Source organism: Parasteatoda tepidariorum, chromosome 1 (genome assembly GCF_982258835.1).
Source record: "Parasteatoda tepidariorum strain Cologne lab strain chromosome 1, Ptep-v5.0, whole genome shotgun sequence".
Taxonomy (NCBI): Eukaryota; Metazoa; Arthropoda; class Arachnida; order Araneae; family Theridiidae; genus Parasteatoda; species Parasteatoda tepidariorum.
In genome coordinates this window covers 34,054,510-34,115,861 of record NC_141755.1, presented here as the reverse complement: position 1 = coordinate 34,115,861, position 61,352 = coordinate 34,054,510, and the positions used below count along the sequence as shown (strand labels likewise).

At 29.4% G+C, this 61,352-nt stretch overlaps 2 protein-coding genes across 7 annotated transcripts; one reads left to right on the top strand and one right to left on the bottom strand.

Moving 5' to 3' along the window:
- Window positions 1-5,309: 5,309 nt before the first annotated feature.
- Window positions 5,310-55,933, bottom strand: LOC107453040 (ATP-dependent RNA helicase DDX4). Of its 6 annotated transcripts, none has more exons than XM_071180021.2 (14): window positions 55,851-55,933; window positions 34,623-34,662; window positions 33,643-33,680; window positions 32,568-32,629; window positions 30,065-30,223; window positions 25,946-26,035; window positions 20,490-21,257; window positions 17,486-17,787; window positions 15,089-15,376; window positions 13,809-14,118; window positions 11,647-11,746; window positions 9,129-9,399; window positions 7,738-7,848; window positions 5,310-5,677 (listed from the first exon to the last, which is right to left on the bottom strand). In XM_071180021.2, the coding sequence occupies exons 2-14, from the start codon at window positions 34,659-34,661 to the stop codon at window positions 5,567-5,569; spliced, it is 2,649 nt and encodes an 882-aa protein (XP_071036122.2). In that variant the 5' UTR covers window position 34,662; window positions 55,851-55,933; the 3' UTR covers window positions 5,310-5,566. The 6 variants fall into 6 exon arrangements, with proteins under 6 accessions (XP_071036122.2, XP_071036124.2, XP_071036121.2 ...); XM_071180023.2 differs by having other exon boundaries at window positions 25,961-26,035; XM_071180020.2 differs by lacking the exon at window positions 55,851-55,933 and adding an exon at window positions 47,881-48,091.
- On the top strand, window positions 48,319-49,739 carry Mpi (mannose phosphate isomerase). Its single transcript, XM_016069702.4, has one exon. The coding sequence runs from the start codon at window positions 48,413-48,415 to the stop codon at window positions 49,634-49,636; it is 1,224 nt and encodes a 407-aa protein (XP_015925188.3). The 5' UTR covers window positions 48,319-48,412; the 3' UTR covers window positions 49,637-49,739.
- Window positions 55,934-61,352: the final 5,419 nt, after the last annotated feature.

Here is a 61,352-nt window from a genome sequence, read left to right as displayed (position 1 = left end):
CACGTTGTCTTAAACATACAAATAATTTTTATAGTTTCATTTAAAAATTGATCATTAGGATCGAACTTAATAATTATGTAATTATTTATGCATAATAGTACAATAAAATATTAATTTGTAAAAAACGCCTTAAAAAAGTTTTTAACACTTTGTTTTACGCGTATTATGAATTTCTTAACAAACATTTCAATAAATATTTTAAGTAAGATTTACATTGTAGTCAATTTATTTAATATCTTTCTTAAGCAAAACATATATATCTTCAAATTTATAAATTGACTTAAATCAATCTGAGTATGAAGTTTTGACAGAAATCTGACTTTTCTGTGCCTTACAAGTAAATGAAATTCAAAAATACTATATCGCGATGCATCACGATATATAATTTCTAATATCGCCCAGTCCTAGTCAGCACATTAACAAATTTAATGATTCAATAATGTAACTTAACCGCTGCAAATATTTATTATCCCGAGTAAGCTCGGACATAGCTGAATTCGTCAATACGTTTCGTTTTATGCGGCTGGAAGCAAAACAAAAAATAATAATCTGCTTTGATTAAAGTTTGCTGATATTTGCTTGGGAGGTTTGCTATTGGTGGGACTGCAGACGTGTTTTGTACAGTCCGCAAAAAAAAAAAAAGATATCACCCTGAATAACTTTCGTTCTAATGATCGGATTTTCACGAACTAAGTGTTAATCTTAATGGTTCTTGGGGGTGACCTCAAATATGCTAATTAATTAGTGCTAACTATTAATTAAATTACGAAATCAGACACAAAAACGTACTTTCTCTGAATAAACATATATTTTTTCTTACATATTTGGATTCTTAACCTTCAAAATATAGGGGGTAGCCGTAATCTGGGAAATATGGTCCCCATAATTTGGTCAGGAGAGCGATCCAAAGTTCGTACCACTTAATGTTAATTTCACTTTTTACGTTTTTAGTCATATTTTAAAAACTAATAAAGCAATTCGAAGAAAATTTCACCCAGTCATAAAACTCATTTACCCAGAGATAATTTCACGAGAAATATAATTTTTAATAATTGTTAATTATTTTTTATTATTTAATTAAATTAAGGATGAAAAATTTTTGAATTATAAGGTATTAATTTTTTTATACCATATTAATCTACATATTTTTCAATTGAAAAATCTAAAGTTTCAACTGTTTTTATTTATTAGAAGCTGAGAAAAATTAAAATTAATTATTTTTAAAAAAATAATTTGGCGACAATGAAGAAATGATTAAATGAGGCGATTAATATTAAAATGTGATAAACTTGCGAGGAACTTGACTTCGCGCGCTTAGCATAAAATTTCATTCATATTTTTTTCGCTAATAATCGTTTCCTTATCTTTACATTTTTATTTTTTTAAGTTATAAAATACGATGTTTCTTTTTTAGTCGTCTAAAATTCTATTTGCAATTTAGTAAAGAAATTTGGAAAAATTTTTTATTGAATAAAATACATTTTATTCAGAGAATGTGGAGTTTTATAAAAGCATGCTTCTGATAGAATATGATTATACAACAGATTGTGCTTCTTTAATGTGATTATTTTTTATTTTTTTTCTTCTCAATAACTGATAAAATTTCAATAATATACATACGAATGAATAAATTTGGAATAAAATATTCATCAATTTCTCGAATATATATTTTATAAATATTAATAAAAATAAGTAGTCAACATTTTTAAGCATCTCTCACAACATCGCAAATTTCTCAAAATCTTATAGGGTAAACAAACCAGTGATGGAATACTTAAGCTTAGCTTGTCTTTAAAAAACATAAAAATTTCAAAATTTGTAATTTTAGCTAAATGACGTATTTGTTATTAAATGCATGTCGACATATTTGTTATTAAATGCAAATTATGTAAAAAAAATTTAGATAACTTACATAATATTGTTTTAAGCTTTAGGTGGTTTAAATAATAAGTAGTAAGATAACCAAGTGAAGGAACAGTTCTTAAATTGAATAAACACTAAATTTTCCAGTGAATGAACACTTAATTTTGAGAATGTTTGATGCTCGTTAGGAATCCTTAGGCCACACAGATATCTGTCGCCCTGTAGATGCCTGAATTGACGGATGTTAACACAGGCGGGCATTAGGAAAAAAAAATCTTTTAAGTTTTCGTGCCCCCATTTCAGTATCTTAAGGGCCTTACGAGCGCTGTTTAAAAAGAGAGTATCATATCAGATATATATATATATATATATATAAGAAAACAAAAATAATCATAGTAGCAGTATTTGGTGGTAAATGTAACTTATCGTAATTGAAGAATATGCTGTGCGACATTTTATGGTGAATTAGCGAACGTAAGTTTCAGAATGTATCGAAACATGTGGATGCTATTTGCTAATCATCTTTATCCAAAGAAAACCATGTAACGTAAATATCTAGCAAAATGAAGCAGTTTTTTAAACAATGAATCATACAATATGCAACATATTATTTCAATATCTTATTCTTAAACATAAAATATTTCAATGTTTTTAAAATGTCACTAAACATTCAGCAATTCATTGAGTTATAGAAAAAAGAAATATCGTAAATTATAGAAAATCTTGTGAATGTGCATTAGAATTACTATACAATCTACATTTTAATTTTCAAGCACTTTTTTCTTCTTCAAACTTTCATGCCTAGAAGGCTCGATTAAAGCTGTAAAAATCATTATCCCTAAAATTTTGTTTTGTTATGTTAAAGTTATGTTAATTTGATTTTAGTATGAAATCCTCGAATAAACATAGCAAAAATAGCATAATCTAAATAATATCAGATAAAAAGTTCATGTATTTAAATTCTAAAAACTTATAAATCGATTCAAATTTTCTTTTCAAAGGAGAATAAAATAATTTTTTGCTTTTTGGACATAAATGAACTTAAAAATTGTTTATTGCCTAGAAACTTCGAGATATTTTCTATTAACTAAACCTCTCAGAGCAATCACAAAACATTATTTCAATTTTTTTACAGTCAGAAATTGGTTGCCTAGCAACCTTGTAAAATTAAGCGTTTCTCTTTTGAATCAGTCAATGGGTTATCTCAAAATAATTATTTGCGCAGGCGACTTTTTTGGCGGTTTTCTGGACTATCGCCAAATATATAAACCTTTATTGCAACCCAATTTACGACCCATTTGTTTTAAAATTTTGTCTACCCCTCCTAATTCAAGTGTCTAGATTCCAAATATGTAAAAAAAAAATTATGTTTATTCAGAGAAAGTACGTTTTTGTGTCTGATTTCGTAACTTAATAGTTAGCACTAATTAATTAGCATATTAGAGGTCACCCCCAGGAACCATTAAGATTGACACTTGATTCGTGAAAATCGGATCATTAGAACGAAAGTTATTCAGGGTGATATCTTTTTTTTTTTGCGGACTGTACAATTGCATATGTAGCCAAATTATTCAACAAAAAATATTTTGAGCACTTTAACACGTTGAATGCCCGTCGTTTCTAATAATCTTGGCTTCACTGGTCACCGTGTACCCCCATGGCGCTACGAACAAACTCAGTGCCGGTCACTCTCATGGCATTCAACGTGTTAAAAATATATAATTAGGCAGGGTTAAAAAGTTTTTGACTATTGACGGCTTTATCCGTCATGTCAATAAAAAGAAAAAATCTTTTGGCATTGTTTTTGACAATTGTCAAAATTCACGAAATTTTGAATCATGCAAAACGAATGGAGTTTTCATACCCAAGGACTGACAATACGCCGAAATTCAAAGCGAAAATCAACATAAAGGAAAAAATCTCACTTTGAAAAAGGGAAAAATTAAGCACTTTAAACCCCCCCCCCCATGAAAAAAGCACCTTAAAGCACTTTTAAAAAACGCTACGCACCCTGATATATGATGGTTGATGAATTTACATATAAAAAAAGTAAAACAATAACGTTCGCGAGCGTAACTAATACAGATGATTTCTCAAGGCTTTGAAGATGTGAACATGTACAAAGACTAATATTTAACTTTTTTTTATTTGCCCAAGATTATTTGGGATAGTAAACTGATGGTATATTATATTTTTTACACATAAAAATATTAAATTAATTTAGAACTTGTGTATTATGTTCTGTTTCAGTTCCTTGTATTTATTAATGAAATAAAAAAATGTGTCGATTCTTCTAGCTCACTTATACCCCAATGAAAAATTACGGTTTAATTCATTATGGCATAGGAGACACCCTGAAACACTATTGAACACCAATACAATAGAGGTACTCAAACAAGGATTGCAGGTGGTTATCTTAAGTGCTCCTCTTTTAAGGGGAGTTTTCTTTTGCAATTTGGGTACAAAATTTGGTAACATTTAGTTCGTCCCCCAATCAGCAAAAAGTCAACATTTTTCAATTCGATTTCAGAGGGCAAAAAATTAAAATTGAGAATCTCTTGCAAAATGCAGCATAGTTACATGAGAGTGCAAGAACAGCCTAATTCATGCACAATCAAACGTGTAAAATAATTGGTGCTCTTGTATGCTACAGATCTAAGGTAAGCCAAAATGGATTGTGGTAGAATGAATTCAGAACACGTTGAAAAGAACAATGTGAAGACCATGCTTTTTTGCATAATTCGTTAAAATTGACAAGTAAAAAAAAATATATATATATATATCAAAAAAATATATCACCACAAATGAAAAAAGCACCCTTAAGGGCTTTTAAAAAGCACTAAGCACTTATTAATTTTTTTTCTCAAAACTCTGCAACTGTAGTTTAAAAAAAAAAATTAAATACTAAAATTAAAGATCAGGACAAAAAGCCAAAAATAAGGAAAAAATATTTTTCATCAAGAAAGCTATTAACTTCTGAAACCCAATTATTGCTCTTCTTAATAGCTTCATAGTAAAATCTATATTCAGTGTTAATATAGATATCAAACCCTATCACACTTAAGTCATTTTTTCCTCGCATTTATCAAACACTTGACTGAACTTGATCGGCAGTGAGTCTAAACTAGAAGTGAATTTAAAATAAAAACGGCTCAAAAGCAACGATTAATGTTTGAACATGAAATACACACTTGCTTAGAACTACGATTCAATCTGCTATAATGAATTGTTATAAGGTACTTGGAGACAGTCCTTGATAACTTTACTGCTTAGCGCCAGTCAGAATTTAACTGAAAATTTCTTTTACTTGCAAAAACAAAAAATTGCTTAAAAAAAAGCTATGAATACACATTTAAAACAATGTAAATTACTGCACTGAAGTGGAACAATTTCAGCACAGGCACATACAAAAAAAAAAAAAATCTTAATAACTTCAATCCAAAATGAACATTTAAAGTACAGATTTATTCAGACATTTTGTTACAATAAAAAGTCAGCATGAAAGTATGCCAACAACATTTCATAAGATATATAATCTTGTATAACAAAATTAAAAGTTCTGAAAGAATCAACAGTCTGCTTCCAAATACACAGGATGCTTCTGCACAAATCAAAAATTAAATTCCACTGAAAATATCTTTTTTCCTTTACATATATTACAAAGAGTAGAGTAAGTATTTTTTATAGTCAATAAACAGTATCTCTAATCCCAACATTCATCATCAGCTTCAGCAGGCTGACTGAAGGACTGTTGATTATTACCTCCAAAACCATTATCGAATGCAGCATTAGAGTCCATATTACGACCTCGTCCCTGAAAACATCATTTTTTATAAATACAAATAACACATATATTGAACATTTTAAATAATTTTAGTTAAGATACTAGTAATGCATAATGTTTAGTTGTCAATCATTACTGTAGATTGTCTAATTTCTTAAAATTTATCAGTACAGTTTTCTTAAAGACTGATACAAACTACTACAAATAGAAATGAAAACCAGACTATGTTTTCTCCCTCCCTTTTTCTGAATATATCAAGTAGGGTACTCTAACTAGTTACTAATCTAACTAATGGATAAAGATATAACATAAAGCAATAGTGAAAAAATACTTTCCTATGTCACTATTTTATGAACTGTTGAATTAAGATATAACATTGAAAAAATTATTTCTCTCATCTAATACTGAAAAAATACAGCTACAGATAAGATATTATACAAAATTACCCAAATGGATACAACTATGAAATTTGTAGTATCATGTCACATACAAGAATAAGTTAAAAATTTCTTATTAAACTGTATGATGTCAAAAGTTATGCCAGTCCTTTGTCACTTCTGTTTCACCAGTAATTTTGAAACAGAAAACCCTATTAATCCAAAACTTTGTCTATTGTAAAATTTTTTAGAAAATAAGCCAACATTTTAATCAGCAGGAATAAAAATACACACATTCATATACTTAAGACAGATTAACTTCCGAAATACGCGTAGTAAGTAAAACTGATGAACAGATATTGAAGTTTGGAACTTTGTTTTTGAATGCACCGTGACATCTAATGATCTTTAACAAAATTTAAAAATATGTTGCCTTTACCAAATTGCTTTTTTTCATGTTCATTCATGTATAGCTGAAGTCTTATACAAATCAATGTCATTTGAAATACTCATTCACATTTAAAATTTGAAATATTTTAAGATTAATGCAGATTAAGGGTTGAAATACATGGTCAACTGATTCTTTTCCAAGAGAGCTATTCCAGATATGAAACTGCTCAGTGTCATCTGAAATATGTTGACACAGTACTTTAAACAATAGAAAGATAGCAACTAACTGGCAAAAATATTTCAAGAAAAATGGTTATCCAAAAATAATGAGGGCAACTTTATTGTGGCTATAAGCAAACGTAAACTAGCTCCAGAAGTAGCAAGAGAAGATCCGCTTCCATTCAGTAAACAGGATGAAGGTCTGGCACTTGGAAACTTATGGTCTACGGGACAGGAAAGCAGTAAAGGAACCACTCTTTCGAGCAGCAAACCTTAAAATAGGGAAAACAGACTGAAGAGAGACCAGTTTGAAAGACAATGAAAGATGTGTTTTCTGGATCAACAAATTAAAACGTTTTGGTTTCCAGTATTACACTTTTTGTACGGCACTGCTCTAACAAGGGCTTCGATGTTAATTCAGCAGTGTCTGCAGTAAAGCACAAAAAGGCAATGACACAGTGCAAGAATATATTGCAGATTGCAAGTAAATTAGAATCAGCAGAGTAACCAACCAAAAAATTTATTAGAATATTTCAATAGGGGCATTCATCCCATCAGAAACGCAGTTTTGGGAGAGTTCGCTTTCCAACACAATAATGATCAAAAGCATAAAGCACATATTCTGAAAGCATTGACAGAGCGGACACCATTACAAAAGTGGAGTAGCCACCACAGTGTTGAGCTATCACCATACAAAGTTCTGTGGAACAAACTGGACAGAGAGCCATAAGATGCACCAACAAAGAAAAGACTCCAAATCTATTGGAGTCTTACACATAGACAAACTTTGAATTAATCAAACAAATGCCTTGCATAGGTACAACTTTTCTCAAGACCAATTTCAGACATTTCGATAAATCAAACTTACAACAATAATTCTGTATAAACTAAGTTAGTACTCTTACCCTCTAATATTTGCCATGTTGTTTACTTTGAAAATAAGTAAAATAAATAAAATATTGAATCAATATGGTATCTTCTATTTAGAAAAACAGGGGTTGTGATAAAATCTTTAATCTAATACTATTAACAACTAGAATAATTCCTTGCACATAATTCTAACATATCTAGTCCGGACTGACAATAACATTAAATTTTTCATACCTGGTTACGGACATCACGTGAGCCAAATCCACCTCTACCTCCATACTGTACACTAGAATCCCCAGCATTATTAGCCTCTTCTGATAGCCAATCAGGAATTTCTTGTTGTGCCTGAAAACATAAGTAGGGAACAAATCAGATGAAGGTGCAACATTTAAACTAATATTTTCAAATAATATCTACGATAATCCTTCCAGAGCTAAGTGAATTAATTCACTTGAAATAATGATATTGAGAGGAGAAATTACAGTATTATTTCTTTTCAGCAAAACATTTGCCTAAGCTTTCTACAGTTAAAAAAAAAAAAAAAAAAAAAAATAGTCCTCATTTAAAAATGGAATAGAATAATGCAAACATCCCCAACAGATTGAAAATATTAATTTCATAGCAGAAAGAGGCTTTTTTAAATACCTTTAGATACAAGTAAAGGCACAAAATTAGTTGAATATGGTATAATTAAACTATCTCTCTTTCTATATGTATATATACAGTGAAATCTCTCTGGAGTGACCACTCAGCATTCCATGGTATATTTGGTCTTTCTTAAAAGTTACTTCCATTGACTTCAAAAATTGCTATTGAAAATGCATGATTTTTCACAAATGATTTAAATTTTAGTCTGTCATTCTCTTGGCGACATGAAAAGATCATGAATAAAATGTAGCGTCTATAAAATTATCCCAACCAATATAATTATATGTATAAAACAAATTTACCAATCATGAATAAAGCCATTTTAAATAAACAAATTATGTTTTTTGAGGTTTGTTTATTTGAGATGCCTGTTTTTCTAAAATAACTATTTTAAGTTTCAGCTCTTAAAAGAAAATCATTCATACCATAGTCTTTAGTACACTCTGACAGCAACATGAGGTTGTATAAAAAAGATCTGAGAACATTTTAATCTTAGCTTTGTTAACATAACTAAAGGTGATTGCTACATAGAGGTAGTCATTCCTGGAGATTTTACTGTATATATGTATGAGTTATAGATTTGTCAATCAAAATTTCATTTCCATTAGTTAAATGTTTTAAACAGTGGCAGCTAATTGTAAAGTGGACAGATTTAAGGTTACCTATACCTTGATGAGCAAAGAAAAAACAAACTCTTTCAGAATACCTTGAACTACTCTAATAGAAGCAAAAAGCTAAAATAGAACATAAAATTTTGAAGTGTAACTAAGGTGAATTATGCTTACAACACTGCCAAAAGGTATACAGTTTGTCAGCTATATATATATATATATATATATATATATATATATATATATATATAAGGGTAGAACTAGAAATAGCTCTCACTGCCACAAATCTAGATTGACAGCTACATTGATCTCATAGTCAGCAATATCTGAAAACTTAGGTAGAGTTTGTTAGACTAAACTACTTACATCAATTAAAATTTTCTTCAAAGATCTCACTAAATCCCTATCTGCTTCTGGATCATAAAAACTGGTTGCTTTACCAAGATTCCCAACTCTGCCTGTTCGTCCAATTCTATGAACATATTCATCGATTGTCTTTGGTAGATCATAATTTATCACATGTCTAACATCCCTAATATCAAGACCACGAGCTGCAACAGCAGTGGCAACCAATACTGGCATTTTTCCACATCTGAAGTCTCGCAAAGCTTCTTCTCTTTCACGTTGTAGTCTATCACTGTAAAATAAAGCATGCATCTATATTATGTACTCACATTATAGTGTGATTCATATCACCGATACCAGAGCTAATAGAAATAAAAGCTTTCATGCAATTAGAAAAAGAAAATGGCGAAAATATGTGAACAAAAGAAACAATTTTCGGAGTGTTTTTTTTTTTAGAAATATTAAATAACAGTTCACTATTATAAAATCTTTGAATGTCAGTTTCTTTATATGTGACATTTTTTCCCCGCAACCCTACTATTTTCCATCGTTAAATCATTCCTCATTTGTATGCATTTAAATAGTCTACCTCAGAATTTATTATTTTTCTTGGCCAGGCTCAGAAAAAAAAAAGTATGTGATCAATAAAGGAACTCTCATAGCCTATATTTCTTAGGCATTTAATTTTAGAATTAAAAAAAAAAAATTAGAGATTAGAACTTTCATAAGTGTAGCAGATAATTTAAAAACTTAGCCCTGCTCATTATATAAAAAAAACTTTTCTTTACCAGTGCATAAAGAGCATTTTAGTTGCTTTAAATAACTGCAAGATTTCCAAAAAATTTTTTAGCACAGAAGTAGTTTAATTTATTTAAACTAAATTATCAAAAACTTACAGGAGATAATCAAAAAATTTAACCCTGAAACACACATTAACTTTCAAGTCAGGACAGGTGGATAATTCACTAAATTTTTTTTTAAAAAAACAATTCAGCAACTAAAATAAAGTGCTAAAAGAGGGATAAAAGTTTTTTCATTGTTAACTACTTTAAAGATAAGTGTTGTAATTAATTTGTTAAACTGTATAGATAAATAAGATAGTCAATAATATTTTTAAAACAGTTGAGGAAATCAAACAAAATAAGTTTTCAACTACTGAAAATTATTAAATATATGATTAGGACAGGGTTGGGTTTTTGACGTCAAAAAGTGGTTTTTGACATGACAAGGGTATAATACTGGTTTAAACCGTCAAAAATGTCAAAAACTAAAGTTTGCCAAAAAAATATATAAACTTCAAAACTACCAACAGTTGCCATGCATTATATTGAAATTTAATTATACTATAGGTAATCAGCAGGTTTTAAAATATTTTTTTAATTAAAATTAAGGTAAAATAACAGATTTAAAATCTCAGAAATTTATATTCAAATGCATACGCAGAAAAATTTTGCACAAAATTTTTTAAATATTTATATTTTGAAAAAAAAAATTTTTTTTTTCATACTTAAGAAAATTAAAAGTTTATTACTATGCATTTTTGACATATAAGGAACATATAACTAATATTTATAAGGAACTTACAAGTTATGTTGTATAAATACAAACTTGATACAAGTGTATGAAAAAATTTTTTAATGTTATACCGAATAACTTTATTATCCAGTATGTTAATTTGAATTTAAAAGTAGTTATATTTGTGTATAATGATAAATATAATTCATATTGTTTATTATATTTATTTATAATTATTACACTTATCATTTTGAAACAATTTTTACCTCTTAATTTTTTCCCCCACTTGTATTAAGAATACAAATAATGCATATCTTGAAAGCAAGAAGTAATTATTCAACAGCTGAATATTTAGATATTCAACAAAACTATGTATATAGTATTCAGCAAAATGAAATTCACAAGTATTTGGATAAACTAAATTTTCAGCATAGTAAATGAATAGGCTGAATATACTGTAAATCGACACTAACTACTCTGTGTATTTAACAGAAAGCACTTAAATTTGTATTGTCTTATGTTAAAAAGATTATTAAGAAGATTTAAAAGAATATTAAAAAGATTTTTCTTTAAAAGAAGATGTCTAATGTAAAAAACTGCTAATGTTTATCTTTAAAAATGTCTAATTTTTAGTATAATCTATACTATACACTAAATTTGGTTATAAATAAATTTCTTAATAATATCACTGCAGATTTTCAATAACACATGAAAATGAATACATAATATTACAAAAGATGTAAGCTTTCAAAAGTACAAGATTTTGGTTACTATTCAAAATATAAGTGTTTCTTCAAAATTTTAAATTTATTTTTTCTAGAACATATTTAGAAACACTATCCTTTATATAAATTTTATGTATTAATTAAATTTCACATATAAATATAGGTTTTTGACATTTTCGACAATTTTGACAGTGAGGTTTTTGACGTGACGGTTTAAACCCTGGTTTAAACTGTCAAAAACTGTCACATGTCAAAAACCTGCCAACCCTGGATTAGGATGATAATTAAAAACAACATACCCGTGAATACTAGTAGTTGGAATTTCACTTTGAGAAAGTAATGAGGCAATAAAATCTGCAGTTCTTTTTTGTTCAACAAATACTAACGTCCTATCAGAACCTAAGCAGAGAAAAGTTTATTAATATTCAATGAATTTATCTATTAAAAGATACTCCTTACCTCAAAACAAAATGTGCTCTTTTACAGTATATCATTTAACAAAACTTTTTAGTAATGTATGAACACCAACTCTTTCAATGATTCACCAGAGAAAAAAAATCAAAATTTAAAACAAGTTTATTAAACTTCATTAACATATCTTAAATGCCCATAAAAGTAAACTCCTAAAAATATTGATTTTGGGCACTTGAGATAGCAACTTAGCATTAAAAATTGGTTTATTAAAACTTTTGCAAAAATAAAAAGTATAATTCAACAATAGTCTTCTATGCTTACAAATACACTCATACATTTTTAGCTGCTAAATTAAGCAAGTGACATCTACAGCCATGGACAAAGTAATTCCATAATGCACCAACACCTTCTAATTTTTGTCCATTTAGTACAGGAACATTAACCGTGATTGAACATAAAAACTTATGGTTGTTAAAAAATCAGGCAGGTAGAAAATATTGTCATTAAGAAATTCTCAATTAAACAAAAAAAAAAAACTGGTAGAGGTTTTAAATATTTCTTGTTACTGCCAGGAAAGAAAAACTTGTTTAATGCATCTAATATGTTTGTTGTTTCCAATTTTGCCACCTCTTCTATTAAGGCTGTAATCTGCATTAGTCAACAACCATAGTTTTTGTCAATGTTCATGTTAGGAAATTAGTTTTGAATATATGTGTTGCATGATCAAATGCACAAATAGGCTGTGATCCTGTATTAACTATTGTGCTTATACTTATAAAAACCTTATATACTTATGTGCTATTGTACTTAAAACCTTTGCACAAGGAGTCAGCTCTCAACTTTCCTAATTGTAATGGCTGCAACATTTTGTTGCTATGGATAATTTTCATGTTTTATAATTTCACATTGTCCTAGGACAGTGATGGCGAACCAATGGCACGAGACGAAATATTTTGGGCACGCCACCGATCACAATTGTTATTACACTATGAATTGTTATTACTCAAATGTTATTACACTATGAAGCATATGTAACAACTAAATTAAAATTCACAAAAACAAGCAAAATAGTAAACAATTATTAATAAAAAAATTAACAAAATTATGCTAAAAAAACAATTAATGACTATAAAAAACAAGCTAAAAACAAATAACTAGCAAAAAAAATAAAATAATAACAGTTCTGCTTAAACTAACATCTTACAACTTAATATAAGTTATTTGTCATCTAATCTGCAACAGAAGTCACACTGATGTTACTTTAAGTTGTTTTAAGACATGGCAAAATGTAAATGTTTTCAATGAAAATAGAGTTTTGAGTTGATAGTATTTAGTATTATTTTCTCAATAATCACAAAGTCAAAATTATTCGAAGGCACGTCTATGACCTCATTAAACAATTTTTTTTATAGAAAAATCGATACGTTGGTGTAAAAAGGTTCGCCACCCCTGTCCTAGGAGAACTAACCCCACATGTAGGACAAAATGCAGACTCATTTCTGCGATATCAGAATAAATGAAAAATCAATTAAAAACACTTTAAAACAGTTATTTTTTCACTCTTCATTGGTAATTCATTACAAAAAGTTAAACAATGGTGGGCATATCTACTCATTATGGCTAATGTATTACAATCATCCTTTCTTCTTACTACGTTATATTTTTCACCAGAAATAATATATTAAGGTTACATTAGGCACTGACCAAGAGGAAAAAATGAGAGGGGCTGCATACATGGAGTATACAAAATCAGGCACTCCACAGAAAGGGAAAAAAAAACTTTAGAAAATGTTTTGAGAATTATAAAGGAAACCTAACTCAGTCCTAAAGCCTGAGAGGTGTCATGTTTTGGGAACACAAATTAGGCAATGCTTTGGGAAGACAATGACATGTTTTGGGAACATATCAGGACAGTCACAACCCCTGCAATCTTGACAGAATAAGAAAAAGTCTGATTTTCATTTCTTGAACATAAATATGGTATATAAAGTAGTTTAACAGCCTTATTTTGCTTTTAGCACAAAAAAAAAAAAAAAAAATCACCTACCAACATTTTTTAAAATATCTAACAATTGTTGACGCTTATCAAATTGTCCTAATTTGAAGAAAGTCTGTAGCACATCAGCATTAGCAGCACCAACCATACCAACTGTTAAAAACAAATAGTCATGAAGGAACTCAGCAGCCATTCTTTGGATGTCCTCGGGAAATGTAGCACTGAACATGAGAGTCTGACGAGCTCCCTTTTCAGGCATAGAGGGATGCTCAACCATTTTACGAATAGCTGGAGCAAAACCCATATCTAACATTCGATCTGCTTCATCCAAAACCAAGTATCGAAGTTGGGAAAATGAAACCTGAAATGATTTGCAAGATGAATGAGCAACTAGAGACATTTTAAAATACACAATACAAAATATATAGCTCCACACTATATATAGCTATATATAGACTATATATAGCTATATGCAATAGCACACATGAAAAGATTTTCCCCTCTCTCTATTTTGGTAGCAGTAATAAACAAAAACAAACAACAAAAAAAAAACATTTGCAAAATAAAAGTTTTTACAAATTGATAAAATTGCTAATATTTTCTAGGAGCACATAATGATCTTCTGTCTCATTGTAGTCTTTTTTAAAAGGTAAAACAAAAATATTAATCTCAAAGCACTATGCTTAACATGCTAAAAAAAATGCAATTGTCAATTTTTACTGCAAAATAAAGATTTATGAAAGAAAAAAAAAGTATTCTTTAAAAAATGAAAATCAGAAAGACATGTTAATTGATCAAAAAAAAAATTTTTTTTCTCTTCAAGATAACACCACGAAATAATCACCACAAAATTTGTGGTCAATTCCATGCGCATTCCACGATTCCATGCGCATGCAAATTCCATGATTTAAGAAAACTTTTTATTCTCATAAATTTTAAAAGCTACTGCTTTAACCCTAACAAATTATGGATCTCTATCAAAAGCTCCTACGATTTCTAATAAATTTGGATTTTTGGCTAATAAATTAAGCGAGGGAGAGAGAAATGGCTGGAAAAAGACAGTAACAGCTTTTCTAAGATTTATCCATGGGAGAGGAAGAAAAACTAGCTTAGTCCTTAGCTTACATTGTAGTTTTGTTTAGATGCTTTTTGTTTCATTTACATATCTGACCTAGCTTGTCGCAATTTCTGTCATTAATACCAATGCAATAATAAAATTTCATAGAAATTCATACAAGACAGGAATTATGATATGAGATGAATATGAGATCGATTAAAATGTTATTGTCGACAAAAACAACGCCACCCTTGATAAAACCTAGCCTACTTACCTTTTCTTTTTCAACAAAATCTAAAAGCCGTCCCGGTGTGGCAGCGAGAAGATGACAACCTTTCTTAATCCTGTTCGACTGATAACCAGTTGAGGTACCACCATACAAAACATCAGCTTTTATTACACTATCATAAGCAAACTTTCTAGCTTCTGATCCTATTTGAATAACTAATTCTCGAGTAGGTGCAACTATGACAGCCCAGGGTTCTTGTGTCATTTTATCTGCATTATTTGGAAGGTCTGGATCAGTAATCATGTTATGAAGCATGGGTAGTAAGAAAGCAGCCTAAAAAGTAACATTTATACAATATTAATGTAGCAAATAACAATACATATAATATTAATGTAGCAATGCTGACACAGGACAAGATTTTTAATTATATTTAAATCCATGCTTCAATATAAAATTTTTTATGGGTTTTTATATGGAATCTAAAGATTAAAGAGCTTAATATATATTTAAAACTAATAACAGACATGAGATTGCTGAATTCTTTTTAAGTACACTTTTTATTTATTTTTTTTGCACAGATAAATAAAACTCATCTTTATGCATAAAATTTAAAAAGATTTTTAATTTCTCATCATTATTATAAAATTTAAAAAGAGGAAGAAAAATTTGTTTAATAATTTCTCTTTTTAACACACATATATAAAGAAATACTTATTCCTTCTATTCTGCTGCTTGTGAGTAAACCTCAAATCAGTAGTGATAACTGTCGGAAAATTTAAAAACGATAGAACTTCTGCGTCTAGTAGTGAATAATCAGGTGTGCGATTTGGATTTCCAGCATCACATTGGGAGGGGACAAAAAAAAAAAAAAAAAAACAGCAATAGCTGCCAATAAAAAAACTTAATGAAGGTTTCAAAATAAAACTCATTTTAAAGCAGAATTTATTCTGGATCTTTTTTTTCCAGTTAAGTTCTCACAAAAATCTGCATAAATTTTTTTATAGTGAATGAAAACTTAGGAAGATAAAGGGTTTTTGTTAGTAACAGAATAAATATCACATCGAGATTTTGTGTAACATAATTTAAATTTTAGATTAGCAGAGCTCCGGGAACACTGTGTAGGAATATAAATTATTGATTCGAGGACGTTGGCAAATAAACAGTCTTGAGATTTGCAGGATTTCGCTAATTAGTGAAAGAATCACATGCCTTTAATAGTGCTGCATTATCTTAGTGAATGGAGCGAGAACTTCATGCTATTAAAACAAATAATTTAATTTAGTCAACATTTATTTTTATGTGTAAGTAAATTATGAATAAAATGAAGGTTTAAAAATAAAGCTCATTTTAAGCTCAATAAATATTACAGTTATGTGAAAGGGTATTAGAAATTTAGACTAAATTAACAGTACATGGTTTAATAAAACAAATGAATTTTACTGCACTCAGATCAATTGCATAATTGTTTACACTAAAAATTAAAAACTATCTTAATATAGAATAAACACACTCTAGATGTATTAAGTTAGTCATAGATTAGGGGAGAATTTCTTATGTTCATGACAGTTTATGTAAAAGACTTAGTAATTAAGATTATAGCAAATTATATGTTAAGTTCTTACTAGTTTCTACAAAAAATTGAATTGGTAACGTTACCATTCAGCTAATTCTAGAAAATTTTTCAACGAGATTTCCTAAAATGTACAGTGGAAAGTCCTATTTCAAAATCTGGACTAGAAAAGATTTTTCAGAAAAATTCCATTCGACATTATTTTAAAGATTGATTAAAATATATTTTCTTTTCAGTAGAAAAAATCATTCGCGAAATTTACCTTTAACTGCTCATGTCTTAACAGCTCTTATAGTCAGCTTATTGAGGCAGAATAAATGTCTAGCAATAAGTATAGCAGCTAAGAAAAAAATTAGTAAAAGGGTAAAAAGATTTTTTATTGTTAAAAAGTGTCCGAAAATAGACACTTCCAATGAAGGAAGGGATATTCAGATGTGTGACTGTAGAAAAAAAACAAATTTAAAACTTTTAGCATGCCAAAGTTATTATCCAGGTCCGTAATAAAATTTTAACAAAAAATGAGCATCTAATATGCACTCAAAATAAAATTTTAATCAATATTTTCTTTAAAAAAAATAAGGATATGCATAGCAATAATTTTTTCTAATTGTTACAAGTTTTTCAATTTTATACATAAAATATATAAAATGTAAAAACATTTCCAAGAACTATACATATTAAAATAACTAGTTTGATAACTTACATGTAAGGTCTCATGCACACTTGTCATATATCAGTATGTATTTAATGTAAAGAAAAATTTACATTAATTCTTTCTGTTACTATAGTACATTATACTTTATAGAGCACATTAGTTAGAAGTTAGTGTATTCTCAATTTACATTAAACTGCCAAAATATGTACAAACTTACAGTTTTCCCAGATCCAGTTTGTGCGCAGGCCATAAGATCTCTTTTACCAAGTATAATTGGAATAGCATACTTTTGTACAGGTGTTGGCTTTGTGTATTTTGAGTGAGCTACATTTTGTAGCAGATGTCTGTTCAAGCCAGAAGTTTCAAATGAGTCAATATGTGAGGGAGGTTTATTTCCTGAAACATCCACATGGATGTCATCATATTTTGAAAAATTAATTCCTGTGGGCACTCCTTGAAAAAGTGTATCTGCATCATCTGTTGGTTCAGGTGGTATATATGGAGGTGGTCTTGGCTTTCCTATTCAAATTAAAAAATAAACCTTAATTCATTTAATTACAGTAATACATGCATGAAATTCATTCATAAAATTTAAGCTAAGTCATAACACCTTAGTCTTTAATCATATACTCTGACTTAACATACATTCAAAGTTGAGTATTTTATTAACACAGTAAATGAGATTGGACTCACTATTCAGACAATTAAAAGTTTTTTAGGATAACAAATCTGAACATTAGATTTTTTAAAAGTGAAAGATAACTTCATGATTTTTCAAAATCTGGCCTCTAAATATTCAGCTTCTTCCTAAAACAGCTTAGGATAGGAAATTTTAAAATACAATAATAAAATGTAAAAAAAAAGAAAAAAAAAAGTATTATGTACAATAAAAGTTTCCGATATTTTATGCAATTAGTGGATGGTCCCTCAAGTGAAAGCCTTAGGATTAAATTTTATTTTTACTGTTATTGGGTTTTGATGATCAAAAGCTAAAAAATTAAATTCTGATTTTTATTAAATTAATAAAAGGGAGATGGAAATTTTGAGGAATGAATAATCTGTGGTTCTTTACTGCTCTGGGAACTAACTTCAATGATAATGCATAATCCCCAAATCTTTACCAACAATAAAATTAAGAGAAATAAAAATTTCCTGTGCTTTTGGGGCCGTTCAAAAAGTACGTGCACAAAAATGGAGAAATTTTAAACCCCTCTCCCCTTCGTACATTACCGTACATAAGGTCTTACCCCCCCCCTTAGAGTACGTACATTTTATTAGTCTACCCCCCTTTTTCATAAAATTAAAATAATTATGTTTTAAATAAAATTAAATATTTACTTAAGGAGGGTGTAGGATAAAGTCAAATTTAAATTTGGTGTATGTTTATAAAGTACGTACTTAGTATAATACCTCCCCCCCTCCCCATCGTACAAAACTGTACATAATAGCAAATCCCCTCCCCCCTTCGGGATGTACGTACTTTTTGAACGGCCCCTTTAGACAAAATAAACTTAATTTTCAGCTGGTCCCTGTGATCAGCAAATATTGGATAAATTTTCAATTTGATTCCAGAGGGCAGAAAATGAGAATTTCTTGTAAAATGCTGCAGAGTTGCTCATGAGAGTGTAATAATCCTTCTCACATCAAATCCAGTTCAGTATATGCACATGCAAACACGAAAGTATTTTTTCAAACATATAAAATTATTGGCACTTATATACTCTACAGACGGACTGTACACCAAAATGAATTGAAAGAATTATGAAAGCATTGAGTAAAAAAATATGAGAAACCATGCTTTTGATTAATTCGTGATGAAAAACTACATGCTAAAGAAAAAATCTCATTAGGTACACCCAATGACAAAAGCACCTTCAAGCACTTTTTAAAAACGCTCTATGCACCTTGTACTAATTAAAAATACTGGAATTTGAAAGTTATTGAAAAGGCAAAAAGATGACGACATGAGCTTATGATAGAATCGAGCTCATTAACATTCCACTAATCAAATTCAAAATTTCTGGGGTGCAATATTGTATTAAAACCCAACAAAAAAGGCCAGTAAAATTATTAGAAGGCATGAAATTTCGATGGAATCTTTCTGAGTAATACATTAAAAAGGAATAAATTCTCAGAAATAGGTGGAAACAGCAAAAATATGGCAGAATCAGGACGGAATACAAACAAGTAAACTGTTAATTAAAACTAATAGTGGTGAATTGTCAGCATTTAAAACTAAAAGCGATGACGAATAAATCATTAACAGTTATTACTCAAACTTGAAATTCCTAAATCGTAATGACATCACTAATTAAAAATAGTGGAATTTGAAAAACAATGTGGAAATGTGTAAGAACTGAGGATTTACAATGGAATCTAACGCCAAAAAAATTACTCAAAGTTAAACTTTTATGTCGTAATACCGTTATTATTAAAATTCAATGTCTCAAGAAAAAATTTGTAACTTACAAAAAATTATTAACTTTGTGGAAATGTACAGAAAACCGATAGAAGACGTACATGGGTTAACTAATAGCCATTTAATGGAGTGTCAAAAAGTGACAACTCAAATTTGAAACATCGCATCAAAAATATTGAAATTAGAAAACCATGCCAGAACAGCAACAAATACACCATTGTACATCGTGAAATTATGATGGAATGGAATCTTTTCAAAGCAATCATGTTAAAGAGAACGAATTTGAAGGAGAAAAAAAAAGAGGGGAGGGAATCAACCAACAAAAAAAAAAAAAAAAAAAAAAAAAAAAAAAAAAAAAAAAATTGTGTGTAATCAAACATGCCAAAATTAGATTTTCAAATAAATTACTTCAATTTGAAATTTGCATTTCCTAATAACATACTAATTAAAAATAATGGAATTTGAAAATTCATGCCTAAATGTCAGAAAAAGTGATTTAAAATTGACATCAATTCCCACTGAAATTAAACTAGTAAAAAAAAACTATAAATAAAATTTTAAATTTGCATTGCGTAGCATTTTACTAAAAAAAATCTTTAATTTTTTTAAAATCTTTAATCAATTTCTTCTATAAAAAAAAAAAGTAAGAACCGTAAATACTTAATTTTTGTGAAACAAAGTTAAACACAATTAAGGTGCATAGGTACCTGTACATAAATGTGGGTAATACATATTTTCAAGTAATATATAATTTAAAAAAAAAAATTGAGAAAATATTTTTTGTAAAATCAAAATAACACACCATCTTCACCAAGTACTTCTTTAGTGCAGTCTTTAGCTTGATGGCCTTCTTCATTACATTTAAAACATGCTCTGGAGCCTCCTCCTCCTCCGCCGCCACCACCACTTTCTGTACAGTCTCTAGACATATGGCCTTCTTGACCACATTTAAAGCAAGCTCTGGAGCCACCGCCGCCTCCACCACCACTTTCTGTGCAGTCTCTAGACATATGGCCTTCTTGACCACATTTAAAGCAAGCTCTGGAGCCACCGCCGCCTCCACCACCACTTTCAGTACAGTCTCTTGACATATGGCCTTCTTGACCACATTTAAAACAAGCTCTGGAGCCACCGCCGCCTCCACCACCACTTTCTGTACAGTCTCTAGACATATGGCCTTCCTGACCACATTTGAAACATGCTCTGGAGCCACCGCCGCCTCCTCCTCCACCACCACTTTCTGTACAGTCTCTAGACATATGGCCTTCCTGACCACATTTGAAACATGCCCTGGAGCCACCTCCTCTTCCACCGCCACCACCACTTTCTGTGCAGTCTCTAGACATATGGCCTTCTTGACCACATTTAAAGCAAGCTCTGGAGCCACCGCCGCCTCCACCACCACTTTCTGTACAGTCTCTTGACATGTGGCCTTCTTGGCCACATTTGAAACATGCCCTGGAGCCACCTCCTCTGCCACCGCCACCACCACTTTCTGTGCAGTCTCTAGACATATGGCCTTCCTGACCACATTTAAAGCAAGCTCTGGAGCCACCGCCGCCTCCACCACCTATAATGCAATAACAATGTTGAAAGAATTTTAAAAAGTTAAATAATAAACGAGTTAGTACATAAAAACAATATTTTTTAAACTATTAATAATTATTTTTTTTACTTATATACATATTTAAAGTAAAATAAAATTTCGACTAACATTTCCATCTAGTTTTTATTATTAAATTTGATAAACAATCTCTAGATAAGTTTTAATCTAGAGTTCAGTCCTGCTCTGGAGCCTTCTATGGAGCCTGGATAGAATTTCTATGTGAGTTAAGTTAACACTTAACTTCTACTTACCTCTGGATTGCTGTAGATAATAGTGAACGAGTCGTAGAAAAACACAACCTATATAAACATGTGAATTCCCATAATTAAAACTCCCTACTGAGTATGGTCAATGCATTTAAAGATTACACATTTTTTTTCTACTTTTAGATATAAAACACATACTGAAAATTATTTAAAAAATAGACACGTCCAGGGTTCCTATTTAATTTCAAAAATAAAATTCCAAATCTTCCTTATAATTTCAGGTAAATTACAACATAGTTCTAGATCATCTTTCATCAGAAAATTTGATTTTTTCTTTTCTAACGTATCAAATATTAGATTCTGTGTCAAAAACAAAACATCAAGTAAGAATTTTGTGACAATTCAGTTAATACGAGGTAATTTTACAAGAAATAATTGTACCAGATGTTAAAATAGTTAAACTTACATTTTGACAACCGAGTCATATTGACAACAATTTTAAGATTATATTTAAGGTATATTATACATATATACAGTGGTGGCCAAAAGTGTGGACACTTTTTGAAAGTTTCATGTTTCTCAACTTCATGTGCTTGTAGAATATATTAATTTTCACTTAAATATAAACGTTTATATATCAAATTGAAAAATACATCGAAACTGCCCTGAAACCAAAATTGATACCTTCAATCAGGGATCTCTTCTCCAACAAAGCACCATTTATTTTTCAGCAGGATTCAGCTCCATGCCACACAGCAAAAGTATGCAAAGCATGCTTTCAAAATAAAGGCAGATATATTGCCATGGCCAGGAAACACCCCTGATCTCAATCCAATTGAAAATTTGTGGCGATGTTTGAAAATTCTTGTACGAAAAATACATCCATCCAATAAAAGACAACTTATTGAAGCTATAATTGATTCTTGGCACCATGTGGCTACGAAAGATGAACTCCAAACACTCGTTCACTCGATGAAAAGATGCTGTGAAGCTGTCTTAAAAAGTAAGGGTTATCCTACTAAGTATTGATTGTGCAAGTATCACTTTAAAAAAATTCAAATCTAAGATACATCTGACTATTTGTTGCATAACCTTTTTTGTAATACAGATATTGTAATACTGTATTTATTATTAAATTCTACATTAAATTACCTTCAATTTGATATATAAACGTTTGTATTTAAGTGAAAATTAATATATTCTACAAGCACACAAAGTTGAAAAACATGAAACTTTCAAAAAGTGTCCACACTTTTGGCCACCACTGTATATATAGGGTGACCAGACGTCCCTGATTTCCGGGGATTGTCCCCGGCGAGGACCTCATGTCCCCGGTCGGTTTGCGTCCCCGGTTATAAAATTGAAAAATTTTGTGTAAAATATTTGATAAAAATATATTATATGTAATTTTTATTTTCTCAAAAATTTTCATACAAATTAATGTAAGCATTGAAAGTTAAATGTAAACTAGTTTTTAAGAACACACTATAACTTATACTACAGAAATTTTGGAACACATAACTTTAACATCTAGTAATGTTTACATTTTTATTAGGCTGTACGCCAGACATGTTTACATACGAAAAGAAGTTTAAAACAAGACGTAACATGAATATTAGTTGCTGCTTTTAAAACAATTAATATCTCGAGTTACATAAACTGGCAATATTAGCTAATTTCCACTAAAAACGACAACAATTACTACATTTCAGTTTTATTTTAGAAAAATAACTAAAACATTTTATAATCAGGTAAACGTTTTATAAATATCTAACCAATAAAGTATAAAACCATTTTTTATGAAATTGTTATTATTACCACTTACGACTAATTAATTTTTATAAATTCTAATTATTCTACATTTTGAAAACCTCATAATTTGTTATCGTAATAGATATTTAGAAAAATATTTTTATTGCTTTAAAATAGATGTCAATATGGCAACAGAAACAAAAAAAGGAAAATGCCATTATTTGGATGATTGGAAAAACGAGTTTCCATATGAGCTTGCTATGTGCTGGCCAAGCAGCAATGCGCATGTAGAACGGGTATTTTCGCGCATAAATAACTATTGGACTAAAGAAAAATCGCGAATGGATTTGAATACAGTGAAAGCGGTTTTATCTGTACTGATTAATTTTGATTTTTCATGTGACATATTTTCTCAATTACTCGAAAAAATCCTGAAATTTTAAAGAAGATTCATTCTTCAGAAAAATACGGTGTTTAGAAATAGTATAATTTTAAAAGCAATACTATTGTTTTGTTAATTACTTTTAAAATTGTGTAAAAATGTTATGATCACGATTTTAACGATATAATTTATATACTAAATTATAAAAAAAATGTAAACGAAAAAAAAAAAAATTTTTTTAAGATAAATGATCAAATTTTTTTTTTAATTTTTTCTGTCGATAAAATTGGGGGGGGGGGAGAGAGAGAGAGAGAGATGAGTGTCCCCGGAATTGCCCGAAAAAATCTGGTCACCCTATGTATATATAAAAAATAGACTTTTCTAGGTTTCATAAACTGGTAAAAGCTATGTTTGTTGAGTAAATATTCCAGACAATTTTTCCAGATAAAATTTTACTTTAAGACTAAGCAAGCCAGACACAGCTACTGGGAAAAATACCCAACCCTTAACAGGATCATTCAAAATTGTATACTGTGGTAGACTGATGAGTATAACCATTTTAACACTTACCAGAAAGTACTTCATATAATGGAGCAAAGCAAAATGAAAATATGTTAAAAAAGCAAGTCATTAAAATACTTAATCCAGTTTTAAAATTAGTTTTCAGAATCGATATTTATCCACAATAAAATATTAAATCTGTGCAACAAATTAACTTTTTGAAGCTTAAAGGATAAAAAACATATTAAACATGTCATATTTAAAACAAGAATAAAATAAAAAAATTGATACAAAAGGTAGCAGGAAAAAAAAACACTTCACCGAACAAAATACAGGAAAGAACAAACAGAGGAGGTAAGTTTCAAGCTACAAATACAGTGCACTTCCGATTATCCGGGTTAATCACCGGGACAGGTCGCACTGACAATCGAAAAACACGGATAACCCGAAAACTCCTTTTATTAAAGAAAAATTCAAAATCAGTACAAAAAATATAAAAATTACTGACATTTGCATGCATAACATCTAACTAGGAATTTTCCTTATTAAAAAAATGTGTAATGCATCTTCGCCATATATCGATGCACATATTTTACGAACCGCAGTAATGTCACCGTAATCAAATCCTCCCATATAATCTAATAAAGTTTCAACAGAGCAGCAGAATGAGAAATTGTATTTCATTCATTTACTACAACTTCTGCATCAGTTACTATCATCACTATTTGATTTAACAATATAACGATGTCTTCATCAGTCAAATACTGGAAGCCAGGCTCACATGCATCACTTAGAAACCAATCTTCTAAATTTTCTTCATCAAGAATTTCAAAACCTTCGATTTCTTTTGCTTGTTCGAGAATAATGTTATCATATTTTTCTTGAACATCTGAAGAGGATTGTTCATCAAGCGATATGATCTTTCTCCAAGATCGTGATAGATAACGTAGACGATTTTACCTTTGACCATGCTGCTGATATTCCATATACTGCAATCCAATAACGAATATTGCTTCCAAAAATTTGGTAGTGTTATAACTTCATGAATCAAATTTTTTTAATCTTGAAAATGTCTCTCGTTATATTTTTTTGTGGGACTCTGGAATGAGCACGGATAATCCGCAAACCGGATAATCCGTGCACGGATAATCGAGAGTGTACTGTACTACATCAAAAATAGAAACTATTTTTATGCAAGCTTTTTTAATAAAGAAATAAGTAATTTAATTTCAGTGTACAAGTCGAAATATTATTAACTAACATAAGTATCTTGGGTGACTTGAAACTACTTTTAACATTTTCACCTAATTTGAATTTCTGAGAGATAAGAGTTTGTTTTCTACACAACTTACTTAGAAAATAAGAAATTTTTACTATCCTGACAGAATAACATAGTGGTAAGAACGTTATAAAGTAAAAATTAAAATATACATTAGAAATTTACCTAAACACCATGTTTCACGGAAGCTTAATAGCTTGGTATGTTTATAGCCAAGAGATTTCGTGAATTTTACCATTCCAATTACTTAGATTTTGTATTTAGTTACATACTTATCAGCAAACAATTATATCCATATCTTAAGCAAGAAAAGTATGTGAGCTTTATATTAAGTTATAACTTAAGTTTTATTTTACTAAGCACTGCTAATTTTAATAGCTAAACATAAAATTTTAAGCAAACAATGCTATGACAGAATTGAATTCAGCAAACAAAACTTGCACTTCAATATTTATTGCAAAAGGAAGGTAAAGGTAGGATTAGCAGCAAGGTGACACACAGGTTTTCCAAGCAAATAGAGACTGAGATGTACCTCTGTTAAACCTACTCGTATTTCTGTCAAAATTTCTGGACTCGCTATTTGAATAACCATAAGATGAATTTTTGTAGGTCTTAGAATATTCTATAATAAATTATACAGGTAAGTAAAACAGTTAACTTTCATATGTAATTAATACAATTAAAATATGCTAATGCCCACTTAGAGATGTTTTAAATTGATATTAAAAATTTATTCAAAAGAAATTTTAATTTTGCTGACAAAAAAAAAAATATCTAATGCGACCCCACAATTAAAAAATATTCCAAGTTTTACCAAAATAAGATTTATAATTTTATCAAAACGTTTTGGCACACAAAATTAGCAAGGTTCATATTAATAAGATTATAAATTTTCATTTACAAATACTTTATAATGTTAAAATATTAAGGAATGAATTTTAATGAACTAGCTCTGTGAGTCTGTCAGCAGAAATCCTCCGAGCACAGCAGCAGAATACTTCTGCTCATTTTTTATCAAAGCTTTTTTTTTTATTAAAAAAAAAAGCAAACAAAAGAGAAAATTCCTGGAGAATCCTTTTTAAAACATCTCTAATCTTGTTTCTAATAGCTTAATTGAGAGAACACCACAAAGAACAATCATTGCATAAAACTCAAATTCAAATACTTGCAAGATAAGACAGAATTTTTACAATACTAATCTTTGACTATGCTGAAATTGCAAACAAATTAGGATTTCTGAAGATAGTGTTGCAGGTTCACTCGGTAAATTCTGCTACTGGCACTGTCTCAAACAAGCAATAATTTATTTTGCATCAATTTTAAAGTATCCTTTTAATGCTTTCAAAAACTTAAGTATACTGTGTCATATTTTTGAATTAATATAAAAAGCATGTTGTGCAAGTAAGCAATGCCCCCCTTTTTTTTGTATTTTAATCATGATCTGATAAATTTCATATTTCTATTCTAAATTAATGTTAATTTGAACGTTAAAAGTACATGTGCTTCTAAATTGTTAAATTTTCTAATTTTTTTAACATATAATATACATATTGTTATCACAAAGTATGGTTTCCGGGTAAAAAAAAAATCAAGTATACAATAGGCTTGATTTTAGACTCATAAACAGAACATGTGTTTTTCTCATTAACAATTTTAAACTACTGTATCAAAATGAAATATTGTAACTCTGAAAAATAAAGCCTCTTAATTTAACATTAGAATTTCTGCAACCGTCTTATTTACATATTCATATTCTTTGTTTTTTTTCTTTTCTTCTTTTGCCTTATTTGATTTTCCTTTTCAAATTCCACTATTTTAGATAAATCTTACCCCTTAATCATTGTGATGTTTTGTGAAGTTCTATTGTTAAACTTCTTTAGAAATGTTTTTTAGGGTGATTGCTGTAAGGAGAAATTATCCAAAATTTTTCCCCTCACAGGGATGAGATTGGCCAAAAGGCAAAAAAGCTGAATTTCCATTTGAGTAAATTTTACGCGTGTGCAATTGTTTAATAATAAATTCCTGACAATTTAAGATAACGAACAAAAATTGCGATTTTAGTTTGAAAAAATTACATGATAAACAGCAACTGTTTAGATAATTATTTTCATATGATGAGAATTTTGCATTTTATATCATAAATAACAGCAGCATTATTCGGTGCTGAGTTAAAAAAACTTTCCACAAAAAATTTTATAATTGAGGGGAAACAGATGGGTGATTAATTTAGTCGTTAGCCCATCTTTTCACAAATCCTATTTTTTCTTTCTTTATCTGCCTTTGTCACATTCTTCTTTGCAAGCACAGAATGTAAGTTTTGAATATGCCTATATATGCTAATAATTGTTGATGGAAAAACAGTCACATTTATAGTAACTAATTTTAAAAAAACCTACTTCTTACAAGAATCGGAATAATTGATTTTAAACTCGTGTGAATACGAATCGTTACATAGGTTTTTAAAAACTTGTAAATACAAACAGTGATATTGGATTTTTAAATCTCGTAAATAAGAATCATATTGTAGTATATTCAAATTATGTGCATAAGAATCGAAATGTTAGCAAATTCCGGGCTTGAGACTTTTAAAAAGCTTGAAGTACGAAACTAGGAACTATCTGGCGGGCGGGTAAAAATGAGGAAAATCTTATCTTCTGTGCGTAAAAGCAGAGAAAATAGCTAAAATGTAAAAGGATTGACAGATATGTAGGTTGAATTTTCTGTTTATCTTTGAAAATCGGAAATAAATACAAGTCTTTTATTTCAACAACTAAATTTTTCGAAAAAGCAAAATCTTTATTTTAAAAAAAAAAAATTTTAAAAAAAGAGAAACTTTTAGGAGTTTGATAAAAAGGCGAATATTCGAGACACAAAAGTAAAAAAAAGCGGAAAAATCTCATCCCTGCCCTCAATATATAGTATTCTTAGTACTCATTTTCTTCTCGTATATGGATGGTTGATTAAAGGTAAACAATAACAAGCTTCCTAAAACCAGAAGAAACATAGAAAAACTCCTGTATATCCGTCCGCTTATGAGGTGATGCGTGAACAGGCCGATATTCTAAAAGTTTAGTTAATGTAATTTATGTTTAAATTATGCATCATTTTACCATTCATAAGATTTTCCTGCAACTATAAATTCTAACTGACTGTAAGCCAAAAACAAATGTAGGAAAACTAGTAATATCACAACAGAAAGTGTAAAGTTTGGAATGTTTTAAGTGTTATCAGTTATTTGGCTGTTATCACTTATTTCACGTTTTGACTTAAAAATCAATTAGAAGCGACCGGGAAGTCTTTCGACAAATTTTAACCCCTAGCGTCATCTGTGGTTAGCTTTGTCAACAATCCAGGTGCATAAAAATAAAGTTTTTAATTACATATCCCTTCATTTAAATAGATTTAAAAATAATAAAAATCCAATGACCCCTTATAAAAAATTCATTGCCATACACATCGTGAAAAGTTTTATTAAAAAATAAACAGAGGTTATTGAAAACTGTTTCTAGTTATTGAAAATTTTCTATGGGGATGTCAAATGACAAAAAGAGATTAAGCAAGTGAGTTGCGAATGATGGTAATTTTTATTTTATTTTATTCGATGGCCACTTTATTGAGTAGACATGTGACGACAGCTAATCTTGTTACTTATTACATGTCTTAAGCAGACTATTTAGGTGGAAAGAGTTTCCTTTAATACAGTTTTATTGAAATATAATAATACAATAAGCCCAGTGACAGAATTTTTTCGGGCTTTCTGCGACAAAATTCTCTAGCACTAATATCTTTCTGCAATGTACATTCAATAATACCAAAGATGAATGTTGCTAATTAAAGGTAATTAAAACGCTGTGTTTACAAAAACAAAAAAAAAAACAATCTATGGGCAATATTCTCACATATTATTGGAGGGCGCACTAATTATTTCCTTTATCGCATTTTGCAAATCATCTTACATTAAAAAAATAATTCAACATAATGAAATCTGTAGCAGCAATAAACGAAAAACAGATCGACGATGAAATCATGCGAATCGGACTCTTCAGAAGGGTGTTAATCAAATGCAATGTTTCATTTTCAGATTTGATTGTTGTAGAAAATAACACCGTATGAAAAATATCGGGTTTTAAGAACAATGTGGAAATCAAAAGCAATAAATGCCCAAAAAATTGATAAAATGATTGCCTTAAAAAGTAAATGATCAAATGCGCAATTCGAATTTCCCATATCACCTACTTGAAATACATCCGGACATCTAAACGCCACGTGAAAATCAATGTCAATAACTGATGAAAATACAATCAAAATGGATTAACGATAACGGCATTAATTGAGGGCTTCAAAAAGTGATTATTTAAATGCGCGATTCGAATTTTGCGTGGAAATTTCTGATGAAAAACAAACCAAAATTTTTTACTTCTCAAAAGAAAAATCTTTCTGCAAGAACTCTGTAAAGTTCTGCGACAATGTCGCCATGATTCTGCCACAGGGACAATAAGTAAAATGTCTTTCATTCGATGCAATTATTAGATGCTATAATAAAGAAATTGTATGGTTAAAAATAAAAAATAAGCTTTTATACACCATGTAATTCAAAATGACACGATTCAATAAGGCAGCCAGATACAATTATAACAAAAATTAATAATACCTCTTGGTTTAGAATCATAGCTGTTTGAACTGTTATAATTATTACTGCTAGAATAATTCTGATTGTTGTTTGAAGGAGTTTCATCCCATCCATCATCTTGCCAACCTGATGATGGTTGAGTATTCACGGGTTCCCAGCCGTTATCACTGGATTTTGTTCCTACATTTTATTAAGAACAAGATTAACTTTATTTCATTAGAAATCTTTACTTTAGAGTAAAACTAATTGAATTACATTAAAAAATATGGTTACAGACAATTTGAAATTCAGATAAATATTTCACAAATCTGTTAATATATTAAAATATAATTTTGATTTGAACTTGGAAATTTTCTTTCTTAAAAATCAGCTTAGCTTTTATAATTTAAACATATTCAAGAAAAAATTTAATTTTACATATATATTTATAAATTTGTGACAGTAACAAATTTAAATAAAACATTGATCTATTTAACATAATACAGGAAAACTTGAATAGAATTAGATAGCTAAAGCACTGTAAATAAACCAATTACAGGGTGTGTATTACATCTTTCAACAAAAAATAAGCACCTTTTAAGTACTATTTACATTAATAAAATGCAAAATAATTTTTTTAAGTCTTTACATAATCATAAAATAACTAGTTTCTGACAAAAAAAAACTTTTCTTGATTTTTATCAGCCAATATAAAAAGAACAATTTTTCAGTTCGATTTCAGAAGGTGGGAAAATACAGCAGAGTTGCACATGAGAGTGTTGGTATTTCATTGAACCCAGCTCAGTAGATGCACATGGAATCTAAGTATTCCATCAAACATGTAAAATGATTGGAGATTTCAAATTTCATACGCTATGGATCGAACAGTACACTGAAATAGATTGTAGTTTAACGGATTGCAAAAACACTTAATAGAACAATGTGTAAACCTCCGTTTTGCATAATACATGGCAAAAATAGACATGTAAGAAATAAAAATTTCCTTTTCAATAAAGGGAATATCAAGCAGTTTTTAAATAGTAAATGAAAATAAGCATCTTTCAGCACTAAAACATACTATACTGTAAAAACCATGCACCATGAATTATCAGAACGATTTGAAGAATAACATCTCTTTATTTTTGTAAAAACACTTAATTTCAAAAAAGGAAAAGGTATACTCTGTGCAATGTAAGGTTGGTGGGTTTTGGGGGACAGGACACACGTTTGTTCTTTAAAGAAAAAATTACGCATTGCACGTCCTTTGAACCAGATTATGTGCTGATATATTAAAGGGAAAAAACTATAGGAGCCAATATTTTGTAAATTCTTGTGGTTTCCGGATTCCTTTCTTGGGCAGCAATAAATAGTTTTCCGGCCATAATTACCCGTTTGACAGTTTTCTTACGTCTTCTGTTTTTTAAATTTGATATACCTAATACGATACATAAAGTTGCAGCTCAAATTCCAAATTTGCGTTATCACTTTATAACGTGTTCACTTCGTGACAATTAGAGCCTTTGATGCTGCCTTTTTGGAACTATGCTCTGAACTTGAGTTCTCACTTCTTTGAAGCGTTCGATTCATAGCAATTCCATCTTAGTTTCACATCATTTAAAATGTTCAAAATTGAAATTTGGGTTATCACTATGATTTGTTCAATTTGCGATTATATCAGTATTTCTCATTGTTTTATTATAGGTTTTTCGGTAGTTACTCATAATTTCATCAGTCCCTTCCTTTTCATATTCTTTTTAAACTTCTGATATTTTTTATACAATGTTATTACAACATTTGATTTCTGACAATTACATTGTAATTTCCTGTCATCAGATGATACAGGGCTGTCCGGCTCGGCAAAGCGTGCCGAGTGGAAATTAAAAAATACTGCTCTCCATCAGGAGACTAAACTTAATTGTATACAAACACTACGTGAAAGCAATAATTTTATCATGTGGCATCAAACATTCAACAGTGAAGGAGGAAAACAGCCATATTGTTTATTCTGAGCTTGTGGAGTATACAGGAATTTCTGGATAGTAGCAGCTAAGAAATTACTTGCCAACACTTACTCACCAAAACACTATTTGCTTTGCAAAATTCACATTATTATCATATTTGGTGAGTTGATAAATGCTTAGGGTGGACCTTGTTTATTAAATTCAGTAAGCTTTGCTGCAGCTGAAAGAGGTTTCCATTATATGTAAAACGTTAATACAAGTGCAAGAAAGAAACAAACCAAGGCCTACTAAGATGATAGCCTCTAATATTAATAAGCAATGGAAATTTCCAGACTCTTGGAAGAAAACTATTGAAGGGGCCAAATTTAAAAATCTCTGAAGTTAATTTGCAATTTAACTGCAATTTAAAAAAAAAAACACAGCTTGTAATTTATATGCATACATAATTGTGATCATTCTTATTTGCAAAAAATTTTTGTAATCAATTACTTTTCAGTAAGAAGAAATAGGTTTCTTCTGGGCAAAATTTTAACCTTACTTCTTACTTGTGTAGAAAATTACTTTGCAGGAAAAAAATTACATACCAATTTCAGGAAGAGCATCATTCATTGAAGACATATTCCCAAATCCTCTGCCTCTTCCCACACTAAAACAAATACAAATTTTATTAAAAATTAAGACATTCACTAAATATGGAATATAATTAATTAGAGCTGATATGGGGATATTTCAGTTTCAAGATCTGCCACACCAATTGCAATCACCAAGAAGCCAAATGCATTATTAAAAAAAAAAGGAAAAAAAAAAAAAACATTTCATAGTTTTTTTTTTTGGAGGTGGCTTTGAGTTATTTACAAGCAAGTTACTGGTTAAACCCTCGAAAAAAGTGTTTTTTCAGGGTATATTAAATATGTTTTAAGCGATTTTAAACTTTAAAACTTTATTTCCCTTTAAACCCTTTTTACAGAGAAAGCACCCTGCCCTTCTTTATTAATAACTTTCCACTAATTATACACTACAAATGTAAACTATTGCTAGAATGCTACTAAAGCTGTAACAGTCATGTGACACAATTAGAATAAAAAATATTGAAATGGCACGAGCACGAGAATTGAAATTCGTAAGCTTATTTGAGGTATTCATGAATTAGCACCAAAAAGATTATGAAAACACTTCACAATTTAATTTAGTAAATATACTAAAAAAGCAGAAGCCTGTCAGAAGCTCAAATAATTGACATTATGCATACAAATTAGAGAAATAAAAGATACAACGCTTCTAGAAGCAGAATTTAATAAAAAGTAAGCTACAAAATAGTCTTGACCTTAAAATCATAAAGTTGTGTTAAAAATGTATTGTAGCCATATAGCAAGTAATTTTTGATAAATATATAATATCTCTAAATTTTTCGGCAAAAATATTAATTATGACTAAAAAAAGATTCTGTTTAAAAAAAATATATATAGTTTAATTTTTATTCATTAAATTTAGGTATTAAAAAAATATTTACATTTCTGTATGCAGGAAATACTAATCAAAAAAAGAAAACACATGATTTTAACATCTCAGTTTAATTAACAATTATAAAAATTACAATCACTATTAACAATAACTATAAAAGAATTCCTTATCAAAATAAAACATTCTATAAATACTTACTAGAATCCATTCTGGGAACCATTTACTCCATTCGAATTCTAAAAGAAAAAATCATTTACTATATAAGCTAACTAAATACAATTGTTATTACAATAAAATACAATGCAACCTGTTTCATATAATCTGTTAATTAATATACATTTGATCATTGAAATTTAAGAAAAATTTTATAGATTCAATTTTAACTGAATGCTTTGCTTCACACAAATCTTATTTTGCTAGCTTAATTTTCAGCAAAATATGGGTAAGATAAGATGATTGTTCGTTACTAACCGAAGAACCTTTTTCTTATAGCTAATATAACTTTTAAAATTTTTAATGTATCCTTCTGCAAATGTATTTAGAAGGCAAAGTGAATAGCATTGATCTTATAAGAATTTCCTAGTTTAGTCCTTTTTTTAAAGTTTTGTATATTTGCTCAGGTTGCAAAAAATGAATTAAAATTAAAAACAATTCAGTTAATAAAATGAGTTCAGAGTCCTTGCAAAGCAATACTTTCCACGGTAAGAAAATTTCTTTTTTGTAGAAACTTTAGAAAAAATTTTATTCTGTAAAATTATACTGAAAAAATGTCTTTCTTGCATATCAAAGGGGAAAGAAATGTCCGATTTTTCTATTCTAATTTGAGAATTAAAAAAATCAATAATGACTGGCTTCAGATAGAATTTGAAATAGATATAAAAAAGGAATCTGAAATCTCAAAAGTTTAAAAGATAGTTCACTTCAGAAATAGTGAACTTTTTTGCATTTTCCTTAATAAAAAATTAAAGTGAGTGGGAATTTTGATACAAATTCAGATTAGTGGCAAAAGAATTGTGATATATTTGTCCCTTTTTTTTATTTTGGTTGAAATAAAATAGATCCACTATTTTTCTTATATTACACACTCTAGTCTTCACTTTTTTTGCTAACTCGTACAGTAAAATATATTCATTTTGCTTTGTTAAAAAATGCTAATTAGTATTAACTAAAAAACTTACATTATTAGTTGAAGCTGGTTCAAAATCGTCGTCCCACATTCTGCAAAGAAAAAATGAAAACAGCTATAATTATTCATACATAAATATGAAAATATAAGGCAAAAATGATATCTGGTATTCAATTATAAGGGAAAAACTATCATTGATAAAGATCATATAGGGGTGATTGCTACACAAGTGAGAAACCCAAAAAATTTTACGAGCAAAAACTTGATAAATTTATTTACTCTACATGTTTTTGAACTAGGATTTGTAATTAAATTACCTACCAATGAAGAATATCACACTTTTATTGTAACTAATTTAAGATTGTCAAGATTCTTGTAAAAATTTCTTACAAGAATTGTAAAAATTTTTTAGACAACAAGAATACAAATCTCCAAGTGTAATTTAATCTCAAAGTGTAACGAAAATCGATATTACAAATGCATACCTGCCAACTTTTAATCCCTTCCATTCTGATATTTTCCAGTGGTATTAAAATGGAATTAAAATTTATTTTTTAAGCCAGAAAATACGTTGTATTTGAAAAAGCTTAAGCTGACAGCCATGATAGCAACACATATCAATATATACGCTTAATTTTTTTAAGTACAGTGGTGATCAAAATCATTTAAAAATTAAGTTTATAAAAGAAAAAGTATATATTTACTACCACTTTAAATATCAAAATAAAATTTTACGCCAAATGCGTAAAAGTTGGCAGGTTTGCAAATGTGTGAGTGCGAATCTCGATATTGAATTTTAAAAACTTGTGAATCAAAATCAAAATGCTGGATTTTTAAAACGAGTGCAAACAAATTCCAATATTTAATTTTTAAATTAAGTAAATGCAATCACTGATCACTGTGAATGATTTTTAAATCGTGTAAAAACGATTCACAATGCGAAACTTTTAAATCAGGTAAATACAAAAATCGGTATATTATATTAAAACCGTGCGAATATGAATCATGATATTAGCAGATTCCAGCGTGTGGTCTCAAAAATTAAAATCGGTGAAAATTCTGACAAACTAAAAGAATAAAATTGGCAGAAGATTGCCATGTATAAAAACGCTTCAGTAACAAACTTAGTGAAAGTTTCAAAATTTAATTTTAGATTTGAAAATTTCCTCAAATTTTGACTTCATTTGTTTGATTAGTTTTGATTTGCCGAAATTCGTGAATAAATAGTCTTCAAATATGCAGAATTTCACGTAATTAAAAGAAAAATGAGATGCCCTACACCTGCTTTCTAAACCTAGAAGGATATGAAAACAACGGATTACAATCACTCCTGGATTAAACTTAACTTAACAAAATATGTTCAAAATAGTTTAAAAACCAAAATATAAAGAGGTAGGCATTGATGAAATACAAGGAAAATTACTGTAATGAGTAAGAAAAAGATGACAATGAACAAAACGAAACCTAAATACTAAAAAATTTCGATTTAATTTAGAATAACAATGAGTACAACCAGCATTCATTCTAGACCTCATAGAGGACAGGGAGCTAGAAACTGAAAAGGGCACTCTTTCCCTTACCTATATTCAAAAAATCCTTTTCCCTTCTATTGAATTCAAACTGTCAAAAAGGAACTAAAGTAAAAAAACTTCATCATATTAATGTCCTATAACAATTATCAGAATGCGAGGAAAAAGTGTAAATGATCAGAAACGTCATGGATTTGCAATAAATTTGTCGCGAATCGAATGCCTTATGAAGTTATAACAAATTCAAAATTCGTGTGTCGTCATAATGTATTAAATTCATCACAGTTTGAAAAGACGCACATAAAAAAGTGAAAAATATAAATAACAGATGAAAAAACTATCACCAAACATCAATTATAACAGAATCATCGCAAATCAAATGGTCTTGAGTCTCTTGCCAATTTTTTATAATGTTTTTTCAAGATTTTAGATTTTTTAAGAATCTGATTCAATAGTTAATTGTTACTTTTATTTCATGACTAGTTTTTTTTAAAAAAACAAAGCCTAAAGAAGCAGGGTTCGTTGATTTAAATCAAATGATTTTTTTAAAAAAATCATTGATTTAAATCAACTAATTTTTTTTATCTATATGTATTGATTTTAAAAGTTTAAAAACAATGTTTTAAATTTTTGATACTTTTATTGTTTTCTTTTCTTAGCATTAAAATTTAATTTAAATAAATTGCTGCATTAATTAATTTTAGTTAACGAAATTACTTTCTTGGTGTGTGTTAAATTCCAACACATTTGTAATTACATTTTTAAAAATATTGATTCTTGAGATTGAAAGTACAGATTAAAGTAAACATTTAATACTGTCTTAATATAGACTTGCATAGCTGTAGAAAGTAATTAATAAACATGAATTTTTTTCAAAAAATAATACAATAATGTTAATTAAAATTCTACCTTTTGAATGAAAAAGCGTGAATTAAAATCTACATCATATTTTATTGGTGGAAAATGTATATTTCTGAAGCTTGAGGTTATATTAAAAAGAAATTACCCTAATACGCCAAAAACAGAAAAAGAAAAAAAAGGGGCTGATGAATTCAGATGTTTTTTTTCCTAATATAGGGTCATTCTTCCCTTTCAAACTCTTTCGAAGTCTATTTGATGCAGTAGGGTTATTAACTGGTATTTTTTTGTCATAATATGTTTACAGTATCTTTGACATTATCTGATAAAGAAATTTTGCGAAAAAAAATTCCAATGAATACATAGAATTTCTAATTTTTTTTTTTAGCTTAACTTATCTATTTTGATATAGAATTAAAAATGAATATTTTAATATAAAAATATATAGATTAAATATTTATTTTTTGATGAATGACTACATTTATAAACACAGTCTGCTACATTTATTTTGTCATTTTAAAAATCAAGAGAAAAAAAAAATGAAATCACAATTTTAAATTAAAGTTATGGTTTGCTAACTGAAACTTTGTTTTAATAGTTAAAGCACAGGGGGTCTGTCCAAGCCGGTACCTTTACAAATTCAACTTTAGGAAAAATGATAGAATAATCACACAAAATACTTTTTCTTAAAATTTTATTTTTGTGTCTCGTAAGAAACAATAAATCCATATTTTTGCTATATTTGTGTGGACTTTTTAATATAATTTTTAATTTTCACAAGAAAGGTACCTCTCAGAAAAACCCAGACAGACCCCTGAAGCAGTATTTAAATTCTCTATTTCATCTAGTCTTTAAATTTTAATCATGCATTTGTTTCAAAATGGTTGCTATGTATTCAAAGCCATGCATTATAATGAAAAATTATTTTAGTTAGAGCTTCTAAAATATTGTTACAATATAGTTTTAATATTAAGTTAATTTGATTTAACATTTATAATTTTTTTTAATCATAAATTAAAGTTCTTACAGCGTATTTGAATAAAAATCAAAAAAATCTGATTTAAATCAAAAAAATCCGATTTAAATCAAAAAAATCTGATTCTTTTGATTTTTTTTAAAAAAATCAAAAAAATCACGAACCCTGTAAAGAAGTGATAACTCAAATTTGACGTCTTATTAAACCTTATAAAAATATCGGAGAATAGAAAAACCATCAACAAAAATGCTGACAAAATTATAAATAACAGTCAAATGAACTATTAAGATGTCTGGAAGTTCATGCGGAGATATTTAGTCAATAACACCTCCAGGAAAGACTACTATAAGTAGGGATCACTTTGGGAGAGACAGAATTTTTCCACAGACTATGTTGAAGAGATTCAAACCCTCTTCCAGTGACCTGGGAAACATTTGCACCCAAATCCAGAAAAGGTCAAATAAGGAAAAAATATTATCAAAACATAAGCAGATAAAAATATATTCAAAATATTTATGCCAGGCTCTTATTTAGAGATCGCTTTTTGACGAAACAACCTCATGTAGCAGTGAAGGTGTATTAAAGACAATGCTATCAATGATTTTCAGAGTTAAAAGCTATTTTAGAAGGAAAAAAAGAAAAACAAGCATCTCAAACAAACTTCTTTTCATCTTTTAAAGCTAACAAATTTTTATGATGTAAGATTAAACACAAACTGGAACAAAAAGCAATGTTTATTAATTCAAAAAATCATTCATTCATAATTGATAATTATTTTACACATTATATCAGTTAAGATAATTTTCATAAAGGCTAAATTTATTCATAGATCTGTCTTTCCATGACATCACCAGAAGTTTCATATTCGCATCAAGAAAATGACACTAACCAAAATAGTTTGTGAAAAATCATACCTTCCATAACAATTTTGAAATCAACAGAATACATAAGTATGAATCTCCATCAATGAGTAAGGGTGTGAAGCCAAATTTTTCAACAAAAAATAAGCACCTTTTAAGTACTTTCTATTCTAAGCACTCAAAAAATATTTTTAAACACTTTCAAAAAAAAATCATAACTAGGATATGTGCAGTAATAAAAAAATCTCCATCATTTAAAGTTCTAATTTATAAGCATACAATCAATAAAATTAGAAAACATTTTCAAAATCTTTACATAATCATGATAAAAATATCTAGTTTCTGATAAATATTGCAGAGAAAATTTTGAAAATATGATTTTTTTGTAATTTAGAATTACAATCGATATGGCAAAGAAAAAAAAACTTTAAAAGATGGTTAAGCACTTTTTACAAACCATGAATTAAAAAAGCACCTCTAAGGGTTAAGAAACTTAAAATTAAAAATAAGCACATTTAAGCACTCTTTAAAAACAGGGAGTAGTCTCTCCCTAAAGGTTTCACTGTATTAAAGAATCAACATGAACTTTTCTAACCCAATACCAGAGTAAGGGAAATTACTACAACGGAATCATCACGAATCAAACATCTTAAACATTGAACTCGAAATATCGGATTTTGAAAAATCAAGAGGAAGGGGTTGATAAAATGCTAAGCAATGGCCGAAAACCTATAATAAAATAGCGAGAAACTGTTACAGAACAGTTGCGAATTGAACCCATCAAATAGTGATAACTAAAATTTGAATTTAGAGCATCCTATTAAACATATCAGTGTGTATAAAAAACCTGTATGAGGGCCCAAAAATTATCAATAACTTGCGAAAAGGCAATCATCAAATGCCATGAAATTCTGATAGAATTGTCACAAGTCGAACATGAATGCACATTCAAAATTCTCACGGGATAACATATTAAAAATATTGAATTTCTAAAACAGTGTGAAAAAAGTCGAAAGAATGACAGTTTTCAAAAAAATTACGATGCGGTTAACTAAGATGGAATTGTCACAAATCGAACGCATTACATAGCTATAATTATCAAGAATTGTTTATTTATATCTCGACTCGTCCTATTCAGGGCACACGAGGGTAGAACAAACATTCAACTGACAAAACATACATAAAACACAAAAAATTACTTTAGCAACTAGTATAAATGACGTCTGAAGAATAAATTAAATTTTGAAAATATTTACACTATAAAATACAAAGGCATAGAGAAATGCCTTAAACAAAAAATAAATATGAAATAAGAAAAATAAAAATAAGAGTCATCTACAAAAAGTCTGGAATGAGGAAAATTTTTTTATAGAGTTTCTCTAGCGATAGGTATATTCAACAAACATATGTGAATAGATTGAAAAGAAACTGAGAAGTTATAGCTAGAAGGTGGTAACAGTTAAAGTTAACATTCATTAGAACGTGATCGTAATTCAAGGAGGGCCTGGCGATGCGTAGGGCAAGTGATGTCTGAGGCTTGATGATAAGGATTATGGCTGGTTCCAAAAAAGGTATTGGTGTGCCAGCAGTTGATGCAATATTTTTCGTCGGAGTGACATTCATTTGTGTGATGGTCGCCTCCGCAGTTAGAGCAAGTGGCGAATTCTTGAGTGCAAGAGTGGGTGGAATGATCAAGACCTTGACACCATGAGCAGCATCAAAGTAGAATTCTTTTTTCGATAATGCATCTGTTAAGGCCTATATAGATGTGTTTTGTCCTCAGGAGTTGTTGAGCAAATTTATGCGATACATTGACAATGAGATGTTTTTTGTCAACATGTTTTTTGTGAGGTATTGACTTTGTGTAGGTGATGGTATTATTGTCAAATGATGATTCTCTGAAATGCTGGAGGATGTTGGATATACTGCTGCCATCAAAGAGAGCTGGTGCATTCAGAATTATAAGTGAGGTAAGATGTTGTTCTTTGTCGTGGAATTCGAGCTTATTTTTGATGCTATTTGTTAATCTAGTCTTTGCCTCATGATCGTGAAACTTTATTTCGACGAAGTTCTTTGTCTTGTAAACCTTCTTCACAATTGGTAGCATTGTAGAATCATTTATGATTTTTATGATGTCATCACCAGATTTCTCGTCTTCAGCAGTGATGATAATAGACGCAGGAGGAAGCTGCCTCTTGGCGATTTTCTTGTAAGTTGGAGTATGGCAAGATTGTTTAAGTTCGTTGAGCGGATCTGATATCCTAATAATTTGTCGCTCTAAGTTCTTAATATGTGTTGGATCAACTTTATCTGAGAGTATAGAAATACGATGATTCAGTTTTTCTAGTTGTTGAACTTGTATGTGTGATGAAGAGGACTGGCTGCTGAACAAGGTTTTAATTTTTTGGATTGCCTCATTGCAAGCTTGTCTGAGTAATTGAGAGTTTGAACGTATCACCATTTTTAACGATTATGCTGATTAATGTGTCTAATTCGTGAGAATTGTCAGGAGCTGGCAAAATTGAAGCAGATGGAATGGTAGTGTTGGCCGTTGTCGGTAATGGGGAAGATGGAGAGGTAAACTCATGATCGATGTTTGTGTTTAGAACGTTGTGGATTGTTTCGCTGAGTGGGGATAAACTAGCCCGTGGTAGAGAATTTGCAGGACTATTCAGCACTGATTGTTGTGACATAGATAAAAGATCGACCTGAAGAGGTGAATTTTCTTGAAAAGGATTAAATGGCGATTTAGCCGATATTTGGGATGAAGAGGATGTTTGTGTTTCGCTAACGCCTTTTGCTTCTGCTTGTTCTATGTGAATTGGAGAATGATGGCCAGTTCTGGGTAAGTCTGCTAGTTTGCTGTTTTGTTGACTTTGAAGACTTTGGCTGATTCTTACAGCTTGCTTAAAAGGAGACTCAGCCGAATTGTGAGCTGAAGGGAGATAACTTTTGAGACGTGTTAATGAGATGTCACGAGGCGGTCTAGATCTGCCAGAATTGTTCTCTGGTGTTTGTTGATCAATTATAGTGCTTACTGTGTTCATGTTGGAAGATGTTGGTGTAGCACTGATGCCTTTTGCCTCTATTTGGTCTCTGCAGACTGGAGAAAGGCTACGAGTTCTCGATGAGCCTCTTAGATTACTAGGAGGTGGAACACTAGCATTTGAAGTGTGCAATGGTGACTCCCTCCTACCATAAAGTCGTGGAGTGTTATCCAGAGCAATTGTCCGATGAGATTGCTTAGTTGCTTAGCTTTGGAAATCTGTTTCGTTTGTTCATGTTCCAGAAGAAAGTACTTGGTTGTTTACAAGGAGATGGACAAGTTATAGGAGCCAAAATAAAGATTTATGAGAAAATAAAGTAATAATTTTTTTTTTTTTTTAAAGATCTAATGGTGAGATCGAGGAAAAGATCGAGGGTGAGTCTTGACCGAGCCTCCAAAGAGACCCATTTCCGAAAGATTATTAGGATAATTATTAAGAACAGATTTTCCAAGAGCGTAAAGAAAATGTTTAATGATTTTTGATGATATTTGATGATTTCCGATGTTCCATTGATGAAATTGCATGCCGTCGCCAGTTAAACAAATAGCAATGTCCAATAGGCCCTGTTAGCCTCAAACTAGAAAGTACGATATTTAATTTTGTTGAGTTTGTTGAAAAATGGCCAGATCAGTAGTTAGTGAAATAGTTGATAAAAACTATTAGAAAGTAAAAAAAAAAAAAAAAAAAAAAAAAAAAAAAAAAAAAAAAAAAAAAATTTTTTTTTTGTTGTTGATACAAACGAGAATGATAATGAAATAGCAAAAGATGTGCAGAAATCCTAATAGAAAACAAAAAACGCTAAAAGTGGCGCTAGGCAGAGATTGAAAACTCCATTGGTTGATGCGTAATGCTCAAACATTAATGTATAAACTGGCCGCGGCGTACAAGTATAGAGAATTGCCTGATGAAAGATTGACGAGATACAGTAATGATAATTTAAGATAACTAATTATGCATCAAAATTGGCAATAGATATATGACATGCAAGATAGGTAGTGGTTGGCACTGGGCCAGGGATGGTTATATCAAGAAATGTGCAAATTAAAAGGGAATAGGCCATCGCTATGTTAATATATCAAGAATATCAAATTTGGAAAACTATGTGAAAAGGGCTGATTAATTGATAGCTACCGAAAAAATTATTCTTAATTGTAAAATTACAATGGAGGTGTTACAGCTTGGAACGCTTGAAAAAACTTATAGTTTAAGTGCGAAATGCGCATTTTTTAATAACATTTAAGATATCAAAAATTGAAAAACCGATTAATCACAGCCAAAACCCACAAATTATATTTAAAAAAAAAATTATGTAGGCTAGCACAGGGATGGCTAAAAGTTAAACCCTACTATGATGTTTATAGCTTCACACAGACTGCTGCCCAGAATTTGCTAAGTTACAATTATTCTGCCACAGATCATAAAATGGAAATCTTCCCCAAAAGTAATAACACATAAGCTCAATAAAAAATAGAACAAAATTTTCAGTTTTGGGAAACATATTTGAACACCTTAAAAGCTAGCATTTTACATAACTAAGGTTGAACTTAGAATTTAATGTAGGGGTGCACAACCTGCGGCCCGAAAACCCTTGATGAGCGGCCCTCGGACGCAATCTGAACAAAATTTTGAAAAAGCAATTCCATTTTTCGAAAGAAAAAAAAATATAATATAATTAGTTTGGAAATTTGAAATTTACGCAATTAAGTTTTTAACGCACCCAATCTCAATCGATGCAGTTTTCCGATCGCTATTTTTGATTGGTTAACGCTACGGATTAAGCATAGTTTTGAAAATCTCAATATCTTTAATACGTCATTATAACGATACACAAATTTCGAAGTTTAGTTATCAAATTTGACGCTCTTCGCGGATTTATCAGAAATCCTATGATTTTTCAGTGGTTATTGCTACCCATTTTCACTTAGTTTCCCTACCCATTTTAACTTAGTTTCCCTATCCATTTTCACTTAGTTTCCGAAATCACGATTTATGAAAGTTATGAGGCGCTTTATTTGCGCAAATTTATATCAAATCTGAATGACTTTTGATCCTTTTTTTTGGCAGTTATTGTGTGGCATTCTCGTAGCAGACATTTTCTCGTGGGTTTTAAAATTTTGATATTTAAGCAAGATATTACGAATCGTGAGTAAAGAATCACTTATTTAGATAACCATTTTTTGACGTGATTTATTTGTGCCGATTTTATGGCAATTCAAATTCTTTTTCAATTGCTACACATTTCTACTATGTTTTGAAAGTCTAGATATTTTTTATACGCTATTGCGACACTTTAATTTCGAATCCCGCATTCAACGCATTTACAGCAATTTCATAAATATAAAGGTATTTGATAGTTTTTTGGTACTTATTACTATATTTCCCCCGTGATTTAAAAATTTCTAAAATTTTTAATACTATAATTTGACAACATGCAAGTTTTTAATCACGTAAATTAAAATAATTACTTTTTTCGTGCTCTATTTGTGCTAATTTTAACACAAATATAAAAGGTTTTTTGAACGTGTTTATTTTTTATTTCCCGTTATTGCTGCATTTTTACTTGACTTTGAATATCCTGATATTTTAACATAATATTACAACCTGTGAAACTTGATTCTATTTTAATTTTTTTTCGTAACTTAAAAAAAAGTAATAACGTATCCCAGCAAAATCGACACCTTCCCGAAGCAAATAAATAACAAGATGTGTAGGTTTATGTTAGACAGCCCCTTTCACAAAAAAATAATTAAAAATATGTGCCTATTACTTTAGTTTCATGAACACGCGCTAATTTCACAACACACAGAAAATCTATTCTTTTTGTCGCCATATGATTTAAAAATCACATATCTCGATTCGTATTTACGTGTTTTAAAAATCATATATCACAATTCGTATTTAAGTGTTTTAAAAATCATACGTTTTGATTCTTTTCGCAATTTAAATAATTATCGTAATTCGTATTTAAGTGATCTTAAAATTGCACATCGCATTAACTTTAATGAAATTTAAAAATCATTTACCGTGATTCGTATTCTCGAGATTTAAAATCTCATATCGCAATTAGTGTTTTGGCTTTTTAAAAATCCTACACTTTAACTCTTCTCCCAATTCAAAAATCATACACCGCGATTCATATTCACAAGATTTAAAAACCACAAGTTGCGATTCATATTCACGTACTTTAAAAATTATACGCTGTGAGACTTCTCGAAATTTAATAAAATCCCACATCTCGGCTCGTAAACACGTGATTTGAAACTCACGCATCGCGTTTTTTGGTTACGAATTTTAAAAATCACACATAATTCATATTGAAGCAATTTAAATATAACACATCACTATTTCAAAGCTGCCAACAGAAATAGGAAAAAATCCAGCAGATTTTACGAAAATTAATTTCATGATAATTGTTACATAAGTTACTAAAAATTTTATACATAGGAAATATTACAGATTTTTATAGTCACCAAAAAAGAAAAACTGCAATATTTTCCAGTCATGATTGGCATTAAATATGCTTAAAATGTACTGCATTATGTTTACTAGTAATTTTGAATAGTAATAGGCATTTAATTCATAAAAAGGAATAAGAATTTAATTTATTGAAAAAGGAAATAAAAATAAACATTTTAGAACAAAAAGGAAAAAGGTTTTTAGGCTGATTTCTGAAAATGAGGCTAGCTTCTTTATAGATTAGTAATACTAAATTTTTTCTGATAAATTCAATCTGATTTTTTGATTCTGTTTTTTTTTCATTAAGTTTTGCAGTGTCTAATTTTAAACATTTAAAAGTATTTAATTTCATGCAAACAAATTACAAAGTTAACACGTTGAATGCACACTAATTTTAAATGGCTTGTCCATTCCGTCTGGCCAAATGGTAAACTACAAAATAGTAACTACAAACAATCGAAATATGCAAATATTACAGATTTCGCGAGTTTTTTAAAAGGTTTAACATGACATATCTGTAAAAAATGGTTAATTATATAAGCCTATGAATTGTTTAGAAATAGTAGTGGACAAAATTCTAATAAATTGCATTTATTGAACCAAGAATCACAATTAATAAAGTTGAAAAAATTTATTCGCTGCCCAGAGTAAGTTGCCATCTCTGTATATATAAATAAAACTATGTGTTCCATATTGCATTAATTTCTTCAAACCATTTTAGTAAAAATAATATTAAAAAAAAAAAAAATTACTTGAATTATGTGATTTTTGGCTTTGCCGGTCTCCGGTGACCACAGTGGCGCCACGAATAACCTCAGTGCCAATCACCAGTGACCCCCATGGCATTCAACGTGTTAACTGCCAAAAAGAATTTAGTGCCTAGAATAACCTACAACAGCCAGTGTTTTCACTACAGCGCGAGAATCTCGCATATTTTTTTCTTTTCTCGCATTAAAAAATGATTACCGCGAGAAATTAGCGCATTCTATAAATCAATTTCAAAATTCGCGAATTTCTCGCATTTTGGAAAAAGCTTCGAATTACGCCAATTAGAATAAAATCCATTTCACTTTTCTTCCTGGATCTTTCATTATTTTCAACATTTGCCCCAGTTATCTAGATTCCCGATTTACCAGTATTGTTCAGAACTTTTTCGAACAACAGAACACAACCCCTCCGAGCCACGATACCCCTTTCAGAACACATTTCTCTGCAACCACGTGTTTACCGCAGGTAACGTTTTTTCATGTAAGGCGTTCAAATTTTTTATGCACTAATGTAAGGTGGACAAATACCTAGTAAAGGCAAAATCTTCTATGATGATGCAGCATGAATATTCAATGCTTTAAAAAATGGAAGACGTTAAAAATGTATTATAATGAAAGAAATTTTTTTTTCAAGTCTATTTGTATTTTTTCAGTTTTTAGAAATCTCACTTAACTTTCTGAAATCTCACCCTGTTTTTGAGAAAGGGTGAGAAATTCTCACCCATTTTTTTTCTATGATGAAAACACTGATAGCTGTCAACATGTTTGTCGAAATACTTGGGCATGTGGCCCTTCATTAGTCAATCTGCTGTGCATGTGGCCCTTCACTCATAAAAGATTGTGCACCCCTAATTTAATGGTACTAAAGACAGTATCAAAAGGCAAAAATTAATGCCAGAAAATGTTACGCAAAGTATAATAAATTTCAAATTTAGAAACAGCTAAATAGAAAACCTATAAAAGTAATTACAAATTTTTACAACACTCATTTATAGCCATTCGTAGATAATGAGGACAAATGATAGACAAGAATGTATACTACCTTATATATAGTAGGTAATAACACCAATATACTCTTTATACTCTTATAGAAAAACCATGCAAACTAAATAAACAGCTATATATTGCATGTTAAATAAAGCAGGCACAATACTGAATGTTCAAAATAGTCAGGCACAATATCATAGGATAGTTACTGATATATTAACATACATAAGACCATGAGGTGAATAAATTTAAATGCAATAAGCTGTATAATATTCAACATTTAAAAGAATAAAAATTTCAAAAGAATAATGAAATATTTTAATATATTCAGGCTATTAAATGCACAAATATTTAAAGGATAAAAATAATTAAAGAAATACAGGTAATTAAGTCCAATATATATAGACTGACTAAGTTACTAAGACTAAAAGTTGGGATATTCACAATCAAGTTAGCTGTAAAACAAAACCAATGATAGTTTATATATTAAATCATAATAGATACTAAACTTTGTTTATACGTTTTTTTAAATATAAAGGATTAGGAATAAATTATAGGCCTGGTTATTAAAACAATATTTACTATAACTTTAGAATTGTAGAAGTCCAATATGTAAAGACTGGCAAATTAAGATTATAAAAGTCGGAATATTTACAATTAAGTTCGTTGTAAAATAAAACCTACGATAGTTTATAATATTAAACGATAATGGATAACTAACTGTGCCCAGATACATGTATCTAAATATAAAGGATTAGAAATTCATTATAGGCCTAGTTATTTTAATATAACAATTTTTACTAAAACTTTAGAATTGTACAAAAGCTTACTTAGGTGATTGATGAGAAACTAAGGAAATTTATAAACTGTGGCAGGAAAACCAACTGTTCATATTAAAAAAAGACGCAAATGTTAATTGAGATATTTCAAAAATGATTAGTAAAGAAATAAAATTTCGAATCAACTATTTGAGTTCTGTGGGGAAAAAGAACAGTACCAAACAGCATGTGAATGTGCACTGCAAGGAAACGGGATTAACCCGCCGAGTTGAAGTTGCCATTTGCTTTTCAAAAAAGTTATTGGAATTAAAAAAAAATTAACTCAAGCATCTACAACTATCAGTGAAACAAGCCTTTCTCAAGAGCAATTTTTAGTAAAATTTTATACAAAATTACTTAGTTTTTAATAATAAGTACTGTTGGATTTTTGTAGGGAAAGCTTCTTTCATTGCGATCAATTGCAGGGACAAAAGATTTTTTTAACTGCGACTGCCAAGATTAAAATGAAAACAAGTTTCGGAATTGGATTCAATGTCAAATCGTTGAAACTGAAACTAAGTAATTAAAATTTTGAACCATTGCAATGGATTTAGTTTTTAAAATTCGTGGGGTAATTAAAAATTATGAATGGGGCAAACTAGGAGTCAATAGTATGGTTGCAGTTCTACAAAGGAGTGCCGACGATAACTTTAAAATTATGGATGATCTGCCTTACTCAGAACTTTGGTTAGGAACTCATGATTCGGGACCAGCTACTATTCCTCACTTGGCGAACAAAAAATTGCTTGACTGGCTTCAGATGAATCCTTTAAGCTTGGGTGAAAACATTTCCAAAGACTTTGCCTCATCTGCAGGCCTTCCTTTTCTTTTCAAAGTTTTATCAGTAAACAAAGCCCTGTCAATCCAAGTACATCCCGACAAACAGACTGCTTCCAAATTGCACAAAGAATTTCCTCAACATTATCCTGATGATAATCATAAACCAGAATTAGCAATCGCATTAACAAATTTTAAAGCTCTGTGTGGATTTCGACCCCTGAACGAAATAAAAGCCTTTCTTCAAGAAATCACTGAACTTCAAAAAATTATTAACGTTGATTTGGTTAAATCATTTCTCGAAAAAGGTGATTTGCGCTCCGTTTTCACAGCCTTGATGACATCATCCTCAAGTGTATATGAAGCACAGATCTTGCAGATAATTGAAAATTTTAAATGCAATAAATATACCAGTGACTTATCAATATCAGTTAAAGATATATTTCTTCAAATATGCGAACAATATCCTACCGATATAGGCTGTGTATGCATATTCTTTTTAAACTATGTGAAGTTAAAAAGTGGAGAAGCTATATTCTTAGCTGCTAATGAACCACATGCGTACCTCAGTGGTGATTGCATTGAATGCATGGCGTGTTCTGACAATGTTGTTCGAGCTGGCTTAACCCCTAAATTCAGAGATGTGCAAACATTATGTTCTATTTTGACTTATATTTGTAAATCAGCTGAAGAAAATATGTTCGTCCCTCAAAAAGATGTAAACGATCCATTCGTCCTTACCTATGCTCCTCCAGTGAAAGAGTTTGCTATAGATTCCATTACATTGCCTTCTGATACTATTGAATATAAGTTAAAAACTTTACAAAGTGCTTCTATATTACTCATTATTAAAGGCAGTGGAGTTAGTTGTTATGAAAAGGAGGAAGTTAATTTAAATATTGGATCTGCTTTATTCATTTCTGCTAATTGTGATGTTATTATCAAACCCAGTGAAGAGTTGTTAATGTTTCGAGCTTATTGTCTGGGTTAAATCCATTAAGATACCCATAATTCTTTTAAATACTAGAATCTTTTCTTTATTTGAAAGATATTTCTTTAATAGTGCCTGTTATCACCAGTTGAAATTTCCAAAAGTGTTTTTATTTGTTAAAAAAATTACCACTCAGTTTGTTTATGGTATTATATTTATAGTATTATATAGTATTGTATTATATATTGTATTTAGTATTATATATTGTATTAAGTTTTATCTGCTAAACAAGTGACCATTTTGTTAAAAAAAAATCAATACTACAGTCTTTTCTTGCAATTTATCTATTACTGTCATCGCGTTTCTTTAGTTATCAATATGGAAATCTTTCCTCTGAATCGATCTTTTACCGTCATATATTTATTCATTTGTATCTTATATTTTAATGCTCTTCTCATTAGTGAAGAAATATGTTAAATTACTGAAGGATCAGGAAACACTTGTAAAGGAGCTTTTGTTATACATTTTTGAAGATATCTCTGTATTGTGATTTGCGACAGAATAATTGGAGAGATTTCCATATCGTGATCTGTGGCAGAATAATCATCTAGTCTTAGCAACTTCTAGGCAGCGACCCGGGTGAAACAGGGGGAAAAAACGTCACAGAAAGGGGCCAACTCTAGAGGTATAACTCCTAGCCTCTCCTGGCAAGCATCCGCATGTTTTTTTTTTTTTTTTACACTTGCAAATTTTAAATCTATGTGACACTTTGGCAATTGTAGTTGGTGCAACAGATCACGATACGTAAATATCCTCATATATTTAACTATGTTTTTGATTATTGGATATTCAACAATAGTTTTTTTTATTTTTTTGCTTTTGTTCTTTCCTGGGATGAAAAGAATGTTGTGCTTCTGGCATATCTTATTCAGGTAACAAATTTTAATTCAGGTAACAAATTTTAAATGCAAAATTCAGGCAACAAATTTTAAAATTGTCACCATGAAAAGTTTTAACATGGTGTTGCATTTTCAGAACTTTATAATCAAAATAGAAATTTTTTCTCAACATAGAAATTTTTTGTATCTTAGAGAACTTTGAAAAAAAAAGGCTTTAATTTGTAAATCCTGGTTAAGTTATCAAAAAAATCAAATCCATTATATTATAACATATTTATTTTAACCAAAAATCAATTTGATAGAGAAATATTAATATCTTTTAAAGCAATAAAAAAATAGGGATATTAAATAATTATTTCTCTTTTATGTGTGAAGGATTTTTGAAGTTTCAATGTTGACTGCTGATATTGCATATAGCAGAAATATTTCATCTAATGAAGAAAATGTATGTGGAGAAAAAGAAATTTTGTTGTAAAATGATTAAGAATCAAATTATTTTTAAATTTAGTAGAAAATCTAGTGATTACTGCATGTTTCAAAATCAATTAGACTGGTTTTGGTCATTATATTTTTAATAAAAAAATATAAAAATTCAAGTTTTATATATATAGATATTTATTATGAAATTATCATAAATTGGCATGCTTAGTTAACAACAGATTAATAGCTTTTGGAGTGTGCTGTGTAAGAAGTGAATGATTTTTTTCTGCTAAAGCTTGGGCGTGTGTTAGCTGATATAAGCGGTGGTAGATCTTAAAACTGTGTTGTTTTACTTTGGATTTAGTTAGATAATTATGTTTTTACTTATGAATACTTTATTTTTACTGAAATAAAGATATTTTGTTAAGAAGTTTGTGTTATTTTCCTTAAAGTAACCCAACACAGATAAATAATTTCATGTTGCGATTTATATTAATGCTATTTATAAAACCAATGGTAGGATTTGTATTCATGCATTTTTAAAATTAAATATTCCAATTCATATTCAGGCGATTTTAATATCAAACATTGATTTTCTATTTGTGTGATTTAAAAGTTATACAATGTGATTTGTATTCTGATGATTTAAAAATTACATATCACAATTCACGTTTTTTGGAAAAATTCATATTAATACGATTTAACATTTAAAAATCCACAATATTATGATTCTTATTCATGCGTCTTTTAAATTCAAAATTATGATTATGAATCGCAAGATATTAAAATCAAACATCTCTATTTTTATTTATGCGATTTCAAATTCAAACATCATGATTCATATTAAGTCATTTATTTTAAAAAAATGATTAAAATATTCATGCTATGGATAAAAAGCACAAAAGAGTAAGTATTTAATCCTGCTTATAATTTAAAATATGTTTGTAACATTTAAATTATATTTTCACACAAGTAATTAAAAAATAATTCTCAAAAATTTTTCCTAAAGCTAATTTTATATGTTTCACGAATTGCAATTAATTGTTATAAAATATATTTATTTTCATTGGCAATGTTCTGTTAGGAAGATTTCCGTGTCTTGATTCGTGGCAGGATAATTACCATATCTTGGCAACTTCTGGGCAGTGGTTCACGAGAGACTAAAAGAACGAGACCAATTGAATGTGTAACTGGCAGTCAGTTTCAAGTAAATCTCTAAACGCTTTTCATTTTTAAAAATTTGCAAATTTAAAATCCATTTTGTACCTTTGTGATTGTATTTTGTGCGACAGATCAGGCTACAGAAATATCCCCTTTTTATTTCTTAAAATAATATGTTTTATAATTTTTGCAAGTTATATTCATTTATCTTTTAAGGTATTAAAATTTCATGAAATAAGATTAAAAATAAATTAAACAATTTCTACTCTTTTTATGAAAATTATGCTTAGAATTTATAATTTTCTAAATTCATAGTCACCTCTTTCAAATGTTATTTCTTGCTAAAATTTCAGGTATATTTTCATGACGCAATCAGCCCTGAGTTTTTTTATTTTTTAACTTATTATTCATTTTTTAATCATGTTTAGTATAATATTTGTTGTCCCTAAGAATAAGTTTTGAAAACTGTAAATAAACTGATGATAAAAAGTTTATTTCTCACTTTTATGGATTACTACTGGTATTTACGATATATATATATATATATATATATATATATATATATATAATTATACTATTGTATTGATATATTTTGCTAATGCTCTATTAATACAATATTAGGAAGCACTATTTTTGCTGATAGAATTGTGTGAAATGATGAGAAGATTGCATGATTTTTTCCTTTATTAAATAAATCTTTTTATCCTTTTTTTATTCCTTTCGTTGTTTTCTTCATATTTTTCTTTCATTCATGTGTATATTATAGAAAGAAGAGAGACAAAAAAAAATTAAAGAAAAAAGGAATTTACAAAAATAATTAGGAATTTATAAATTTTATTAACTGTGCACAAGCTGCAAGCATTTAGAACCCATATAATAACATAAAAATACAATAAAATAAGAAAAAATATTTGCTGTTTAATTTTAAACTGTGTAATTTTAAATGTCAAAATTCACAATTTGACCAAAATCAGTTATAAAATTTTATTTATTTTTCAATTATTAATCTTTGTTAGTGAGTTATAAATTTTTTTTAAAAAAAGCCGTATTTTTGTATTTAACCGATATTTTTTTTAAAAAAACTTTACTTCTATAATTACAATTATTAAGTTTTAAAATAATGTAAAAAAATACATAATTACATAATATTTTTTTTTATTAATTTAATAATGTTTAAAATTTTTATAAATAGTAAGGTTTGAACATTTTTAAATCTCATTAAATGTATATAATTTTCGAGGGAAAAAATTTAAATAATTTGATCAAATAAGGTCGAGTTGTTTCCAAGTTATAAAATTCATTTTAAGTATAAATAAGAATTAAACCATTCACATGAGGCGTGACAATTTGATCCAATCATTTTCTTCTTCTGTACTAAATTCTTACACAGTATTTACTAAAATCAATGCAAAGAAAATAAAGTCATATTTGCAAAAACTAAAATTAGTGAAGAAATCGTGTTAGCCAAAAAAAATTTTTTTTTCTTTTTTTTTTGTGTGTGCCTTGCTTTCACTAATATAAATATAAGGAATTGCTTAAATTAGTGAAGAAATCGATTCATTATTATACTTGTCTCTTTCAGTGAAAAAAAAAATATCATCAAGATTAACTATTGTCTTAATGATCGGATTTTCACATGTTAAAAAGCAATCTTAGTGTTTCAAGGTGTTTATCTCTAAAGGTGGTCTTTGGTTCAAGTTATTGACTAATGCTAACTATTAATTAAGTTACGAATTCAGGCACATATACGTACTTCCTCTGAATAAACATTTTTTTTTTCTGAAAGATTTAGATTTCTGACCTTCTAACTACAGGGGGGTAATTGCAATCTGGAAAATTTGGCTCAAATAGTTCAATCAAAATAATTTTTAAGCAAAGCGAAAAAGTTTTGTACCAAATTATAAAATTCGCTAATCCAAATTCAGTGTAAAAAATTATTTTTAAATAATCATTTCGTATTTTTTATTGTTTTATTCAGTAAAAGCCGAGAAAAAAAATTTAAATATGATTGTAAAATAAAATAAAATGGCGAATATTCGCCTCTCCTTTCGATTAGATAAATGCGTTTTTCGCCGGCTCTTTATAATTTCCGTGATAAGTTTATAAGTATAGGGTGTTTCTTAATTTACATTTTTAAAGTCCTCGTCAAAAATGTTGGCACACTAGGGGGCGTACATTAATATTTAAGCGTGGAAAAGAATAATTAGAAATCTAACGAATCATGGAAAATATAAAACTTCGAGGCTGTGTTCATATCCTCATTTTTGTTCCCTCCATCAAACAAACAGATTTGATGTTTTCCATCCATCTTTGATAGTAGCAAATATTAAATTAATTTGAAATAGTTGCCTTAAATATTAATTTGTGACCCTTATTGTAAATTTACAAAGATTCAAAACTTTTCCCCCTTTGTAGTAAATGGTGAATGATGCACGTTAAATCTGTCGAGTCGCAAAGTCCTCCATGTTCCCATAACAAATCAATATCTCTAGGGGTACTGATCCAGAAGTTTCCTTGTCTTCGGGATTGGTTCAAAACTACAAGGCTACGGAGTTGAACATCAGCAGTCGTAAACCCAAGAATTGGGTCGGCTGTTCAACGACGGCTATAAAGTAAAAATAAAAGCGCTTGAAACGGAGCCGCGATGGCTCAAGGGATAGAACGTTCGCCTTCTAATGACGTGAACCGGGTTCGAATCCCAGCAATGGCTGGCAATACGAATTACGCATCCGGTTTGCACCGACCACAGTGTGACGTAAAATATACTCAGTGGTAAACGGATCATGGGTTAGAGTCCCCTTGCCGTCAGACTAACCGTGGGAGATTTTCATGGTTTTCCTCTCCATGTAACGCAGATGCAGGTTACTTCCATCAAAAAGTCCTCCATGAAGGCAAAATTTCTCCCAATACTTGATCCAGGAGTTCCCTTGTCTTCTGGATTGGGTTAAAAATTACAAGGCTACGGAGTTGAACATTTATAGTCATAAACCCTAAAATTGGGTCGGCTGTTCAATAACGGTTATAAAATAAAATATAAAAATTATAAAATCTCGCCAAAAACGAAATTGTAATAACTAAATAATGCAATTGCCACCATTTACATTGTTTAATCTTGAATTTTACTATTCTTAATGCCGACAAGATTAAACTTGATTCGAGTTGATAAAGCCCGGATTCTATATAATTTTATTTAGATATCAATTAAAAACGATTTAGACGAGGAAAAAAAATAGTGACCCTAAAATTTTGAAAGCATTTAAAATACCTTTGAAAATAAATTACTCGTAATAAAGAATCAAAGAGGGCTTTAGGGAACATGCCCAGGGGGCCTCAACTTTTCGAAAGTCCTCGAATTCCAGTAAACTGTATATTTTTAAAATTTTTATTACATTACTAAAGAGAGGTCAATAGATTTTTTAAAAAATATTCGAATAAATAATTTTAAAATATATTCGAATAAATAGTTTTAAAAAATATTCGAATGAATAATTTAAAAAATACAGGAATAAAAATTTTAAAAAATATTCGAATGAATAATTTAAAAAAATATTCGCATGAATAAATAAAAAAAATATTCGTATAAATGATTTAAAAAAATATTTGAATGAATAATTTAAAAAAAAAATATTCGAATAAATAATTTTAAAAAATATTCGAATAAATAACTTTAAAAAATATTCGAATAAAAAATTGAAAAAAAAAATTATTCTCTGTTTTCACTTATGGCTTTTCTAAAAAGTTCCCAAATGACAAAGAATTTTGTAACTTGAGTATTAAAGCAAAGGAAGGCTTACTTGGAAAAGTTAATAGATCCTTTATGAAGCTATTGCAACAGTCACAAATTCCACTACTTGTTATTCGTCTGTGACGAAACTGTATCACATTAAGTTATTTTGAGATACTAGATATCCGATTTCGCCATTTATCTCAAAATAATCAGTAAACCGAAACTTTAAAAGGCTTATTATTTTGTTCTACGGTATTCATGCATCAAGAATCAGTCTGAAATGATTTTCATGCAATTGATTATTTATTTTTATTTTTTAGCAGTAATTTTTTAAAAATAATACTACACACCGTTTCGAATTCGAATACAAGCTTTTCTATTGCATTTGTTATTTTGTTGACAAATAGAAGGTCGTTAGGGTATTTACGCTGTCAATTAATTAATTGTCTTAATTTTGCGGTTCCAGATTAAGGTGAAATTATTCAAAACGTGTACGAAGACATACCAAATAATTAATAATAATAAACAAAAAAAAGACAGCTTAAAAAATGGGTAAATGTTAAAATAATTTTCTTAGCTTTTGGCCCTCATTCAAGCAAGAATGCCATAAGCTGACAGCAACTTTTTTAAATTTTAAATAAATTGGTTCCATGGTATGTTAGATATGGTGTCGTAACTGGTAATGCAATGTTCTGGTTTGCTTCGTATCGTAAATTTCTATTTTTGATTACGAAAAAAAAATATGCAGTTGCTTAAATATTTTTATTAAATGCATTGATCGCATAATAAATAAAAACCCATTTACAGTGCAGGAGGAAAAATGGAACGCCCTGAATAACTATGGTCTAAGATCGGATGTTTACGTAACAGGACTCAATCTTAATGTTTTATGTAACAGGACTCAATCTTAATGCTTCAAGTGTGCTAATTAATTACAGTGCAGACGATATTTTAAATTATAAAAACACTCAGAAAACGTACTTAACAACATACCTCTCTTAGGACGGATTCGGATTTCTGACTCAAACAATAGGGAGAGTAGCTGCAATCTGGGAATAGTTCGGTTAGGAGAGCGATTCAAAGTTGAACCCCTTGATGTTAATTTTATTTTTGCTCATTCGCGATGTATGGAGAACATTGGAAACGAACTGAAAATTATTTCCAAGCAATTATGAAATTTGTTAAACATACGACTTTTTTATAATTCGATTTCTCAGGAATTTTTAAGGCATGTGGTTTCATTAAATTAAAAGCAAAAAAAAAAAAAAAAATTCAGAAAAATCTAGTCAAATAGTTTAGTTTTTAGCTATTTTTTTCCTTTTCTACATCTATAATTTTAGCAGGCTTCGAAGTGGGCCAAAGACAAAATAGGGATATTTTTTGGAATAGTAGACATATAATCCATGACTACGTTTAAAAAAGAGAAACTAAAAAAAAGGATAATTTGCAGATACCGAAAAAGGACCGATACCGCGTACCCTCGGTTCCTCCGCAGGCTGATCAAAGAGGTCATCCACTCGTTTACTGACCGTAGCCAGAAAAGTTGACTTCGGTGTTCTACTGGTAACCGTGTCTTTACGATCAGTTCACTGCGGAACAAACTTTATCTGAAGTTGGAATCAAATTCAAGACTTCTCTGGTCAAGTATTTTATCTCGAAACGAAAACAGTAAATATGACGCTTAATATTTTTTATATAAAAGAAATTTAGTGAATGAAACCTCAATAGCATTCAAAAATTCTACAATATGAACGTGAAATTGATTGGAATCAATCATTTTAATAATCAACTGAATAAATCCTCGTGAAACTAAAAAAACTCCATTCTGCAATATTTATTACTGAATATGCTGGAGATATTAAATAAGCGAATGATATTAGTAAAAATTAGGAAATTTTGCTACTAGACAGATGTAGCATTTTTAACAATGATTACTCTTTCAAAAATAAAAAAAATTGAAGTGATATAAAAATTGTGATTTTAATAAAAATAAGTATAATTTAAAAAGCATTTCTTAAATCGCCCTTAAAACGTTCAAGTACATTTTACAGAGGTAGTTGTGAGCCAATTATAATTCCTGGAGAAGACGATATAATACTGAACTGTATAAAATCTACAGAGAGCCAGATATTGTGAAATTCATTAAAATAAATCGAATGAACTGGGCAGCTCACATCTTCAGAAGGAATGATGACTCAAATTTAAAGAAAATCCTATTACACAAACCCCTAACGAACAGGAAAAGAGGTAGACCCAGGCTGAGATGGCTGGATTTAGTTGAGACTGATTTCCTTACTCTAAAGGAGAAAAACTGGCGAACAAGTGTAAAAAGTAGAGAGAAGTGGATTCGAATTCAAAGGAAGGCACTGGCTCACCCTGGGCTGTCTAGCCAGATATGATGATGATGAGTTGTGATCCAAACTCAAAAATCCTGAAAATGTCTGAATAAAATCATTAATGACTCATTTCAAAAAATTATGTGCTTATAAATTTAAATCATTGATATTTTCAAAACATGAAATTTTAAATAAATTATATGCAGCATAATTTAAATGAATAATTATGTATAAGTTTACTTTTATCTCTAATCACATTTATTATTCTACCAGAAAAAAAAATATACTTCCAAATAAAAGAGATGCCAAGTATAAATTTTAGTTCTAATATTTTTTAAATAAAATATACAAGAATTTTAATACATAAATGTGATCGATGATTTTCAGATCGCGGTTATCGAAAAATCCGGATTTTTTCCGGAGCACAATCATCTCTGATTTTTAAAATGAAAGAAGACTTTAAGAAACGAGTGTAAAATATAGAAATTTTCAGAGTATTTTCAAAAATATTCATTATTCCATATGCATTTTAACCAGGTTTGAGATATACGACTACCTAAGTCCAACTCCGTAGCCTTGTAATTTTGAACCCATTCAAAAGATAAGGAAAATCCTGGATCAAGTTATGAGAAATATTAGCCTTCGGTGAGGATTCGTTGGTGAAACTAAATAGCAATTGCGTTACATGGAGGGAAAACCACGAAAACCTTTCCCGGTTAGCTTGAGGGCAAGGGGACTCTAACCCATAACTCGTCTATCACTGAGGATATTTTACGCAAGCACTGTGAGCGGCGCGAGCCGGGTCCGGAATCTTCCATTTGTATTAAAAAAATAATAAAATGCACATGCGATGCTTTTTTGAAAGGAAAAGTGATAATCGGGGGTGACTAGACTAGCAAACAATTTTTCAATCGCAATTTGTATGACAGATGAGCTTTAGTTGGTCTGTAGGATTGGGCACTAGGTCCGTACGGACCTCCGGATGTGCAGGGAATGTAGTTTTACGTAGTGGCCATGAAAAAGCCACAAAACCCTCTTCGCGGGTCGGCTGGCCACCTGCGGTGCTCAAACTTTTATATGCAGCAATAATTAAAGTAAAAAGACATTGAATTGAAATCCCAAATTTTTTGATTCTTAAAATCAATTATTTTAAAATACGAATTTACATTCGTAGAAAACGGAATGTTCCGTAGACACACAAAAATCAGGATAAAAAGCTAAAAATCAGGACAAAATATTTTTTATCATGATAATTACGAGCCCTGTTTAAGATAGTAATCCGTAATGACCGCCCTGAATACACTTATTATAAATCTGTGCAAAAAAGGAAGACAAAATTTAAACTAGGGTTGGAAAATTATATTTAAGTAAGGAAAAAAATAACAAGAACGGTTATGGGAGGGATAATAAAATTAATACAAATATGCTAAAAAATACAAACAAATAGCCACATCTAATAGATACTACTTCCCCTCATTGTTAGACATTAAAGAAATGTTAATATTTTCTTAACAGCCGGCCAGGTGACCGAGCGGTCAACGTGCCTGACTGTGAAGCCAATGGTTGCGGGTTCGAATCCCGCTCAGGGCATGGATGTTTCTCTCTGTGTATGTTCTCTATTGTGTGAATGTGGCCCACCCTATAAACGGGTATGTGGCAGTGTGGCGTGGGTAATGTTGCTCGCCTCCGTGACTTAGGTTCACAGGTGCCCACCCACTGGGTAACGTTAAATGAGTAACAACTCTGGCATCTTCCTAGGCAAAGAACGCAAGTTCAGTGCCTGCCGTTAAAAAAAAAAAAAATTAACATGTGCTTCAAAATAAACTGCTCTTCAGATACTGAAATTTTTATCTTTTGGGAAAAATAGCATTATCGATAATGGGATATATTCCATATATTTACAAATGATAATACATGTAATTATTAATAGGCCGATACATGTAATTATTGCTAATATGATAATTAGAATATTTATCCTAAGGCTTTGCAATTAATTTTCGAAATGGTATGTCACACTTCATTAGTTAACCGAAAATACGATGCAGTATTTACAATGTATTCCTTTCCGTATGGGCAATAATAAATAACTTGAAAGCTTCATGGTAGGGAAATGTAATTACCCCTTTACCATATCTGCAAAAATGCCAGTTAGAGTAGATTTTAATTGTACAATAGCACTTTTTCATTTAACCTCAAAGTAAATATTTCGTTATTGTTTTTGCATTCAGATTCTAAAAATATTTGTTTAAGGTGGACGTTACGAAGCACCTAATATATTTATCAAGTACAGGAAGGTGTGTAGAAAATTATCTGTATAAAGAGTGGTCTTAAATAGAAGAAAATCATGAAACGCAGAAGAAATGTATAAGTTTGTATAAATTATAGACTCATAACACTAAAACTGGCCTTTATTTTAGTTACAAGTATTTTCTTTCTTTTTTTAATGAAATAGGACATTAAATAACATGTTTCCAGAATAAATAGAATTAAATATCATAACAAAAAACACACACAACATAAGGTGGGACTTTTGAAAAAGTGATCAACAATTATACATATGTAAAATATGAACAATGAAGGACAAATAAACAATTGTACAAACAATTTACAAATAAACATGGATTACCCGGTTTTCTTGGTTGATATTAGCAACACAGTTTTTAAATTAAAAAAAAAAATTTTTTTCAATTAATTTTGCTAACATTACTGAATGTATTATGCTATTAGCGTGTATTGCTTCTTGTATGTAGGTTTAAAAATTATTTCTATAAATAGCTTCGAAAAAATCTCTTCAAAATTTCTTAAATCCTCAGAGTTTATCAAATGTATTTTTATTTAAAACAGCTTCATAAAAATAAAAATAGGATATAGAAATTTATAGAAAATACAATTTTGCATAGCGAATGTGAATTTTTGAAATTGCTACTATAGTAAATTATTGCTGAAGATATCATATCCTTCATAATTATAGTAAGTTTCAGGGAGCTTTAAGAAGATATTTAGGTTGTTAGATAATAAATAAAATTAAGAAAACATGCATGTGCATCTTTGAGAATTATTTTAAAAGAAATCACTGCTTTGATAATATAATCACTAATACTACAATATTTGTTACGTTACTTTAATTTTGTACCCATTGAAGTTCGTTACCCCCCTGTAACTTTTGAATAGCATCTCCATTACAGTAAAGTGGCGTATAAGAATAATTTATGGTTATGCACTAAAAGAGGAGA

Excerpts from the sequence above, each read along its gene's own strand:
- LOC107453040 (XM_071180021.2), bottom strand. The coding sequence starts at position 34,661 with ATGTGGGACGACGATTTTGAACCAGCTTCAACTAATAAT. Across the intron at positions 33,681-34,622 it reads AACCAGCTTCAACTAATAAT|AATTCGAATGGAGTAAATGG; the intron begins GTAAGTTTTTTA and ends TTTTTCTTTTAG. Across the intron at positions 15,377-17,485 it reads AAACTGGATCTGGGAAAACT|GCTGCTTTCTTACTACCCAT; the intron begins GTAAGTTTGTAC and ends GTTACTTTTTAG.
- Mpi (XM_016069702.4), top strand. The coding sequence starts at position 48,413 with ATGGATTTAGTTTTTAAAATTCGTGGGGTAATTAAAAATTATGAATGG.